At 40.2% G+C, this 59,652-nt stretch overlaps 4 protein-coding genes and 3 pseudogenes across 6 annotated transcripts; 2 read left to right on the top strand and 5 right to left on the bottom strand.

Moving 5' to 3' along the window:
* Window positions 1-8: 8 nt before the first annotated feature.
* Window positions 9-3,301, bottom strand: LOC146455696 (uncharacterized; annotated as a pseudogene). The gene is made up of 2 exons (XR_014858970.1): window positions 3,126-3,301; window positions 9-3,027 (listed from the first exon to the last, which is right to left on the bottom strand). The product of XR_014858970.1 is annotated as an uncharacterized LOC146455696 (transcript).
* Window positions 3,302-11,098: 7,797 nt separating this feature from the next.
* Window positions 11,099-23,378, bottom strand: LOC146455697 (neuropeptide FF receptor 1-like). Its single transcript, XM_085093952.1, has 3 exons — window positions 23,299-23,378; window positions 13,014-13,083; window positions 11,099-12,726 (listed from the first exon to the last, which is right to left on the bottom strand). The coding sequence occupies exons 2-3, from the start codon at window positions 13,066-13,068 to the stop codon at window positions 11,636-11,638; spliced, it is 1,146 nt and encodes a 381-aa protein (XP_084950078.1). The 5' UTR covers window positions 13,069-13,083; window positions 23,299-23,378; the 3' UTR covers window positions 11,099-11,635.
* Window positions 17,065-18,024, bottom strand: LOC146455698 (uncharacterized). Its single transcript, XM_085093951.1, has 2 exons — window positions 17,950-18,024; window positions 17,065-17,688 (listed from the first exon to the last, which is right to left on the bottom strand). Exons 1-2 carry the CDS (start codon window positions 18,022-18,024, stop codon window positions 17,065-17,067), a joined length of 699 nt encoding a protein of 232 aa, XP_084950077.1.
* Window positions 18,720-20,482, top strand: LOC146455699 (uncharacterized protein KIAA1958-like; annotated as a pseudogene).
* A 3,513-nt stretch (window positions 23,379-26,891) lies between the features above and the next one.
* On the bottom strand, window positions 26,892-33,061 carry LOC146455700 (G-protein coupled receptor 83-like). The gene is made up of 3 exons (XM_085093953.1): window positions 32,973-33,061; window positions 28,334-28,407; window positions 26,892-28,164 (listed from the first exon to the last, which is right to left on the bottom strand). The coding sequence occupies exons 2-3, from the start codon at window positions 28,386-28,388 to the stop codon at window positions 27,029-27,031; spliced, it is 1,191 nt and encodes a 396-aa protein (XP_084950079.1). The 5' UTR covers window positions 28,389-28,407; window positions 32,973-33,061; the 3' UTR covers window positions 26,892-27,028.
* Window positions 33,062-40,890: 7,829 nt separating this feature from the next.
* LOC146455701 (uncharacterized) lies at window positions 40,891-47,443 on the top strand (annotated as a pseudogene). The gene is made up of 5 exons (XR_014858971.1): window positions 40,891-41,170; window positions 41,303-41,372; window positions 41,624-41,660; window positions 42,199-42,295; window positions 42,830-47,443. The product of XR_014858971.1 is annotated as an uncharacterized LOC146455701 (transcript).
* A 4,802-nt stretch (window positions 47,444-52,245) lies between these two features.
* LOC146455702 (neuropeptide FF receptor 1-like) lies at window positions 52,246-55,878 on the bottom strand. Its single transcript, XM_085093954.1, has 3 exons — window positions 55,515-55,878; window positions 54,120-55,290; window positions 52,246-53,539 (listed from the first exon to the last, which is right to left on the bottom strand). The coding sequence occupies exons 1-2, from the start codon at window positions 55,567-55,569 to the stop codon at window positions 54,158-54,160; spliced, it is 1,188 nt and encodes a 395-aa protein (XP_084950080.1). The 5' UTR covers window positions 55,570-55,878; the 3' UTR covers window positions 52,246-53,539; window positions 54,120-54,157.
* Between the last annotated feature and the right edge of the window lie 3,774 nt (window positions 55,879-59,652).

Raw genomic sequence — 59,652 nt, forward strand, 5'->3', positions numbered from 1 at the left:
CTGCCAATGCGGTTCGCAGGCAATTTAACGACCTAAGTAATAAGATTGGCCCCATATTGCAGCCAGTTTTTGTTAGTAGGAAATTAGAACATGATCTTAAGCCTAGGGAAGTTAAGCCGTCGATCGTGAATCAGCAATGCGTTGTTTACTATTTTGCATGTGATCTGTGCGATGCAGATTATGTCGGCTATACAGCCAGACACCTTTTTCAACGCGTTGCTGAGCACAAGAACTCGGCAATTGGCAAACATTTTCTTGAAGCTCACGGGAGCAAACACCTATTGAATCAGGGCCATTTTAACATCTTGAGAAAGTGTCAGAGCAAATTTGATTGTTTGGTATTTGAAATGCTGTACATCAAGAAACTTAAGCCTTGCTTGAACACTCAAACGGACTCTATACGTGCGAAACTTTTTGTTTAACCGGTAGCATTTTTCAATGCTACTATTTTAATTAATATCTATTGTCCATTTTTGTATTTATAGCCGCAATCTTGCATTTTTAATTTCACTTGATAATGATGTAATGTACATCGAAACGTCGTGTTTTTTAACCTTTTTATAATGTTTTTACGAAACGTTTTATCGCAATTTTTTATAGTCAAATGTTTTTCTAAGTCTTTGCTTCTTCGTATGTAAGTTGCATTGTTATTATGCTAACGAGTCCTGATTTACATGTAAAAGCACAATGGTTTTTGTTTTCACAACAAGATCACTCCAGCCTCACTTCCTTTAACTCCAGGTCCCTTAGGACACAACTGTAAAGTGGTACTAATAAGATGACATAATTTGATGAGCTTAAGCTTGGTAGATAGAAATATGTGTATCACTACATGTATATAGTAGGAATGCTCATTGACATTTACAGAATTTTTAGAAAAGAGGGATCAATTTATCTGCTTTGTTTAGAACACTGTTTTTCACTTTTTCACTTGGAAGTTTGGGGAAGAGAAATCCTACTTATAGGAAAACAATGTTGGATACAAGTGTTTTCCATTCTTAATTCTACTTGTTAATATTTCTGGTACAATGGCAAATAAACAGAAATCTAAAAGCTTTTGTTTCAAAGCATTCCAATAAATTGGATCAAAGTATATTCTCTCTACATGCAAGTCTTCAATGTTACCACAGTAGGTGTAGACAGCCAAGTCACACCATTGCCTGCCACAAATGCCCATGCCACCTTGTATTTGTGCATAATAGTGATGTCGAGTCTTTAGCTTCAATCCAGTGTTAGTAATTTCAAGGCAGGAATTCTTTTTGTTCTCAGCAATAATATGTAGCAACTCTTTTCTGCCATCAGGCTGTGGAATTTTACTGGGGAATTGGATGTATTTCATTTCCAAATTTCCAATGGCACCATGTCTTGCAGTGGGATCATTGACTTCCCCATCAATACTTGCGGCAAGGAGTGGTGCAGTTTTATCTATAAAAAGTCCTCTTTCTTCAACAAATAGTCCAGTGTGTCCTGCTGCTTGTTGCTTGGCAACATATTTTTCCCTTATTAAGGGTTCAAGCCTCAGACCCTCAGCACATTGCACAGGTACAGCAGACCTAGTTTTGTACTGAAAAATGTCACGGGTTAGTCTATCAGGGGCTGTTGATGGCCTCCTGTTCTGAATTTCACCAAATTTAGAAGCTGTTACCCTTCCACTTCTGTACTGAAACCACTTTTCATTGTTGGTTTGACCCCTTGTTTGCTTTTCTATTTCTGAAATTTCCTTGTCAGTTATACTCAAGGATGCCATATAAGAACTACAAATGCCTTTAAATTGTTCACAATTAGGGTCATAGTCGTCAGAACACGAATCTTGAATGCCTTTACTTGCAAGAATGTGTTTTTTCAATGTCGAGAGTTTCTACCAAAGGGATACCTTGTTCACTTTCCTTTGGCTCATTTTCAATTCCAAGCTCAGAAAAGCTGTCAGTAACTTCTTGCTGGACAGTTTTGCACGGAGGTTCCTCTTCCTGAATCGTTTCACAGTGGGACAAGCAGAAATCACGCCCAAAATTAAAATCCAGAGGGGTATAAGTGTCATCCCTAAGTTTTTTCTCGGGAAATTGAAATCCGGAATCTGCCGTTACTTCATCCTCCACAGGATACTTTCTCTTTCCAGAGGGGCAATAATCGTGGTCCATACGTACGTGCGTTCTAGCTTCTTTCGCCTTCATGTCCTCAGTAATGTTGGGCTGGTAATTATTTCCTTTCAGAAGGTCGATAATCATGGGCCTCTTACCCCTAGTCGTCTCCAGGTCTTTACACAAACGCTCAATTTGGGTTTTAGTAACATTTCTTGAAAAAGATGGTGCTGCTTCAAACGATTGCTTGTCAGCTTTTCTTTGTGCCCTTTTAATGTTTTTGTCATACTTTTTGTCAGCCTCGTAACTGTGCTTTATGACAAGTAGATCACTGAGAAGCAAAGCCTCATTATCAGCGCAGGCTGTTGATCGAGGTTTGTGCCACTGTTGAGGTCGTTCCGTGCATGTGGTGTCAGGTGGGATTTGATCTAACTCACTTTCTACAAAATCTAGAATCGTATACAGTAGCGCACCTACATGCTTACATCTTCCAGTAGCCCCAGCTTTGCAATTACAGTATCCACTTTTCACCCCAGCAGTTTCTTTTCGTAGAGAGACTCGTGTTCGGTAGAGTTTGTTTTTAGTCATCGAGGCCTTAACCTTGCTTTCAAAAAAGCAAACATGTTGTTGTGATGTTGCGTTGAACTTTACTTTTTGTACATGGCCGGCCTTAAACAATGCGTAACCTTCCCGCTTACTTTTGAAAGCCCCTCGTCTAAATTTGGTGGAATCTTTTGCAATTTCTCCGGCTAAATGGGCAAATATATAACAATGTTGGAATTCTGGCATTTGTTCCAACGATAAAGTCCAGCCATCTGTTGGCCACTCGATTCTTTGCGGCTCGTCTGGTTGTGTTCGCATTTCACGTTCGAGACGTATTCTCCGAAGATTAATTCCTCCATCAGGATCTACGATCTTGTCAAATCCAGAGCTCTGATAACTCTTTACTCTAGTTGCAATGCGAAAAAAAAGACGGTGTTTAGGCGCGATATCTTTCGCCATCGAGCGAATTAAATATTTTTATAATGTTTATAATTTAGCGCTTACCTCTGCAGCAGTTGGCTTCGGTTTCCGCTTGTTGAAGCACCTCGACACTTCAACCATCGCCTTAATTGATCGTTGTGATAAAGTTCTGGCTCTTTGTTTTTAAAGGAAGCCCCAGGGACATCATTCTCAGTTAAATTTATTCTTTTCTTCTTGTTACACGCTTGAGAAGAAGCCATTGTTGTTGTTGTTAATTTTAATTTTAGCGCGTAATTCGCGTCCACTTTACTACAACTACCACAAGCCTTTGCGTGCGTGACGTCATAATGAAAATGGCCTATAGCTTTGCATTGAAATAGAATATTTAATCAGGTAGTAACAATAGCTTGTTTGCTTTGAAACGAATATTTAATCGATTCTTAATTTTTTTTGTTTTCATCAATTAAAGGCCGACCTTATGATATGGAACCGATGGCATAATAACGCCAGACATAAGTTGCTTACTTATCGAGACATTATCTAGACCGGGCGGAGGGGTGCGGATTCTTCCCACGGCGACTTTGAACCCGAATAAGTTACTTTTTAATATTTGAGCAAACGCCATGTGGTCGTTTGTTACCGTGGCAACGAACTTTTGACATCCATATTCAGAAAAAGGAAAATTCCCTTTTAAAATGAAGAAAAGTGGCTGGTGCCGCTCGGGCGTTTTTTGAAAAGCTAGCAAAATAAAATAGTTATTTCACCCGACGATCATCAGCCGCATACACTTCTTGTCCACTGGAAACAGGAGAGGATGAAGTACCTTCGTCCTCTCTTGCTGGAAATCAATAGTTTGTTCCTTTTTGATTGGGCCTTCGCGAGATTTCGTTCGTCATGTCAGTTTTCCCGCCAATTCGTGTCAAACTGACCCACGGACTCCACCCACGCTGTCTTTTGAAAAGTGATTGTTGACGGCAATACTTCCATTGAAAAATGTCAATTTACATAATCAGCTAAAAACAATCGAGCTGTTTTCAAGTCATTTCCCGTAAGGAAAAAAGAAAACATTTGGAATAACTTATGGAAAGTAATGGAAATTAGCTAATCAAACTCACTTTCCCCCTTTTAGGGGTGAGACGTCGCTTGAGGACGTGTAGAGTAAACAGCTAAAATTTAGACCCTTGACGAGAAAGCTAGATTTTTTATGTATAATACCCATAACCTAGTGTGCAGTAAGCTAAATCCGAACTTTCAATCTATCGTACCATGTCAGAGGTCCATAAGTGTGGCTCATAATAGAAAGATCAAGCGTACTATTTTTGTTATAAGTAACTACGGGACATTAATTACCTGTATTTTCCGTTGGCTACCAGAATTGTTGTGCAGATTTTTGGACTCCTTTCTGAAAACGTTCGCCGGTTGTATTGAACATGATGCTTGATCCCTTAATTCCCGGAAGGTAGAGTGTGTTGCTACCATGAAGCACCGGCTTATTGCGCCAACTTGTTCAACTTGTTCCTCCTATCGTGAGCTGTAATAGTATTTCTAACAACTCACGATAGGAGAATTCTTAAAAATCTATCAATAATTTCGCCTGAGAATTAAATTTGAACCAATCGCTGCAACCTTGTCATATCACCAATGATGACCGTGAGTTTGGGCAATGTATTAAGGTGCGTGCGCATAAATGGCAAATGGGCAGATTTCACGCATGTACCTGTTGTCAGTCCTCACCCTTGAATGCAAAAGAGAGAAAAATCCCTAAAACTCGAAGAAAAAGAGGTAAAGCTACTACTGATTAAGAAAGTGGATAAATATACGTTCTTATACGGTGGCCCACAAGTGTACTCCGAATTCTAAACGACACTCCCAATTCTAAACCTCACTCCTAATTCTTTAAGTCCACTTCGAATTCTAAAAACTCACTCCGAATTCTTAAACCTTACTCCGAATTCTTCAACCTCACTCCGGATTCTAAAAACTCACTCCGAATTCTACAACTTAACTCCAAATTTTGTTGTCTTACACTCCAAATAATTCACCTCACCCCAAGCATTTTCACCCTGTTCGTATAAAGTCGCAACGGATTGAATCGAGCTATCTGGAAATGCACAATCAGAGTTTTAAAATGTTAAAGGGCCTGCACGACTCCTGCAGTTCGCAAAAAGATTGGTCTTATAGCCTTTATAGTTTAGTTCTGCTTAATGATATTAATCTTGATCACGAAGGGAAAAACTCAAATATACTGAATGGAGATTTTCTTAATGATCATTCTGAGCCGTTAGAGGGAGTTTTTCATATGCCATTAGATAAGCTAGTTCTGTGGCAATTGTTTGGGTTTACCAGCTCGGATTAACTGCAAGATACCAGACAGCGCTTAATTATCTATGTATGAAGCCATGGGATCCGTGGATTTCGTAACTCGTGATGTCATGCTTACAGTGAGATTGCAGGATGTTCGTTTATCACGTATATGAGAGTCTAATCCCAGCAATAGATCCTCGTCTTAAGGAGACAGCGTCTCTCGCTTTCGACAGTTTGGCCTTTTGCAGTTCTTTTTTTTTCAGCTCTGCTGCCTCGTGACTGAAAGACAAGTATTATGTTCGTAGAGCTGACATGTATCTCCATTGTTTTGTGGGTAAGCTCGCAACCGGTAGATATTACAAGCTAAGAAATTCGGTAACTACCATGGGAGTCTCTAGGATGCTTTAGCGATTTCTTCTGACAAGCAATAAGTGTTGTTCCTCATTTGGGTCCATTTCTTGTTAGCACGTCGCCACTGCTTGCCTGGACACCTGATAACCCTCACGGCGCAAAGTACGCCACATGCTCCGGGTCTCTAGAAAACTCAGACCTAGAAAACTCAGACCTCAGACCTCAGACCTAGAAATCTCAGGCCCCTCAATTCTGGAAAACTCAGACCTAGAAAACTCAGACCCCTTTCAAACTAGAAATCTCAGAAAAAGAAATAAACATGGTTGGAAATGAGAATACATTTTGATTGCGGTGAAATATTATACGCCTCATGACACTATTTTGCTCTTTATGAGAATGACAGAATAAATCGACTGATTGGCATTTGTAAATTTGTAAAATATTTTTTAAATATTTTATACCATGCACCGTGCTGGCCAAAACCGGCCGTGATTTCGGGCACGATCGCGTTCGCTTCCCGTTCGGGACCTGCCTCCCCTAGAAGGGATTTTTTTGTCCCCTATCGTTCTCATTGTCTTCAAACAAAAGAGTCACGATTTTTAATTTAGTTCTTGAGATATATTTTAGTGGTTTCATGTTTCTACTTTTGCTTTATTCTCTCTTCACGTTTATTTGAAGAGGTTCTGAGTTTTCTAGTTCTGGTTTTCCAGAACTGGGGGGTCTGAGTTTTCTTGTTAAGTGAGGTGATTGTCGCTGTAGACAGTTTGACACGAGTCGTGATTTTTGAGTATAAAATATTTACATATTTATAAATGCCAATCAGTCGATTTATTCTCTTATTCCCATTAGGAGCAAATTTTTGTTGTTATCTTTCCCGTTATCTTGCAATAATAAAAGGCAGACACTGTACATATATAGCGTATAATATTTCACCTCAATGAAAACGTATTCCAATTTCCAACCTTTTTTTCTTCTGAGATTTCTAGTTTGAAAGAGGTCTGAGTTTTCTTAGTCTGAGTTTTCCAGAATTGGGGGTCTGAGTTTTCTAGGTCTAAGGTCTGAGGTCTGAGTTTTCTAGATACCCCACATGCTCCTGTAGCCCGATAAATAATCAGGCCCATCTAAATCCTCCTGTATTCTAGCTCTCAAACCTGGTCATTTGAATCCAATAGTTTCCGTCGTTGAAGGCCAAGTGGCTTGAATCTATTCTTGAGCGTTCGCGGGCTCGTTTCTATTCCGTGGTGTTTCAGCAAAAAGCACAGAATAACCTCGTACTCGTATCCTTCGTTGAGATAATATTTCGGTGCTAGTGTTTCTTCATCAACTTCAGCACACCACGGGTGGCACATAATTTGCTGTAAAGCGTCACTGTTGCTGTGCAAACTTCACATTTTAGTGATGGTGTCAAGTTTGCCGCCGCCATCTTGAAAATGTAGCTAACATCCCGTGATACATTTCGAAAAACCAGTCCCTGACGATCCTAGCTCAACAGAATTCGGAGTGAGGTTTAAGAATTCGGAGTGGACTTAAAAAATTAGGAGTGAGGTTTAGAATTGGGAGTGTCGTTTGAAATTGGGAGTGAGGTTTAGGAATTCGGAGTGAGTTTTTAGAATTCGGAGTGAACTTAAATAATTGGGAGTGAGGTTAAGAATTGGGAGTGTCGTTTAAAATTCGGAGTGCACTTGTGGGCCACCGTATGCTTACGATGTAATAGCTTCTATGAAATTTAAATTTCAAAAAATCAATTAGTCACGTTTTGCTTGAACAACTTATCGGCCGGTGGCAGTTAGGTTTTCCTCTTAAGGAGTCAACAGAACTACATGCTGCTAAAATTGCTTGAAATCAAATGTGGCTGCGGCGAGATTCGGTCCAAGATGTGCTTCTTTGCTGCTATACATACAGTATAAGCATTGCCTGGCAGAAAATGGGCAAAACTACGTGCCCAAAACAGTCCCCTTTGAAGGTATCACTGCACCTATAAGCATAACTCAAATGTATTTTTAGGGGTTATGCTTTATTTGCTGTTAATTATTTTTAATATTCCTAGTTTATATAACTTTTCATCGTATCCTATTTGAATACAAACCCTTATTTGAAACCGTTGGATAACTGTAACGAACAAATTTCTTGGGATTTCAGAGGCAGCAGGTATTCTGCTGCCCAAATTGGTTCTTCTGTCGCTTCTGAGTTATTGTCTGAGAAAACCAGGCAGGTGGTCAAAGATCGGGGTCGGCTAAATTATTCCATACTACCATCGTAGATAGGTAAGGTCGACTTACGGATGAATTTACTAAAGTTTGTTCTTCAAGTGTTTTGGTATTGGAGATATGAGATCCACTCTCCATCACCCCCTCAGGTCCTAGTTTTTCTGGTAAATTTGACCCAAATTTGACAGCCAGAAAAGAGTGTAAAATTTGGCGAACAAAGTTCGTAATTTGTTCCTGGTATAAATGGACACAGAAATTCTTGTAAAAAGCCAGAGATATGCGAAATAAGCAAAACTCACTCTACACCATTTAGTTTTGGAATACCTATATTTCGTATCTGCAAATGAGCAAGAAATAAGCAATTTTGGACTTCCCGCAGAACACACAACTAAAACTTCAGCAAAAATCGGACGCCAAACCCAAACACTCTTACCTTCCCTCTATTACAAACAGCAATAACCTTTATGGGCCATTCAAACGGCAAGACACTACATCACCTCCAATTCTCCTACTACTCGATGTCATGTACAACACGACACGACGCAAGCAATGTGCCGATTAAGCCGCTCTTGCATGGATTCTGCGTTGAGGTGAGTTCTTTATCTATATTTGGGCGGAGCATTCTCTTGCTGCAATTTGCCTGTCACTACTACAATAGCCTCTTGAAAATTGTGGCAGCGAGTTACTACAACTTTCGATAAAAGGGTATTATGAAAAATCCAACAACTGCAATGATAAATAGCGAAACGTATCGAAAACCAAGTTATACTTATTGCCAAGTTAAACGCAACAATTCCTGCACAGTTTCATAACCAAACGCATTAAAACACACGCTTCTCCCACCCGGACTACCTGTAGTATTTTCTTTAGGCTTTTTAAAATGATAACCTATTATTGGAGGTTGTACTATCTGCCACGTAACGGAGCTTTAAAAACTGCCCCCCCACCTCCCCCCAAAAAAACAATCATTACTCTGTTTCATATGCTCTTGAAACTCTTATCTTTAGTTGATCCCGACCTGTCCTCACTGCAAGGGTGGGGTGCAGGAGCCAAACTAAGATCAAAAAATTAAAGCCATAAAGATTTAATAAACGGCCTCATTTATGTCCTCTCTACGATACTTACTTTAATTTGTTTCAGGGTGTTTTAAGATTTTTTTCCTTTAGCCCATGTGGGGTTCGAACCAGAGACCTTCAACACGGGAGTGTTACATGTATCCCTTGCACGAAAGAGATCTTGATTTTTGGTTACTTTAATCTGTACAAATGTACTATTTAATCATTGCTTTAACACCCATTTACAACATTTTTGCGTCCCACCCCTCTCCCCCTCCCCCCCAAATAATAATAATAATAATAATAATAATAATAATAATAATAATAATAATAATAATAATAATAATAATAATAATAATATATAACCAGCGAACTATCGAGTTCGGAACGCCTTAAACGCTTAGCTTCTCCATCGTATTTTCTCATGATTCTCTTCTAACCAAAATAAAAACGTACGAGGAATATACATCTATTTTACGGTCACGTTATCGGATAGTGAACATCGGTCTGCCAAAGTTTTACCTGGCATTAGATAGAAAAAAAGAAATTCTCTCCGCCATGGCCAGGTCTCGAACTCCCGAATGTTGTGACTGGGCGAGACCTGGAGATCTGGGGTGGGTGACTGACACTAACAATACAGCAAATGACAATAGGGATAGAGTATTATGAGAAGCGGCGCGTCACGCTACTACGTGACGGCCGCTTAAAATAATGATTAACGGATTAACAGGAACTGTTCCAATAATAATAATAATAATAATAATAATAATAATAATAATAATAATAATAATAATAATAAAAGTAGTAAAAAATAAAAATCCTTGGATTTCGTTATGAACAAAAGAAAACGGGCTGTGGTCAGGCGTCTGTCATGTCCTTGATCCCTACAGCTTAGTAAAGTCCGTCATATTAGCAAACGTGGGGTGTACACCGAGGATTGCAACTCACAATGTTCTTAGGGTAATTGAAAAACAAAAAAAAAAAAAACCAACAACAACAAAAAAGACTGCTCTTGTTGTGAAACACGTGTTGACCACTGAAATCTAGTTTAAACATGAAGAACTCAATAAAATCCACTTATATTTTAGAACAAAATTGCGGTAAAACAGGCGTATAACAGCATACGTTTAGTTTTTTATTACTGATGTTTCTTGAGGAGTTTCTTACATGAAATTATCGGTTAACACCACAGTGACAGAGTAAAGGAAACTATCCTAGCAATTGTTTGCACTCATTAGATATTCCACTGGACAAGTTTAAAATACGGTGAGGTACTCAAACTATTAAAATGTATATCATTCTGCAGCTAAAATTATTTATATACAAGGTGGTTTTGAAGCTTCATATATTTAGTGGTAATTACCGCGCGAATACCAATATGTTCTCAAATCGAGCTGTTGTTGGATGAAAACTTCAACCCTGCGTGTTTCAGTTGAGGAAAAGCCTTGTGTACCTTAATCTTTAGGCTTATTGTTGACAATGTTTTACTTAAATGTATATCATTGTACACCTTAAGTTATTTTTATACAAGGTGCTTTTGAAGCTTCATATATTTAGTAGTAATTACCGCGCGAGAAATAATTTGATCTCTCTTGTTGCCAGATGAAAACTTCAACCTCGTGTGACAAGACCACCAGCTAATATGGAATTTTTTGACCGAATTTCCCTTTCTTAAAGCTTAAAAAAGCGACTCGTTCAAAACCATAATCCTTCGGGTACTGATCCTGATCCTATCAACTCATTTGTCAGCTCCTCAGTCACCATCTTGGATCCACCATCTTGGATTTCTTGATAATTCTCCAAAACCTCAGAAAACCATGCAAATAGGTTCAAAATCCATCAAAATCAATAAATTTAGAATCAAAACAGTGCCACAATGTAATACGAGAATATGGAATAAGTATAAAAAATGGTCTGTCAGCATCGCATTGTCATTAAGACGAAATAACGTGAGCAATCAAACTGTTGCCAATTAAATTTTTAACAGGGAAAGTTATGTAGTTTAATAGTGGTTGCTCTGATACTATAAAAAAGTTACGAATATTAACAGTCCGGCGTGGGTCGTTTATGCTCCCTCCTCTCCCATACCCTCTACCCCCCCCCCCCCCCCCCATCCCCACCCAGGCTGAATAGATGAAGAGTTGGATCCAACAACTTTGATTGAATATAGTGTGATAATAGTATGTGTGTGCTTTCTTCAGATAAGATACTTCCTATTGATTTAGTTCTTATTATGTTACCTAGCTAGATGACCACTAAAGCGCCATCATTTGCTCAACTGAGGGTGCTGCTTTGTTCTAGTGCTTCGATTTTCCTTCCCCGGAGTAATCAGTAAGCATGGCGCTAACATCAATATAAACAGGAGCCTGTACGGGTGTGGTGTCTACATTAATTAGCCTTCCAGACCTAATTACTTTGACAAAAAAAGCCCACACGTTAGTCCAATCTGATAGCAGTTTCGAATAAAATTACAATACACCAATAACATACTTTCATGTCTTAATTTTTTGTCTACATCAATTGAAGACATGATTTTTCATAAATATACATAGTTTCTGTTGGTTTGTATTTGCACATTTGCTTTTGATTTGACCGTCGTCCACAGGAAAAGACTTATCACATTGTTATTATTATCACACCTGCCCCTCTTGGCTTAGGAGAAATACTGTCAACCAGGTTACTCAATAACAGGAACCTCCACGTGTTGACGATTATGCTGTTCCAGTTGCAGTGGCCTCCCTTGGACAACAAGCGGGACTGGTTGCTGTGGTAATGGCGTGGGCGCGACCTCAGAGTGACAGACCAGGGTAGCGACAATTTTTCTGCGAAATTCACTGTTAAGTAGGACATAAAGGCAGGGGTTGGTGGCACTGTTGGCATGGGCTAACCAAGTAAAAATCACCTCCACTTCCTTCGGTAATAAGTGTATTTGATCAGGCCTCACGTACCAAAAGTAGTGATTGACGTATATTGGAAACCAGCACAGTGCAAACACCACACACACGGTCACCAACAAGCGCACCACCTTGCGCTTGGACTTCTCAGCATTGGCCCGGTTGCTATCTGACACGTTTCCTGGAATTTGACGCAACCACAATTTACGACAAATTAAGAAGTAATTGGCACCCGTTACACAAAGGGGCAAGACGTACAGCGTGATGAAAAGAACGATATGGAAAGTTTTCAACACGCGATACGTTTTCTCGTAAGTGGGGTCATTTGGATCTTCCCACGGCCACACCGGCGTACAAAAATACGCGTCGGCAATCTGATTATATGACACTTGTTGTAAGAAAACATATGGGGTCATTAGCACAATGGATAAGACCCAAATGATTGCTGACAAGATTTTTGGTTTTCGGAACAACTTCTCTCTCAAGGGATAGAAGATGGCGTAAAATCTATCAAATGAAATAAACATCATCGTAAAGACAGTCGCTGCAATGGAAATCGGGATGGCATAGAACAAGGCTTTACATGTGACGGTACCCAACGCTCCTCCAAACCACAGATTACCACGGTAAAAGTAGACAATAGATAATGGCATTATTGTGAATGTTAAAAGGAGATCTGCAACGGCCATGTTGGCGATGAAGAGGTTTGTTGCGCTCTTAGACGAAGATTTCTTTAATACTACAAACAAAGCAAAGGAATTGCCAAAGACAGCAACCAGAAAGATCACTACATATGCTGCCGTCATGCCAATAATGAAATTTGTTGAAACGCCGCTGGATAGAGATGGTGCGACAGTGTGCGTGGTGTTTTTCCCTAACAAAAAATAGATCAAATAACTATAATTTAGTATCTAAGGTAGAAGCCACGCTTATCACAGACGATTTTCAGTAAGGTACTAAAAAAAAAAACATTGAAAGGAAAACAAGCAAACCATTAAAAAAAAAAAAAAATGGAACGGCCAACAAACAGAGACTTGAAAGATAAAAAAGGTACACAACACTACACTTCTTGATATATTACGCAATACTTACTTTGTAATATTAGTAAAACAGATTATTCTAGTTAAAAAAAAAAAAAAGAAACAAGAATGGAGCCATTACCGTTTGCTCTAGTAACATAGGTGACATTCTCGGTTATGTTAAGGAGGTCTGTCATCTCTGATATGAGAACCTGAGTGAAGAAAAGAATTCCAATTAATTTAAGAGCTCTCTGCCTTTGAGCTGAAAACAGCCAAGAAACATCAACGCCTTGCGCCGGATTAAACTTGAGGGGGGTGGGGGGAGGGATCGCGTCACCTGCTATGCCAGAAAACTGGCCAGGGACTGGCCTTGAGGACCAATGATATTAGAGGAGTTAGGAGTCTAAAGCTGGAGAGGGGTAGGGGTAGGGATAAATTGGCTGGTTATGTTGTCCCGACTGAATTTTTTTAGCCATTCTCCAGTCAAAGAGACTTCTTTTTGTGGTCTTTAAAGATCATGTCGGTTTCTTTTGGGTGACAGATTAATCCCAGGCAGCCTCTCAAAGTCCAGTGTATTCTGGGGTAGCTGAAGCAGCAGTACAGCCAGCGGTGACAGCGGTGGGTGTCAGGGGAGGGGTAACTGCTAGATGTGGCTCCTTTCACTTTGTGACCACCTTTTGGAAAATCAGCTCAGAAGAGCGAATTAATATTAAACATTCCGCTTATTATATTGTATTATGTTTTGTTGATGTACATGCAGCGTGGAGTGGTCTTCTAAGATGTAGTCTGTGCGCAAGGTACTTTAAAGCGGTCGTTCAGAAGAATTCTTTACCACGGCCTCAAATTGGAGTAATAAACAATCAAAGGATAAATGAGAAATGACCTTTTGCTCCCTAAATTATTTTCAGGGAACCATGGACGGTCTTTTCGGTTATGTTTAATGTGCATTAATAACGGTTTTGTCTTGTGTTTTCTCTTAAAACCGAAGCCAACTCGGCGTATACCCTTATATACACCAATACACTTTTTTTTTACCTTTTTTTTTTACAGGTAAACGATCACGTGTCTTATATCATAAGGCAGCTTATTGTGCTTGAAAGTGTTAAGGATGATAAAAACTTTCTATCGGCTCAATTTTGAGCCACTGTTGCCATGTTTAAAAAAAGACCACGTGATAACGGATGACGTAATACATATATCATGACATCTCCTCTCTAATGTGAGGAGTAATAAACATGCAATCTAAATGTCAACAATGTCCACTGTTCAATGTCCAAGACCTTTGTCAAAGGCCATTACACAGATAATGTTTTCAGCCGACAATGACAACTCGGCCTAGCAACGTGTTAATGATTAACGGTCCTTAATCAAATAGTAATATACAAAGTCATTTAGTCTGGGTGGTCGGACAGTTCGGCCAGATCTAGTTCGGATAATATCATTGGTCTTGATGATGTCACTTTTTGGCTCTTGGTGATCCCCCTGTGACTTATTGGACTCGTGGTGGTGCCTTTGTTAACATCCGGGGTCTTGATGAGGTCTCTCCTGTTTCACCTGTAGAGAGTTCCATTGCTGGTTACAATTACTGAATGAGGGGCGTGGGCAAGTCTTGTAACTGTAGCAGACTTCCAGCCATTCTTTGTTTTCAGTTGAACAGTGTCACCAGTTTTGACATGAGGTAGTAACTTGGCTCCTCTGTCAAAATACAGCTTCTGTGTTTTCGGTTGAGCATGGAGCTGGGACTTAGCATCTGCTGTAATTCTTGCATCAAGTAACTGTGCAGTAGTTGGAAGAGTGGTTTTCAGCCTTCTGTTAAGGAGAACTTGAGCTGGAGAATAGCTCTGGCCGGTTATCGTAGTGTTTCTGCATTCCAGCAAGGCAATGTATGGATTCAGTACCATCTTCATAAGCTTTATCCAGTACAGATTTGGTTGTTCCGATGTCTTTTTCTACTTGTCCATTAGCTTGTGGGTGCTTGGGGCTTGTAGTTGTGTGCTTAAATTCCCATGATTCTGCAAACTGTTTGAATCTCCCGTTGGAAAGCCTAGGACCATTGTCTGAAATGACTTCATTGGGTATACCATAGAGTGAAAAGGTGGATTTAAGTTGGGTGATAACTTGGGAACTCATTGTGCTTTCACACATCAAGCCAATCTCTACCCACTTTGAATAATAATCTACAGTCAGAAGACAGTCTTTGCCTCCAAGGGTAAAAAGATCACAGGCGATCTTTTTTCAAGCCCTATCTGGGACATCATGCTGGATCAGTAGCGTTTTCACATTAATTGTTCTTTCTCTGTTTTAGGCATGAACTGCAATTTGCAATTAGATCCGATATCTGTTCATTCATGTTTGGCCAGTACAGGATGTCACGGCTCTTCGCTTGTTCTTTTCAATTCCTAGGGGGCTTTCGTGAATTCTTTCAAGCATTTCAGGTCTCAGTAGTTCTGGAACAATCACCTTGTGATTTTATCCCATCAGCTTCATGGATTTCTTCCTTGAAACTCCAGTATGGTTTTGCGTCAGCAAGCACTTTACTCTTGTGGTCAGGCCATCCTTGTTTGGTCAGCTGCGCGACTGTCTGGAGAGTTGGATCTGCTGCCGTTGCTTCTTGAAGCTCTTTCAATTTTTTCTCTGAAATTGGCAGGCTGGCTACAAGGAGATGGACTTGCGTCTCAGTTTCAGCATCAGGTATCCCTTGATTGGTGCAAGTGGTCTCCAGGTGTGCTCTGGATAGTGCATCAGCAATGAACATTTGTTTTTCTTGGACGTATTTCACCTTTAGGTGGTAGTGCTGCAGTCGAAGCAGGAAACGTTGAATTCTGGGTGGTGCTTTAGCAATTGACTTGGCAAAGATTGCTTCTAGTCGCTCTTGATCAGATTCTACTTCTTTTTCTTTGCCATATAGGTACTGGTGGAAGCTTTCACATCCAAATACTATCGCCAGTGTTTCTTTCTCGATCTGCGCATAACCTTTCTGGCAATCAGTCAGGGATTTCGATGCATATGCCACGGGCTGGTTATCCTAAAGTACAACAGCTCCAAGCCCTGATTGAGATGCATCCACTGAGAGCTTTACAGGCTTGTTCACATAATAGTAGCGCATAATGCTTTTGAAGTAAGGACCTTCTTAACTTCATTAAGAGCTTTTTCTTGCTGCTCCCTCCAGTGTCATTGCACTTCTTGCTTAAGAAGGACTCTAAGTGGCACAATTAAGGTGCTCATATTCGGGATGAGCTTGCTTAGGTAGGTCAGCATGCTTAGCAGGCGTTCTACATCCTTCTTGTTTTGTGGTGATGGCAAGTTGAGGATTGCTTCAATCTTCGATTCATCAGGTTTGATTCCATCTTTGGTAATCTTGTCACCAATGTACACAACCTCGAGAATCTTGATTTCGCACTTCTGTTTCTTTAGCTTAACACCTTTCTCTCGGGCTCTCTCAAGAACATCTCTGAGTGCTCCATCATGGCTCTCTTCTTTTCCCCATAAAAGAAGATCATCATAGATAACGTCTGCTCCTTTAAACCCTTCAAAGGCAAATTGCATTTTCTTCTGGAATACTTCATTTGAGGAATTCAGGCCAAATGGTAAGCGATTAAACTTGAAACGTCCAAATGGCGTGTTGAACGTTGTGAGAAGAGAACTTGGGTGGTCTAGCTTTACGTGCCAGAAGCCATCCTTGGCATCTTATTTGCTGGGTAGAAGGGTGAATGGAACGTTTCTTGAAGCGTGAACTACAGGCTTAACCTCTGGGTTAATTTCAATATGATGTTCCCCTTCAAGCTCTCCAAGGCTTTCAAACAGGTCGTTAAATTGATTAAGGATAGAACTCTCAGCATTGACATCAGTTGTGTCCTGACAGTTCTGACGAACTTGATTAAGTTCAGTTCCTGACATGTTCTTAAACCGAGTAGAGAGGGGAGGGGGTTGACCCTCAGCCTAAACAACAAAGAAATCAGAGTCAATCTGTTTGTCTTTGTACTTTCAAATCATCCTTGCCACTCCTACCACTGGTGTCTCGGATCCATTGAAGTCAGTGAGTTTTGCTTTAGTTGTCTTCAGTTGCGGCGTTCCCTTGAGCGATTTGAATACATCAGATGGGATATTATATTTGCTTGTGCTACAGTGTATCCAATTTAAATTCTACCAGGTTGTTGTTCACTTGAAGAGATGCTTTCCATTCTTGCTCATGGTCATCTTTCTGGATTTGGCCGATAAACAATTTTTTGTAATTGCTCGTCTTCGACCACAGGTTGAGCGGCTTGATCACTTTCCACGAAATGAACATTCTTGGAAAGACACTGAGATGCAAGGTGGTTTCGATTCTTGCATTCTTGACAGATTTTTCCAAAAGCTGGGCATTTTCTCGGTGCATGAACTGTTCCACATCTTTCGTATTTGTTTGGTGGTCCGCTGCTCGTCTTCTTCTGGCGATCCTTCTCCTTTTTCTCTTTTGGCGGGAATTTACGTTCTGGTGTGGCATTCTTGTTTACATAATCAACACTCTTGGATTCTTCGGTTATCGATTTCGTTTGGCGTTTTAAAAATTCCGACGCTCTGCACACATCAATGGCTTTCTGAAGACTTAATTCGGTTTCTTGCAATAACTTTTCTCGCAAGGTGTTGCAGGATATCCCACAAACGATTCTGTCGCGAATTAAGCTCTCACACAACTCACCAAATTCGCACGTGCTCGCTTTCGTACGGAACTCAGTGACATCCTGGTCGATGCTCTCAGTCGGTTCCTGAACACAAGTGAAGAATTTGTGGTGTTCAAATGTGATGTTCCGCCTCGGATTACAACAGTCCTCAAATGTCTAGAATAAGACGTGATAACGGATGACGTAATACATATATAATGACAACTGTCGCTCGAATAAGCCGTTTTTCTCGTAAAAGTCTTAAGCCAGGCATTGCAACTACTTGAGACAGGGATCGAGTCACGGTTAGATCTCGGCATGATTCTCTTTAAGCTTCTGGTAATGATGATGATGATGATGATGATGATGATGATAATGATAATAATGATGTGGAGCATGAGGATATTAACAATAAAGAACTGGGGATTGGGTAACTACCCGCGTGGCAAAGAACACCAATTTAATCACAAGGAGACTGATCAGCCTCTGTTTTTGTTGACATGTACCAGACATTTTGGGAAACTTTTTGTCCTCCTTGTTTATACGTCAATGACCTATACAATTGACAATGCTTTCATTAAGTCGAAGACGCGTCTTGAGCAAACTTTTGTGGGGTAAATTTTAATTCTGTTTATAAGTAAAAGACATCGGAAAAATGTGAGGCTTAAATCTGGAAATTCGTGCAGGAAATTATTCGCCACAAAGTATCAGATGTTGTCTTTATAGTGCCTACAGGATATTGACATATCTTAATTGATAGTAAATAGCAACAGATTTATTGGTGAATTGTGCTTGCCCAACACAAATTAGAAGGCTTATTTAAGACAAGGCTTAGCAGTTTTGACCGGAATCTATTCAAAGTAAAATCTACTTTTACTTTGACAAACTTTTTATCGATTTCAGCTTTTGAGAGCAGATACACCCTCAATCAATGGAAACAATGCCGGTGAATTTATTCTATTTACATTCTATTCTACATTAGTATAAATCTGCTAGCGTTCTATCACGAATGCTGCTCTCTTACTGGCTACGCTACTCACTATCTATTCTGTGATAGATAGCGAGTAGAGTGAGTAGCTTAAAACTGTGCGATCGTCAACAAAATGGCGTCCGCGTCTTCGCGTTTTCGAAGTGTCTGTAAAGAGGATTTGGATAATTTACTAGTCGAGGCAATTCCAGAAAAAACAAAAATTGCAACCAAATATGGAATGAAGATTTTTCACGGTAAGAAAAGGAGTTGAAACAAGAGTTAAATAATTTTATCCTTCATTTCGCTTTTAAAAGTTGGCAATTTTATAATTTTGAAAACATTCAAAGTTGCGTCTTATACTGACACATTTTTTTGCAAAATAAATTTTAGAGTGGTTCGCAAGCCAACAGAAATTCACCGTACCTATCGAAGAGCAGTCAAAAGAAGAGCTGAACAAATGTTTGCAAGTTTTTTATGCATCAGTAAGGCAAAAAAATGGAAGCGAATTTAAAGTTTCTTCCTTGCGAGCGATTCGCGCTGCCATTGACCGGCATTTAAAGCAGCCGCCTCACAACAAGCCCTGGTCAATTATCGGTGATTCCGAATTTGCAAAGGCCAACCAAACACTCAACGCTATTTGCAAAAACGTAATGAAAGAAGGGAAAGTAGGTCCTGTGGTGCATAAAAACCCAATAACCAGCGAACAAATGCGAGAATTGTTCGCAAGCGGTCAGCTTGGCGACGCCAACACAAAAGATCCCTCGCAATTACTGCGAACGGCTTGGTTTTACTTGACCCTTTATTTTGGAAAACGAGGACGAGAAAATCCACGAAAACTTACCAAAGAGATGCTGGTTTTGCAGTCTACACCCAAAGGAAGACGGTACTATGAGTTCCGAAGGGATGCTCTGATGTCCACCAAAAACCACCAAGGGGGACTCGACGATTCTACGGACGAATCCGACGGAAAGATGTTTGAAGCAATCAATTCCAGTCGCTGCCCAGTAAAAACAATTGAGAATTTCATTAAGATTGCCTGTTCCAGCGACCGAGGGAACTGTCAGGGAAATTCAATCCTGAGAATGAAACCGTGTGGTATTGTAATTCACCAGTCGGTGAATCCACACTCGCCAATATGATGAAAACCATGAGTAAGGCAGCTGGAATTACTCCACATCTCACCAACCACTGTGTGAGAGCTACAGCAGTGACCGTGTTGTCAGATAGCAATGTTGAGGCAAGACACATCAAGGCAGTGACAGGCCACAAATCAGACAGCTCGATTGAATCGTACAACGCAAGGGCATCCTTCCACCAGAAGGAAGAACATGTCAAACATTTTGAGTGGATTCGTATCCGGAGAAGAGCCGTCACACCAGCCACTAGCTATTCAGAATCGCTCCAATGTTCTGCTCCAAATTCAGAACGAGAATAAACCATCCAGCTCTTCTTCTGCCGTTGAATCCCAAGTCAGTTATCAGCAGTCAAACGCCCATCTTCCACAGTCGTTCAGCTTCCATGGTTGCACGGTCTCCATTGTAAACAACAACTTTTTTCGCTAAACTGTGTTCAACTTTCAACTTTCCATAACTTTCTACTCATTTACGTTTTGTAGATTAAAAAGGTGGTTTCCAAAGAGAACATTTATGTCAGCATATCAGATTATCTTTGCTTGTCATTTTACAATAAAAACTCCGCTCCTCGTTTCAGTTTCGAGCGCATGACAGTTTATAAAATCTTGAATGAAATGCAAAGGCGCACACACAGAAACCAATGCAATGTCGCGCAGTTGTCAATTATCCGCGCATGGTGTGACATATTTATATTACAATTCAGTAAACACGTGAACCTGTCTTGTTGTCAAGTTTTGAACGACTAGTAGATTTATACTAAAACAATTAGATTATTCGCTCTCAATTTCTATGCGTGATAGTTGATTCGGGCTTCGCCCTCATCAACTATCACGCGATAGAAATTTCGAGCTCATAATCTAATTGTTAAATATAAGGTAAATTATGCTTCATATTCAGATTTGATTACAGTTAAAGAAACTTTGATTAACGCAAAAGAAAAGCCTTTATACCGACTCTGGAATAAATGTCAGGTGAGGAATTGGTATCTTGACGATTCAATGGACGTTTGAATGTGAGAATGACTAGAAGATGTATTCATGTACGGTACGGCAACAATCAGTTTGACACAAGAAAAATTCTACAGTAAGCTACCTCGTACCTCTAAACAACGGATTTTCCTCTGGCGTGCATTTGTGGGTCTACTGATAAATCTTAATTCTGTTTTACACGTTTTAAACGGCAAAATGGATGAACAAATCTGAGGTTACAGATCACAGTCTGGTTTCATGCCATTTCCAAATGTTTTTTGAGTGTCACACTGTACTGAATGCCTTAGTCGCCTGGCGGGTTGTTAGTTTTGATGATGTACACGCACCGTGGAGTGCTCTTATGAGCTGCAGTCTGTGCGTCACCTAAAAATACATACCCACATTGTCTGGTCTATTGTGTGATTCTTGTACCATGTAGCCGAATTATATGGGAACATAATTAGTAGAAACCGCGTTGGAGTTCATGTTCTTGTAAGAACTTTTAATTTGATCATTTCACATTGTTTTAAACTGCCAGGACGTCAACTAGAAATGCAGTACAATTTTTTAACGTACGGGCAGAGCCACTGCTTTGCTCATTTAATCTTTTCTTTTGCTTTGGTTTTGGCGTCCATTGTCGTTACCTTTGTGTCTGAGTAGCCGGCGTTCAGAGCTTCTTTCAAAATCGGGTACCGAAGCAAAGAAACAGGGCAAAATGAAATCCACGATGAGTCAAGCCTGTCACTTTAGCTTACATGAGTTGTGTACGTAAGACTTCTACTCACAATTAGTATTTTGGGCTAATTAATGATGACATGCACAGTTGTTCTGACACACTGATGCATGTTGTTCACGGTAGCTCAGTTTCAACTAGCTCGCGTTCAAATTTAAGCGTTCGCGTGGGTTTTCCTGCATGTTTCGTTTTTTTTTTTTTTTTTTCACTCACGGTCGAATCCTCCAATTTTTCATTGCCATCCCAATTTACACGAGAAGTTAAAACGCCAAAACTTAGAAGACCACTCACGGAATAGCTTGCAACGCAGACTAACTTCAAATACGAATAAATCTTGAAAGTCGATCGCTTCTACTTTAGAACCAGAAGATAGTAAAACAGCAAGAAATAGCAAAGGTTTAGGCTTTTATTATTCACATTTGTCGAGAAAAATCTGATATGGAATGAACAGCAAACTACATGAATATATATGATTGGTCTTTTAAGTGACGCCGCTGGAAATGTCTAAAAAAAAAAAAGGGAGGTACTCAAACTATTAAAATACTTGAGGAAAAGTCGAATATAGTTCCAGTTTTTTAGCCTTAATAATCAAACACATTCAATCATATATCTGCAGCTAAAGTTCTCCAAAACTTCTTCATAGCCAGAGTTGTGATAATATAAATACCGGTTAAGGAAACGTGCTGTTTAATCCTGACACGACTGTTTTGCCAATTTTTTTTTTTTTTACAACGGAAACCTACCGAGGAAAAAAAAACACAACGTTTAAAACTAAACATTAAAAAATGCCGAAAAAATGTTTTCTGTATTAAAAGTAACAACTCAGTATTGTCTCTAAGAAACTTATATTGTTCCTGTCATTTAAATTAGTATTTTTGATTTCTAATGGACGACAAAATTCTTTAGCGATGTTTCAGGCACTTTGGCAACAGTACATTCATCTACTGGTAAATCACAGTCATCTTCGGCAAATGATGACTTTGCAACGATCCAAAAAGGATGATTTTTAGCTTAAGACAGCTGCTCGGCCAACAGTCGTGTCGGTAACTTGACAGTGGATGACAACGAACTAAACTTTGTATCCTTCATATTAAGTGAGCGTAGCTTGTAAAGTGTAGTTGACAGGTGTAGATGGGTTAATAGACGGATATAGATTATTGTGCAATTAGAAACGGAAATTGTTTCTTATTGGTCGTAATGACCATAACTTAGTGTGCAATAAGCTAGAGCTGAATTTTAAATCTATCGGACCATGTGAGAAGTCCATAAGTGTGGCCAATTATAGAAAGATCAAGCGTACTATTTTTGGTATAGTAACAACGGGGCATTTAATAACTTCCTGTATTTTCTGTTTTCCACGAGAATTGCTGTGCACTATTTCCAGACTCCATTCTGAAAAAGTTCGCCGTTTGTATTGAACATGATCAATAAGAAGGTATAGTGTGTTGCTACAATTCCGTGAAGCATCGGCTTATTGCAAACTGCGCCAACTTGTTCAATTGTAAGTTGTAAAAGTATCACTACTCACGATATGATAGGAGGATTATTAAAATTTGGCAACAGCTGCGATATCAGAAAGCTCTAGAAACTACCACTGCATACATCACCTTTAAAACAACGATTAATTTCGACTTTACAAATTCTTCACGTTGCGACTCATCATTAGGGACTTTACGCAACTACGACGGCAACGGCAACGGAAACTCGTTACCTAGAACTACACACATGCCCAAATTGTCTGGTCTATTGCGCGATAATTCCACACCGTTCTTCTTGTGGCACGTAGCTGATTTATATGGGAACATAATGAGGGGAAACCGCGTTTCCATTTCCTGTTCTTCTAAGAACTTCTGATTTGACCGTTTCACGTTGTTTTTATCTGCCGAGTACGTTTTTTCGATTTCTTATGGACGACAAAATTCTTTAGCGATAATTCTTGCACTTTGACAACGGTACATTCACCTAGCGGTAAATCAGACTCACCTTCGGCAAATGATGACTTTGAAACGATCCAAAAAGGATGACTTTTAGCTTAAGACAAGTGCTCGGCCAACAGTCGTGTCGGTAACTTGACAGCGGATGACAACGAACTAAACTTTGTGTCCTTCATAAATGAATGTAGCTTTTTAAGTGTAGTTGGCAGATGTAGATGAGTTAATAAAGGGATATAGATTACTGTGCAATTAGAAACGGAAATAGTTTCTTATTGGTCGTAATGCCCATAACCTAGCGTGTAATAAGCTAGAGCTGAATTTTAAATCCATCGGACCATGTCAGAAGTCCATAAGTGTGGCAATTATAGAAAGATCAAGCGTACTATTTATGGTACAGGTAACGACAGGACATTAACTTCCTGTATTTTCTGTTGGCCACCAGTCTGAGAATGGTTGTGCACGTTTTTTGGACTCCTTTCTGAGAACTTTCGCTGTTTGTATTGAACATGATGCTTAATCCCTTAATCCTAGGAAGGTAGAGTGTGTTGCTACAATTCCATGAAGCATCGGCTTATTGCAAATAGGACATTTTCACTATGGCGTCATTTGACTACAACTACCAAAATCCTTCAGTTTTTTGTTTGCTCATGCTAATTAGAGTTATTGTTCTTTGCTCTCCACTTGGATTACAAAATTTGAATTTGAAAAGGAAAACAAAATGAATTCTGGTAGTTGTAGTCAAATGAAGCCATCATGAAAATGACTTATTGCGCCAACTTGTTCAACTATCGCGAGTTGTAATAGTGTAGGAGGATTATTAAAAATGGCAACAGCTGCGATATCAGGAAGCTCTAGAAACTACCACCGCATACATCACCTCTAAAACAACGATTAATTTTGACTTTAACTTCTTTACGTTCCTGCTCATGATTAGGGGCCTTACGCAACTACGACGGCAACGGCAACGGAAACTCGTTACCTAGAAATACATACACACATTATCTGGTCTATTGTGTAATGATTCCAAACCGCTCTTCTTGTAGCATGTAGCTGAATCATGTGGGAACATAATTAGTAGAATCCGCGTTTCTAGTTCCTGTTCTCCTAAGAACTTTTGATTTGACCATTTCACGTTGTTTTTATCTGCCGAGGACGTCTAAGAAATGCATTAAGATTTTTCATGACGCAGAGGCGTTTATTATAATTTTGCTCAATTAAGGTTTTCTTTTCCTTTGTTTTTGGCGTCGGTTGTCTTTATTAGGTTCCTCATGGACTGGCTTGCAAAGCAGATTAAGTGAAAATACGAATAAGTCGCCAAAGTCGCTTCCACTTTAGAACCAGAATACAGTAAAACTGTCAGTAACGGCTTAGGTTTAAGTTTTTATTATTTACATTTCTTGAGGAAATAAACAGCAAACTACATGGATAGATATGTTTGGTCTTCTAAGTTCGTAGACACACTTAATCATATATCTGCAGCTGAAGCTTTTTATGCATCCGCTGTTTTTGAAGCTTCACATGTTTACTAGTAATTACAGCATGAATACTAATATCTCATGTGGTTCACGAGTAAGTTTTCTCCGGGTCTGACTGGTTTAAATTGATCACGTGACTTGACAGTGATCATCTGCGGAGAGACACAGAGTGTCCATATCAGGCGAAAATGGCCTGGTGGATAATACTCGTCCTTTAAACAAATGTCGATTTATTCTAACAATTTATTAACAAACAGGTTGCTTTCATTGCATGTTTTCCCATTAAATCGTTCATTAGTGTTTTTCATTCAACCTTTTGCCTTAAAGGTCAACTTGGTGAGCCAAGAATATCATGATTAACGTTGTCAAATGAAAACTACAAGCCTGTTCGACAAGACTCTAAGGTAATTTGACAGTTTTATGAATAAATTTACTAAAATTGGCACTAACGTTCTGAAATGTAAATTCTGTTAACTGAGAAGCGATTGGTTGAAAGCATAATCCTAGATGGTACTAATCCATAATACTAATAATGGCACTAAAATACATGTTCGATCTAACAACTGATTGAAATCATCAGTATGTGTATGTGCTGCACTCATAATACTCAAATACGGGGTGTTAGGAAAGAGAGGACATCTCACACATATACTTGCAGATGCTTTCTTTTTCAGTAAAAATCCCTTTTGATTAAATTATTAGATCAGTTTTTATGTTGCTTGTAGCTACTAGACAACTTGCTCTAGTATTTGTTGCTTGGATGTTCCAGCAACAAGTTACTTGTTACATATCAAGACCGGTTCTCACAAGCGCATAAGCAATAGCAAGTGAGAACACCCGCGACATAAGCATAAGGAAATACGCACGCGCAGAATACATTTTTTGACGCAATCGTCGATGTTTAAAAACAAGATGGCTGACAATAATGAGATATTTCTCTTTGCGTTACTTGTGATCTACGTTCTTCGCTTAAGAAGGCATCGAAATGCCAGGAAAACTATCAGGCCTAAAAGGTTTTGGGTGAGGGATGTTTACCGTCGGCGACAAGGCCAAGGCGAATTTAATAACTTAGTTCTGAGGGAAAACCAGTTTTTTTAGCCCCGTCTTCCCGCGCTAGCGTTTTATAGTTTACATCCTTGAAAAACTTATCAGCCTTGTTCTACAGAACTGGATATAACCTGACTGCGAGTAACTCGTCTACAGACGTCAAAGCGTCCGCCATTTTGCTTGTGATACTTTCCGCAGAAGTCTGGGTCAAAGTGACCTGTGATTCGCTGAAGGGCTTGAGCTTATGCTTATGCTTATGTCGGCCCCGTTCTCACTTGTGAAAACTGCGACATAAGCATAAGCATAAGTACAAGCCGACACAAGAAAAACAAACATGTTCGTTTTTCTTAAGGCTGGTTCTCACCAGCGCATAAGCATAAGCATAACATAAGCATAAGCAAGTCAGAACACCCGCGACATAAGCATAGGCATAAGCATAAGAAAAACAAACATGTTTGTTTTTCTTGTGTCGACTTGTGCTTGAGCTTTTTGCGTGGTGCGAGTCAAAGAAAAGCAAAGCCACACACAGATATTGAATTCCTTATATCTTGCCCCACTTTTCTTAAAACCCATTCACCGAACAAGTATTCACAGTGCTCGTTCAGGGTCAAATCTGGGAAAATTCCTGTATTTCGTTTTGAAATGTTTTCAGTAAAGCGAAAAATTCCATAACCCAAAACTGACAAACACCATTGCATAGGTCGCACGGTATGCTAAAGCCCCGGTACAACTTTGTTATAAATCGTATCATGCACTTTAATTCAAACCACATCCCTTAAAATTATTATAATGGGAAGAGAAAAAAAAAACAACAGCAACAACAACAACAACAACAACAACAACAACAGAAACAAAAACAAAATAATCGAGAATCGCAAATACTCAGCATCAACTTTCATGGATACCACGGTTTCTATTTTTTTTCACTAAGCCGATCCTTCTGCGCCTCGCCTCCCTCCAGTCGTCCTTGCTTCGCTGTTAAATGTGACGTCATCCGTTGAGTTGATCGGGAGGACGCGCTTTTCCCCAGCACTCATAGACAAGCTTGGTTACTTTGAGAAGCGCCTTGAGGCCTAAGAAAACGAGGCTGGATGCTCCTGACGCAAGCGAATTAAGTACGTTTTGATAGGTTGCTTAGCTTCTGTTTGGTTATTTGCAGGTAGGCAAAACCTTTGACCCTTGTCTGCTGGAAAAATTTATCACATGATTATTATCACACCTGATCTTCTTTTCTTGGGTTTAATACTTACAACGGGGCTACTCAGTTACAGGACCGTCAATAACAGGACCTTCCACGTGTTGACGATTGTGCTGTTCTAACTGTAGAGGCCTCCATCGGAGTACAAGCGGGACTGGTCGCGGTTGAGATGACCTGAACACAACCTGATCATGATGACAGACCAGAGTAGCGAAAAACTTTTTGCGAAAGTCGTTGTTAAGTAAGAGATAAAGGCAGGGGTTAATGGCACTGTTGGCATGGGCTATCCAGGCAAAAACCATCTTAACTTCTTCTGGTAATAAGTGTATTTCATCAGGCCTCCGGTACCAAAAGTAGTGATTGACGTATATTGGAAACCAGCACACCGCAAACACCACGCATACGGTCATCAACAGACGCACCACCTTGCGCTTAGATTTTTCAGCGTTGGCCCGGTTGCTATCTGTCACGTTTCCTGGTATTTTACACAGCCATAATTTCCGACAAATTAAAGAGTAATTGGTAACTGTTATAAAGAGGGGGAAGGCATACAACCTGATGAAAACAACGGTATGGAAGGTTTTATAGGCGCGGGATGCTTCCTCCAAGATAAGGTCGTTTTCATCTTCCCACGGCCACACCGGTACCAGCACACAATAATATGCGTCGGCGATATTATCATATTCCACTTGAAGCAAGATAACATATGGGATCATCAACACAATAGATAAGGTCCAAATGATTGCCGACAGAAATTTCGGATTTTGGAAGATTTTCTCTTTAAAAGGATAGAAGATAGCGTACAACCTATCAACGGACATAAACACTATCGTAAAGACACTCGCTGAAATGGAAATCGGGATGGCATAGAACAAGACTTTACATGTGACGGTACCCAGCGTTCCTCCAAACCATAGCCTACCACGGTAAAAGAAGACAATGGATAAAGGCATCATTGTGAAAGTTAAAAGGAGATCTGCAACGGCCATGTTGGCGATGAAGAGGTTTGTTGCGCTTTTATTCGAAGAATTCTTTAAAACCACAACCAAACCGAAGGAATTGCCAACGAGGGCAACGAGAAAGATCACCCCATATGCTGCCGTCATGCCAATGATGAAATTTGTTGAAACGCCGCCAGATTGAGTTGGTGCGGTCGTGACGTTTTGAATATTCACAGAGTGAGTGCTGTTTGTTCCTGACAAAATATGAATAATAAATAAATAAATAAATAAATAAATAAATAAATAAATAAATAAATGGACAAGAGAAAACAAAGTTCATAGTCTTCACAAAAACAACTCTTGATACATTACACAACATTTTAATATTATAAATATTATTGCATATAGTTATAGAACCAGTACCATTTGCTCCAGTTGCATCGGTGGGACTCTGAGTCAGGTCAAAAAGCTCTTCCATGTCTGATCTAAGAACCTGTCTGAGAAAAAGAAGTCCACAGAATTTAAGAGCGATTTTCGCAGTTTCTGCTTGCGAAAAAACAGTAAACACATTTTAAATTAAATGTAGCGTATTAATTGTTGGTTAAACTGAACTACGACCTAGTATTAGCTTCAAAATAACGCAAAAGCAAGATTTATTATGTGAAAGAAATGTGATTAAGTTATTTTTTTTTATCCTGGCAAATAAATGATAGTTGAAGTTTTAAGTAGTAGTGACAGGCATAAAAAAGCGAGTTCTCCCAACAAGAGTCCTGTGAACGCTTCAAATCATAGCATTATATAGAATGTTTGTCACTTGAGCCTAGTTAATTGACCTTAATTAGCTCCCGCGAGTTTTCTTCAGCTCTGTGGTAGAGCACCCGAACTACAGTAATCAGAAGGTCGTGGGTCCAACTCCTGTTGGGAGAACCGAGTATGCCTGAGTCATTGACAGAAAAATTGATTTATCAGATTTATCTTGGTTTTATTTCTTTATTTTGAAAGCTTAAGCTTGCCTTTGATTTTATCATCCTGACTGGAAAATTCTGTGAGGGCCAAAAGCCCTGTTGAAATTGTTATTTGCTCCGAAAAGAACTGATGTGTCGCTTGGGAAGTGTTTGAAAAGCTAGCAAAATAAAATAACTATCTTCACATAACGAGCACCAGTTCTATGAACGGCTCATATGCTGGTAATCCTTAGTTTCTGATCTCGTTTGATTTGATTTTCACGAGGTTCGCTCACTTTAGGCCATTTTTTTAAAAAAAAATTTTTACTCATAAAACGGACCCACCGACTTTTTCCACCCCGTAAATTGCATTAATTAAGCATACAACAGCAAAAACAAACGATAAGATCGGACGTGTCGACGGAGTGATCATGACTCCATTTTCCAAGGAACTATGTAACAGATAATGCAAATTACATCATTTAAAGCGATCTTGGTGCCAAAATTAACATTACAGGATGCAAAAATTACACAAATACTTTCGCACAAATAGAGTGTGATTGCACGTTAAGATTTGGCTTTAAGTGTCTTATAAAAAGCATTTCGTTCACTGAACAGTCAAATTTGTTTCTACATTTCTTAAGTACCTCGAAACGGCTCAGATGCTCATGAGGGACCGTCCCGTGCACGCTCTTGTAGGGTTTGGCAATAGAGGAGGACTGATATTTGTGCCCTTCTCCACTATTGTGTAAATGCCCGCGTGTGTACCCGAGATAACCCGCATCACACAGGTCACATTGAAAACTATAATCTACACACTGTTGATTTATAATTAGTTGCTTTGATTCCTTTACTTTAAGTTCTTGTACAATTTTTCGGCTCACAAACACGGGCTGAATGGTGGAGTGCACTTTTAGGCAGGCTCAGTTCCTTTAGTTGTTTCCTCACAGTATCTGCTGATATTTGGTCCTTAAATTGCAAGACTACACGAATTTGAGCTATCTGAGAGTTGCCAAGCGTGAAAATGACATACATAATAGTTTTAACAGGACTTAATTCACCTGACCTCAAAGGAAACATCAGGGTGGAATGCCCCCCCCCCCCCCCCTCCCTAACCCGGTTCCTACTAGAAGACAAAACAAAGCCCGGTCTAGATAAAAAAAAAAAAAAAAAAAAAAAAAAAATCAATGTATGCACATAATGCGTTACCTTTAAAAACATCAAAGCTCTTAATTTCATGTTAATCGAAGCTGAGCTACTTGTGGTTCCTTCGAGGAAAAAAATTAAGGTTTGGAAAACAAATTATGCAAATTAATGAAATTCATCCAATCAAAATCATTTTGTCCGTACTTGGGTGATGACGTCGCTTGAGAACGTGCACAGTAGGCAGCTGAAATTCACACAATTGACGACGAAGTTAGTCCCCTTAGTTACTTTTTCTCTTATATGTCCAGTTATTAAATTATAGAAACATTGAACGACAAGAAAAATAGTTAGTGACCTCGACCCTTGGTAACTGTCTGGAAAAATAATTTACGCCGCAGTCTAAAAGACCAGGAAGTAGTTTTATTTATTTAATGGTCAAAAGGCAATTAAAGTCCATAAGAAATTTGCATACTAATTTACAGTCTTCTAGTTTGCCCATTTATTATCCCCTGTCTGAATATTTTTAATTCCGATTTCGACTTCCTAGCACGTTTTTTTTTTACTTGAGCCCGTTTTTCAAATGTTCCAATAACAACCTGGCCCGAAAACCAATTTTTGTGAACAATATACCCAACAGGGAGACAATGGTTATTTGGAGGCTTAATGTCAATATACTCATAATTTTTGGCAACAGTACATACTGAGGCACGTATGAACTAGAAATTCTTGCAAATTTAATTGTTCTGGAAGCGACAAAAGAACGACTTTGAGAAGCAGAGTTCCTGCTGTCTATAATAATTAGATCCCAACAAATTTGTTTTTCATCCACTATTTATTGAAATCGTCAGCATTTGCATGCTTTCTTCAAATGATCGTTCTCATTGATTTAGTTCTTATTAGGTTAGCTAGCTAGATGATCAATATAATGAAATCAGCGGCCGTCTCAAAGAGTATTGATTTGTTCTGGTGCTTCCAGGTTTCTGCCCCTGAGTAATCAGGAAGTATGACGCTCACAATAACATTAACTGGAGTGGATATAGGGTAATATTTGTTTTTATTAGCCTTCTAGAAAAAATTACTCTGACAAAACAGGCCACAGGATTGTTAAGTCACATAGCATTTTGAACAAAATTACAATACACTAATAACATACTTCTATTTCTTATCTTTGTTTTTGTTTATATCTATTAAAGGTCGACCTTATTACTCGGAACTGATGGCATGATAGCACCAGATATAAGTGACACTAGCGTCTTATCGAGACAGTATCTAGACCGGGCGGAGAGGTGCAGATTCTTCCCACGGCGACTTTGCACCCGAATAACTTTTTTTAATATTTGAGCAACGCCATGTGGACGTTTAGTGTTCATTAACTTTGATGTTACCATGGCAACGAACTTTTGACATCCATATTTTCAACGAAAGGAAAATCCCCTTTTAAAATGAATAGTTATTTCAAACGACGATCATCAGCCGCATAAACTCCTTGTATACTGGAAATCAATAGCTTGTCCTCCTTTAATTTGGCCTCGTGAGATTTCGTGCCTTGTCTCATGCAGTTTTCCCGCCAATTCGTGTCAAACTAACCCACGGACTCCACCCATGCTGTCTTTTGAAAGGTGATTGTTGACGGCAATGCTTCCATTGAAAAAAGTCAATTTGCATAAGCATGTAAAAACAACCGAGCTCTTTTCGATTGTCATTTCCCGCAAAGAAAAGGAAAACATTTGGAATAACTCGTGCAAAATAAGGAAAATTATCTAATCAAACTCACTTTAATTTGCCCGTTTTGGCCCCGTGCATGTGGGGTGAGATGTCTCTTGAGGATGTATAAGGTTTAACAGCTGAAATTTAGACCCTTGCTGACAAAGCTATTTTTTTTTCTCTTGTATGTCTAGTTTTTAACGTAAATAAACATTAAACGTTAATAAAAATAGTGTTTTTTTAATGGCCAAAAGGTGATTAAAGTCAAGAAGAAATTTGCATGCTATTTAGCAGACTTTCACTCTCGCACCTTTTATCGCTTGCCGTGTTATATTTTTCTGAATTCGACTTTTTGTAGGTTTTTCTTTTGCTAGGGCGTTTCTCAAATGTACTGTTAACTGAAAATTATTTTTTGTGTCGATACATCGAACGGAAAGACAAGTGGTATTTTTTGACCTAAATGTCAACACATTCATAATTTTAGACATAACATATATGCAAGTTTTAACCAAAAATTCTTGCTTTATCAGTTAAAGGGAATAAAATAAGTACTTATTTACCAAAAAGGTTATCTGATCTTTCGAAAAGTGGGCTTTGTGCACCTTATTCTCAGAAAGAGAGTTACTCACAAAATTAATGACGGCGTGTTTATACTTTCAATAAAACTTCCGCTATCTTGGCTTGGCAATGCAAGTTTTACCACAGCTTTTACTTGCTTGTGGGTAAAAGGTGAACAAGCGTTCGTTGATGACTTTAAAAGGCTATGTATGATTGCCCACCTCTACAAGTTTTCATTGATACGCGGCAGCAGTACTAGTCTCACGGCGGCGGTTACAAACGACAGAAAACATTATTTTCTCTATCAAGCAACTTTGTCCATAAATCGGCGTGAAACCTGTACTCTGTTTTTTGAAGAAGACTTGCTACAGAAAGTTCAGCAAACTTCTTCATAGCTAGAGCTGTGATAATATAAATACCGGTTAAGGAAACGTGCTGCTAAATCCTGACACCACTGTTACCTTTTTTTTTTACAACGGAAACTTACCGAGGAAAAATCTCACAACTTTTAGAAACTAAACATAAAAACATGCCGAGAAAATGTTTCCTGTGTTAAAACTAACTACTCAGTATTGTCTTTAGGAACCTTATATTGCTCCTGCATGTCAATTAAATTAGTGTTTTCAATTTCTTATGGACGACAAAATACTTTAGCGATAATTCTTGCACTTTGACAACAGTACATTCATCTACTGGTTAATCACCCTCACCTTCGGCAAATGATGACTTTGCAACGATCCGAAAAAGGATGCTTTTAGCTTAAGACAACTGCTCGGCCAACATTCGTGTCGGTAACCTGACAGCGGATAACAACAAACTAAACTTTGTGTCCTCCATAAGTGAATGTAGCCTGTTAAGTGTAGTTGGCAGATGTAGATGAGTTAAAAAAGGGCTATAGATTATTGTGCAATTAGAAACGGAAGTTGTTTCTTATTGGTCGTAATGCCCATAAACTAGTGTGTAATAAGCCAGAGCTGAATTTTTAATCCATCGGACCATTTCAGAAGTCCATAAGTGGGGCAATTACAGAAAGATCAAGCGTACTATTTTTGGTATAAGTAACAACAGGACATTAATTTCCTTTATTATATGGCTGGCTCCGCGAGCGGGCAAGATGAGTCAAATCCTGCGCTGTGATTGGCTACCCGAGCGCTCAAGATGGAGCTATCTTGCCCGCTCGGGATTACCCGTTGCCCGTCCGCTTGGCATTTAAAGTTTAATCCCGAGGAACAATGCAATCTTTTCTTCGATTTTCTCGTTGTTCTGGCGGAAAATGCTCACTAAAATGTTCGGTAAACCGTGTCAACATTTACCTAAGGGAAAGGAAAGAGAAGAGAATCATCCTGGTGTAGTGAAAAATTTGTATCAGCTACAATGAAAGCGAGCCAGTGAATCGGTGAGTTGCTCTGTGTGTAGAGATTAATTTTGTAAAAGTTATTGTCTCAAGTCGAGTACTAAATTGTCTAGTTCTCTAGATTTGCAATGACTGCATTTAAATCATAGCGTAGTGAAAGTTGCGTTAAGTGTCTAGAGCGGTTCAGAAAAGTGTTTTTCTCAAGTTCGCCGAAGAAGCTCACATTTTTAATTTAGCCGCGTCTTGCTTGTTGTAAACAACAAAATCTTATCAAAGTTTCGCTCAGTTTTTTGAGTTACCTCCTCAATTTTTCGGCTAATGTTTTCATATAATTTCAAAATGTATTGTTTCATTCAAGAACTATTGATTGGAGACCGGAAACTGTGTACTTGAAAAGTGTTTATTATTTACGCCACCACGCGATCGGCTGAAAATGGCGAGTTTGCCGGATTCTATTAAAATCTTCCCGCACTTGCGAAAATCTAAATTTTTCGTACTCAATAATTGTATACTCCCTTTAAGCCATTATAAAGTTAGAGCCTTAAGATAATTTAGGATTCCTTGTTTTCCATGATTACATGCTAATCCAAAAATGCACTGAAAATGAATCTTATACCGGCCGGCTATGAAGAATTTCTTTCCGAGCAGAACAGTTTCTTGTTCTGTTTTGTTTTGTTGTTGTAGTTTTAACTTGAAGATAAAGGATATTTATTAAACAAATAAATGATTTTATGCGCCTTATCAGTGCATCTTTTCTGTGGCTTCCGTTCGGGTGTTAGTAAGGAGATACTCTAGCTAATTACCCTACATAAGGCTCGGTTAGTCCATCATTTGTCCTCTTTGGCCTAGATCATACAACAGTGAACTAAGGCGCATATCCAAGTGAAATTCGTCACTTCAGTTAAGTATTTTTAGACGTTTTTAACATCCCCACTTGAGGATATGGCCTTCTCTAATGTCACATCGCGTACACCAAGGGTGCTCATTCTAGGCCATTCATTTGTACGAAGACATAAGCAGTTTATTACCATACAGGCTCGTCAGAACACTGACTTCGCCCTGGATTTCAAAGTATCCGATGTGTGTACAGTTTGTATGCTGGGTATTGGTGGTCACACGGTGGACAAAATGGTCCGACTAGACCTCCCCACTATTAGGGATATGGCTCCAGATATAGTTATTCTCGAGCTCGGTTCGAATGACTTGTGTGATACAACAAGCGATGCTGAGACCACGGGACTAGCAATAGAGGCGTTTGTGGAACTATTGTACCACCAATGTAGTGTTCGTTACATCATGGTGTGTGAAGTAATTCCGCGATCAAATCAACCCTTTCCCTATTACAACGACAAAGTGGATAGCTTAAACCGCCATTTAGTGAAAGCTCTTGCCAACGCCCCATTTGCGGGAGTTTGGCGTCACCGCGGGCTTTACCATCCTACTATCAACATTTATCTTCCTGATGGGATCCATTTAAATGATTCCGGGAACAAAGCCCTATATCGCAGTTACCGAGGGGCAATCCTGGCGGCCTTGCGAGGCCAATGACTTACTTTGCTAGCTAACATATATAGAGAAAGTACTTCGTTATCGCTTTTGTCCTTTGTACTATGTCAGTTGCCGCATCAATGGGAATTTTGTTGACGCATTATGAGGGAACATGTGCTCGCCCGCATTTCAAACCCCGGAAATGCCTTTCATTTGATACAATTTTCTAATCCGAGAAAGGATTGTTGCGGACACTGTGGTTTTCGTTTATCTGCAACTCCAAACCGACCATTTTGGGAGTAGCTTCCCTTCTACAAGACAAAAGTCACTTAGAGATTTTACGAATACAAGAGAGGCAATTGCTCATCTTTACTCCCTATACGTTTGGGATGGCACTTCTGTATGTTTACGGTCGTTATTTGCCTTGTATATTAGGCACTAGTTGTATGGAACAGGACTCACCTGTTTCTTTCGACCACCTTTTATGTCAAAGGCTCCGCGGTATACTACTACCATGATCCTTGCGGCCAGAGATACGTCTCCGTGCCATTCATGTATAATACCGCTGTGTACTTTGTACACCTGCTGTCTCTATTTGGGCAGTAGTGTTGTTCTGAGCCTGTTTGCACGTGAGTTGCCACATCCATGTATTAATCTCATTCAGGGAGCAGACATATCAGGTCACACAACCTCGTTAGTATGCAACCAGTAACCTGAAGCGCATTTTCCCTCACGGTGAAAGATCTTGGGCTGCGAGCCCTTCTCCATTAAAACTCAGTAAGTATAAATTACTTCATGTAGACTACGTAATCTTACTAATACAGAATGCCGCCACGTATAAACGACCTGTCCCAACCCAGGGACCAACAGGCGGAGTGCCGAAGCGCAGGCGGGAAGATCGCCCAGCCGCTCCCGGACCCTCTAATACAGCTCGCCTAACGGCAGACCTTATAGAGACAATAAGCCAGAGTGTCGCTACAGCGGTGAAGAACGCACTGCAGACCATGGAAAACCAACCAGCCTTCTCAAGCCCTCCAGTACAGTTCATTCCGGATCCCCCGGCACCACCGGGGCAGCCATCCACGTCTGCTCAAAGCGATGTCCAGGAGTTAGTGCAGGCCTCAACCTCAGAAGTCATTCAGTCCTTAACAAATGGCGGAGTACAGACAGAAGAACGCCCTGCCGCTAGTAAGAACCCATTTATCTCAGCCAGCGACCCTTAACCCATAGGGTGACCGAAAAAATACGCAATAAAATATGGGCGGGCGAGTTTGTGGATTTCTCTACCCTCTGTTCTCCCCAAGATACTGAAGGGCAATACCTACTAAAATTTCAGAATAATGAGGGCAATACAGCCGTGTTCATGGTCCCGAATGTCAGGCGGCAAAACATTCGGAACATTGAGCAATGGACCACGGTATTTAACACCTTCGTGGCCATATATACTCAAACGTATCCAAACGAAGCGCCCAGTCTAATGAAATATGGCTCCGTCGTTAGGGAATTGGCCTTTCAGTCCGCTAATTGGAAGTTTTATGATGATAATTTCCGCCAGTTAAGACAAACAGAGTGCCTCCCCTGGGACCAAATTCATAGCGAGTTATATTTACGAGCACATCTCAACAAAAGTAAGGTTGGCTCAGGTCCCCGGGTGCCCAGTAAAACAAACGGGCCGCCCTTTCCCAAAGGGTTTTGCTAGAGATTCCACAACGGGCAAAAATGTACAGGATGTTCCTTTAAGCACCAATGTTATCAATGCAGCAACAATCATCCCGTCTCCCGCTGCCAGCAAAACCCAAAACATGATAGTTCCAAACAAGCCGGGGGACGTCCCGTCACCGCAAAGCAATCCACTCAAGCCGCCAATGCAACTTCCCACTCCAGTTAACGTCCCTAAGTTAGCGTTCTATCTCCAAGGCTACAACAAAAAATTATTTCGTGAATTGATCACAGGGTTTTCATTTGGCTTCCGGTTACATTATCAGGGTCACAGCGTTGCAGTTACATCACGGAATTTGTTATCTGCCTATGCACATCCCGCCATTTTGGACAGTAAGCTAGCCAAGGAAAGGGAATTAGGTCGCATCATGGGCCCCTTCAAAAACACCCCATTCTCCACGTTCTTTGTCTCGCCTTTAGGCGTTATTCCTAAGAAAACTCCCGGGGAATACCGAATGATCCACCACCTCTCCTTTCCCCCCGGTAGCTCGGTTAACGATTTCATCCCGGTTAAATTTTCTTCCGTCAAATATGCCACCGTGGATGATGCAATCAATATCCTCAAACAGTTAGGAAAAGGATGTGCCATGGCAAAAACAGATGTCCGAAGCGCCATTCTACCAATTCACCCCTCGGACTATCACTTATTAGGCTTCATGTGGAAAGGGCAGTGGTATTTCGACCGGGCTGTTCCTATGGGAGCCGCCTCCTCGTGCCGGAATTTCGAACTTCTCAGTTCTGCGCTTGAATGGATTGCCAAGCACAAATTGGGCATCCCACATATAATACATATTTTAGATGATTTTCTGATAATTGATAAGTCCATGGCCGCTTGTGGCACTCATCTTCAACGCTTTCTGGACACATGTGCAGATATAGGGGTTCCAATGACGTCAGAAAAAACAGAAGGCCCCTTACAAGTTCTTACGTTTGCGGGAATAGAACTAGATTGCAACAGGCATGAAGCTAGGCTTCCCCGGGAAAAAGTGGAAAAATGCGTGACCACAATTCAGGGCTTTCTGACGAAAAGAAAAGTCACGTTGCGTGACCTTCAATCCCTGATCGGTTTACTGAACTTTGCGTGTTCCGTCGTCGTACCGGGAAGAGTATTTCTTCGTCGCTTAATTAACCTCACCTTAGGTATTAAACGATCGTCACATTACATACGGTTGACTCAGGAAGTTAAGAAAGATTTACGTATATGGCATCAGTTTCTTGCAGGGTTTAACTGTAAATTATTTTTTCTCGAGGAAGCCTGGCATATGTCACCCGCTCTTCATTTTTATACCGACGCCGCAAAGTCACAGGGTTACGGCATAATTTTGGAACCAGTTGGGCATTTGGCGAGTGGCCGGCTCATTGGAAAACTAAAGATATTTCCTTTCTAGAATTGTTTCCTATCGTGGTGGGTCTAAGAATGTGGTGTGATCGCCTTAAGAACCAACGCGTGATCTTTGTTTCCGATAACGAAAGTGTCGTTCACGTCATCAACAAACAAACCGCTAAAGACAAAGAGTTGCTCTCATTGCTTCGCCAACTGGTATTAACTTGCCTTAGATATAATATCTTATTCAAAGCCAGACATCTCGCCGGCAGCAAGAATATATTGGCTGATAGTCTCTCTCGGTTGCAGGTGGACAAATTCACACGCCTTTCTCACGGCGTGGATCAGGCCCCCACACCGATACCACCCGAGCTACAGCCGGCGAATTGGGTCCTACACTAACCAAGTTGTTCGAGCCTAGCTTGAGTCCATCATCAGTGAGCACGTACCGGCGTCCATGGACACTGTTTAAAGAATTTGAGCAAACTCGATTTAATAATCACCATTTAAGCCTTCCCATACAATCCGACACATTAGTTCTTTTTATCGCTCATCTGTATGAGCTTAATTACTCCCCATCCACGGTTCTGACATATCTGTCGGCCATCGGTTACGTCCATCGTTTGGCCAATTTGCCAGACCCTTCAAAATCAGAACAAGTCCAATTAATGTTACGAGGTTACTCCAACCTTAAACCAGCAGGCACCGATTCACGGTTACCAATCACATTACCGTTGTTAGAACGCATCTTACAAGCTTTGGATGTTACGCAATCCTCGCACTTTCAGCAGAAATTAGCCAAAGCTATGTGGTCATTGGCCTTTTTTGCCGCCTTACGTGTTGGAGAAATTACTATTTGCCCGGGTCAGGCACTTCGTAATGTCATTCATTTTCATCAGATCTCAGTTTATGAAGGACCACCACGACACCTTGACGGCCATCAAATTATCACTAGTTAATTACAAACACAGTGACCCCTCGCGACCCGCAGATATTCTTGTTTACCGCGATAAACCTGTCTGCCCCGTCTTTCACTTACTCGAATTTCTAGCTATTCGAGGCACCGCGGCTGGCCCATTATTCTGTTGGCCTGATAACACTCCCGTGCATAGGGCTTATTTCACTCGCGTCTTAAAGGATGCACTCCGTTTCTGTGATTTAGATCTCACCAGATACAAAACACATAGCTTTCGCATAGGCGCGGCTTCATGGGCCGCAGCAAAAGGCATGTCTGACACCCAAATCAGGCTTTTTGGTAGATGGAAGTCGAACGCCTTTTTGCGGTATATACGGATGCCACATATCGGCCCTTCCGTTACGACGTGAGTCACGCTCGCCAGGTGCCCATTTGGTAGATTTTCTCCGATATCTAAACTAATTCCTCTTTTAGACCTTTTCTCCGAATAGTTCCCCGTGGTGTACGCAGGGGCTACACACCGTAAGGACCTGTTCGGTGTTATTAATACTTATCTCTTATATTCCCGGTGCATTTTACAGTAGGGCTAGGCGAACAAACAGTTCCTTCGGGCGTACGCTGGGGCTACGCACCTTATAGAACTGTTTGGCGTGACAGATAATTGTTACATACATAGGCTGTCCCTTTTACACGAACAGTTCCTCCCAGTGTACGCAGGGGCTACACAACTCCTGGCACTGTCCGCCGTTTAGATGATTGTTACATTTATAGGCCCTCTTGACTTTGCTATACTGTATATACGTTTACCAGGACTAAGACCACTTAACGCTTCACATAACTAGGTAACTATCGTGTAGCTGCATTTGCAGGGGCGATGCAGCATTGCCACTATTAAACAACATAAAATTTTCCAGTTGCCTTGGTTTTGGGTGGGGGCGTCCTAGTCCACTCTTTCATCGTGCTAGAACGGTGGCGGGTATCCCCTCACCTTTGCTGGGTACAGTTTTATTTAGAGTTATTGTTCTCTCATTGTGTCATATTTTGCTAACAATAAACGGCCACGTGTGTGGCCAAAGTATGTCAAACGGTGTCGTGTCATCTTCCATCCCAGCAAACGGAGCAAAACCAAGGCAATGGTTACAAAGATCAAGGTTTTGATAATGTGTCTAACGCAAAGGCGCTTAAAGCCATATAATAAATCCTTTATTGACCAAGCTTGTTCGGTCAAGATGGTTGGATATTGGCCCTCGTTTCTTTTTTACTCGTGGATATGCTTTAGAGTGTTAGGGGCATTCTGTATGCAAATGAGTCACTCACTCCGGTGTAACCGGAAGTGGAATAATAGCCAATCCCACGTCGGAACAAAGCGACAGCCGGAAATACGTCTGCCATCGCAGGTTAGATTTCTGTGGGTCGCCATTGCATGGCTGTTTTCTAGTGCTTTGAACGCATTCTCGCTGCATTCTCCAACATTAAAAGCAGGTGTCTGAAGAAGTGACAAAATAGTGTTCTTCGAAGGTGAAGCAAAAGATTCTCAACAAATGCAGATTGATACAATAAAGAGCGACTGTGCACCGCCTTCGCCCACCGAGACGTAAATCTTGATGTCGAGGTAGGTGAGAAGACACAAGTGTGTGCCCTTTCATGTATTGTTAAATTATCCGTTGAATTTCCTTTTACTACAGGCACATACAAACAATTTCGCTACGCTCAAGACAAAATAAATGAAAATTTTCTTTGCCGCACGCGGGCTGTGTATAAAAGTGGGACGGGGTCAAGGGGACGGGGACATTGGGACGCGTGTGTGAGGACTTGGGACTTGGGGACGCGTGGGGAGGGACGTGGGGACATCAAGCATGGGACGCGGGGACGTATGGGACGGGGACGGGGACGGGGACGCGGGGACGTCAAATATAGGGACCCGGGGGACGTGGGGACGTTAATGTTTATTGTTTAAGTCGAAGGTAAATGCGATACCTCTTTCTTCACAACCCACCCTACCCTCCTTATGGTCCCAATATTCCAGCAAGGAGACTTGGACAGCGGTCTCACTTTATTCAACGCTGGGGGTTCTTCGTCACGTTTATCGTCATGGAGGATTTCCAAGGTAAGGCTATCTTGCGTTTGTCTCGATTATCACTAAAATCCTAACACATCCTTGTTTGAATCTTGTAAATTTTGAGCTTGAAGGATACTATAGACAATACTTAGTTTAACGATTTGCATTTTTGGTCGCCAGATTGTTCAGATTTGAACTACTTATCGGACGAAGATACAGAAGATGCTAGAGTTTGCAAGCGGAGTAGAAGGTGTGCTTCGTCACGATTATTTTCAGTTGTTTTGCATGTATAAAAAAGCCTTAATGTTACTACAGTATTTTACATGTATAGAAAGAATGCATTGTCACTTTGCGTGGCTGTTCACGGCCAACTTGGCTTCTTTGCTAATGTTTCTAGATTAAAGTAACATGATATTTTCATTGAAATAGGGTCATGAGGTTGCACAGCAATTCTGATTTCAAGTTTTCGTTAACACTGCTATTTTCATTTTTTCTCTATAGTGTTTTCAAACAAAGTCAGGATGAAGTCTTTGATACGGTACGTTCTTTTACTATATTAAAGGTTTTTTGTCCTGTCAGTAGTAGTTTCGTTATTAAGTGCAAAAACAAGCTACATTATAGTCACGACAACCCTTTTTTATTTTCTTCGTATCGGATGCGGATAGCAGCCCTGTCAATTCCCCAAATGCTAAGAAAATTAAGAGGTAGGTTTTAAAAGTAATTAAGCAGCTGGTAATTCTTGGATATGCAAATTTGGGGGATGCTAATAGACCCCTCCACGGTTTTTTCAACATTTGACATGGACCAGTTAGTGAAATTCCTTTGACACCACTGGACAGAGCGCCTTCAAATTGGTAACATTGGCAAAGTTGCAAAAATTTATAGACGTTTGTAAACTTGTCCCCACCATACAAACGTCTGAAAAGTTTCGCGACTTCGAGGAGCTATATCTTCGTTACTTTTCGACAAATCACAAATCACTTTTCTTTCAAGGCGCCCTTTCCAGTGGTGAACGTTTTTGGATGATGCAAGAGTTGGTTAATTTCCTTTTATTATTATTATTTTTATATATACAGCAAAACGGTTGTGCGGGAGGAAATCGCGTTTGTAAGGCGAGCAATCGAGATAATCGACACGAGTGAGGAAGAGGAGGACTCTGAGGATAGTCAGCAGGTACATTGAGTGACACATAATGATAACTGATACGGTATCTAATAAGTACTGACATTTTAGGGTGATTCTCCAGCTAATATACAAACCGTTCGTTCTCCAGTCAGTTCATTCGCGAGATAATCATGAACTACAGTCCAAACATTTTTATGATGACAGTCAGTGGTCAATTTTCTAAAGAAGCTACAACCGTAGAAAAACGCCGTTTTACAGTACTTTTTCTTCCCTCAAAAGCGACGTTATACATGAAAATGACTGTTTAAGGAAGTAATTTTCAAGATCAAGCTACTCTACATAGTTTATATTACCCAAATGAGCCACTGAGGTTCCATGATTGTTCTTAGCGCACGCAGTTTAAGTCATTTTTATCGTTCCTTGTTCCATCAAAGTTGTAGCGAGACCAACCTCTGTAACAGTTTTCCGACTTTTAGAATCGTCAGTTGGTGATTAACGAATCATCCCAAAATAGCAATGGGTTAATTAAAATGAAGGTGCTGTTTTATAGAATGTCTTATGAAACAATGTTTTTTTTTTTAGGAATTCAAGAAGTATTACGAAGACGACAGCCGCCTTCCTTATTACGAGAAAGGCAGGCAATCACCATATTCCAGTTAAGAGAGTGTAGACATTCTGCTGAGAGTGAAAGAACCATGTTGCACTGAAGTCCCCCTTCAGGTGATGGAGAATGCTTCGTTTGTAATAGATTTAGATGCTCTCCCCCACCCCGAAGATGTGCGGGCGGACGATCCTGGCAAGTGGGTCCATATTGGCTCCCCGAAAAGCTATATTGCTGTTGAGAGAAACAAAAGTGGCCATATCCTGGATGTTCAAGTGACAAGGCAGAAAAGAACAGACGCTGGTTACATCATGGTGGTTAAGCAGTATCTTCACCACGACAAGGAGGCACAATATCGGAAGCGGATGTCTTTTGTGTACGATAGCAAGTCGAGAAGGCACCGACTGGCATTGCTTCAGTATTACTTTGAAGGTGAAGAAACCCTTTTGAACCTTAAGGAACATGGAAATTCAAAAAACAACACAGAGCCTTATGTTCGAACGAAACCTAGCACATTCGAACAGCTGAAAGAAATATCCAGAAGCTGCCAACCCCGAGAGGTCTTTTTCGAAGCTGTACGTCAGAAGGGGGGATTGGAGTTTTGCCGCTCTAAAAGTGATCTGCCGCGAAATTCCAGGCAGGTGCAGAACGTATTATCGTCTACTTCGGCATCCTTTATGCCGTCAGCTAGTTCCAGTAGAGATATCTTGCTTGAAGCTATGGAAAAGTGCAAAACTAAAGATGGTTATGTCAGAGAGGTAGTTGGTGTACCAGAGCCTATGGCCTTCCTTGCCACTGACAGGCAGCTAAAAGATATCGAGCTGTACTGTTGCCAGGAAGACGATTTTTCAATTCTTGGTATTGATCCAACATTCAATCTTGGCAATTTTAGCGTGACTCCAACGACCTACAGGTGCCGCAAAATTGTTAACGTAACCACAGGTAATCACCTGTTTTCCTTGGTCCCATGCTTGTTCATCAGAGCAAAACGGAACAAACGTACCGATATTTAGCCTCATCAGTTAAGCGATTCAATCCAAACACCGTGTCTCTTCAAGCCTTCGGCACTGATGGCGAACGTGCTTTGTCAAATGCATTCAATGAAGAGTTCCCTGTGGCTGACCATCATCGTTGTTTTATCCACCTGCGTAAAAACATTGAAATGAAACTCTCCAGTATAGGCATCAATGGGCGTTACCAAAATGAATTTCTCGACGACATATTTGGTCATAATGCAGCAGCTATCTCGTATCACGGAATTGTGGATTCCGATGATTCGGATGACTTTTATGCAAAACTGTGCTCGCTGGAGGATGTTTGGAATGCTCGAGAATGGGAAATCACATACCAAACTCCCACATTCTACGACTGGTTTGTCAAAAATGTTGCTGACACGGTCAACGCATCGATGCTGAAACCCATGCGACAAAAGGCGGGACTTGGGGATTCCCTATACACAATAAACGACAATGAAGCAGAAAACCACCTGTTAAAGCTCAAGACGGACCACAAACGTGTGAACCTCGTAACGCTTATTGAAAAGAGCCATGAACTTGTGAAGGAACAAGATTCGTTGCTGGAAGGAGCAATAATTGACCAGGGGGAATGCAGACTCTCAGATGAATATAAGTACCTGAAGATATCCCAAGAAAAGTGGAGAAAGATGAATCCTACGGACAGAAGAGCGTACACCAGAAGAGCCAAAGAAAGTGGTCCCATGTCACAAACGCTTTCCACACTCTCCATATCACATACACAGTCCGGCATCTCTGGTATACCAGAAAGCATTTTATCCCATCAATTCTCTAAGGCCCAGAGGCTCTTGCGAATGAATAAAGTTAGACATGGCTTTGGGGAAGACGATACTCTATTGGTAGCATCGGATACATCAGCGAAACCGCATGTTATAAGGCAATGCAAAAATGGTAAATTCTGTTGCGATGATGACTGTCCCGCATACAACCATTCCAGTCTTTGTGCTCACACACTGGCGGCAGCAGAATTCAAGGGCAAACTCGTAGATTTCGTAACATGGCACAAGAAAACTGGTGTACAGACAAGTGTGACAAAAATGTCTACTTATGGGCTGGATGTTGGCAGTGCTGGTAAAAAGCCACATCAACGAAGAAGAGCGAAGAAGACCAAGGAGAAAGAGAACTTCATCGTTGAACATGTAGACAGAGTGCAAACTCCATCTCAGAATCGCCAGCCCGTGAAAATGAAGATTGTTCGAAGAAATGGAGAACACGAAGTCTTGCAAGAAAGTCTAGCAGAGACAGACGAAGGGCATCGTGAGGACATCAATTCGTATTCTCTTGTGTTCCTGTCTGATCATCCCCGAGTGACAACTTGTACAGGATGTGGAATCAAATTCGCTCGAAAGGCCGATGGTGGACTCTTTCCTCCTCCGCATGACGTCGCCATTACACACAAAGAACACCGTCCCTGGAAAGATAGAAATACAGGGATCTTGAGAGTTGGAAAGGAACAGGCTGTCTATTTTCATGTAAATATTTCTTGCGTTCAGAAAGGAAACAGCATCAGTAGCGCTACCTTTGACGGAGCACAATTAGACATTCATCCCATTGTCAAGCAACGCCTGAACAAGGAGCATAAAGATTTCCTCTTTCAGCAGTTGAACATTTCACTATAAATGAACAACACTGTAAAACGTTCCATGCCGGAAACACTACTTACGAGTAAAAGCGTTGAACGTCAGCAAACAGAGCATGTAGTTAAGATTTAAAACTATTATTACTAAGTACTGGTTTGTGTTTTCATTTTGAGGCGATACCTGCCCTTTTTAACAAGTTTCAGAGTAATTGTTTGCATTAGGTGCGATGCATACCATGCGGTTGCTTCTCAATCAATAGGGGATTTTTGGCCTCCATCAACTGTAAGTTATAAAGTGAAATTTTGTTGACTATGCAGTGAGCACTAGCGTTGTAACGTCGTTCATATTCTATTTACATTTCTACGACAATGGTTGCACTCATTCCAAGTTATTGAAAATGAGACAAAGATTATAATAATTTGCTTACAATTTGTTATGAAATTAGGGATACGCGAGGCAAAACTAGTCGGAGGATACCTTTCATGGCTTGTTACCAAGTCATTCCTCGTTACAGTTTTATTGCAACTAGTGTCCTAAGTTCCTTTTGCTATTACAGCGGTAGTTCAGTGTTACAACTCTTCAGATTACACAATTGCAAAAGTAAGTGAAAAGATGTTTGTAAAAGAGTTACTTGGCAGTTTAGTTTGCGGCCAGATAAACGTACAAAGCAACCAAATATTAGAAGGTCAATAAGCCGAATTACGTGTTTACAAATTAAAGCATGCTGTTCACGTTCATGTTATTTGACTGAACTGTCTCGTTGCAAAGTGACTTACCTAACCAGAAAAACAGTTTTGCAATTTGTTAGATTGATTTCCTCTGGGTGTAGACAGTTTTGTCAATATGTAAACATTCTTTATTATGTAAGTGAAGTTTTCATAAATTAAAATAATGAGTTTATTTTGCCTTCCGTTCACAACGTGGTACTCGCTGACTCTTTTTTTTTTCATTCTGGCCTCCTCAGACAAACCTTGAATACTTTTAGAGAAAACCCGCTTTGATTAATAGTGACATGAAAATGCTTTTTTCCATGGCTTATCGGATATTTTCAATGACTGACACGGCTTCTGCCACAGGTCGTCCACCCTCTGTGTTACACTTTCATTCACCCAAGGGCAAGTCGGTTATGTACGAATCTCCTATAATGCTTTACGGCCCTTAAAATAAGAAGTGGCAGTGAGTTGTAAAGCGAGAAGTGATCGCGCTCGCCAAACAGTGAACTGGATGTCGTTATTTCCCTTCTGCGAAAGAATTAAACGCCGCTTTTAATCGAGCAAACCAATGCACAACGTGGTGAAATATCGAGATATCTTTTCCAAAATCTGCGTACGTTATAACGCTCAGTTTAGCCGAAGACATCTCTGAACCTAAAACTTCTGTATATTATAGTCAGGGATGTGCAAGGGTTGCGTGATGATCAAAGCAAAAGCAGTAGAAACTTACCGTGGAAATCCACGATCCTCCATGCCTGTTTACGAAACGAAGACTCGGCCAAGACCCCCTGCATTGAAGAAAGTGAGACCGCTGTCCTGGTCTTCTTGCTGATAGAAAATTGGAGCCTTAAGCAGGGTAGGGTGGGTAGCGGTCGCCAAAATTTATTTTCGATTCCAAATAAATAAAAAAGGAAAATAGATTACTTGTGGCATAAGCGAACTTCCAACCCCGGAGTGCTAGCTCCGAAATCTATTGCATGTGCCTCTAAACCACGGGGGATTCAACTATTGAAACAATATTCTATTTTGTTTGACATATTTTTAGTGGCAAATCTAACAGTAAATGCTTGCTAACAGTGCTTAACCCTAATCAAGATAGTCAGTGCGCCTACTCCTATATGAAGAAATATTTTGTGTAAACATCATAAGGTGTCCGATGTGGTTAAATAACACAGTTTCACGAAGAAAGAGATATCGCGTTTACCTCCGACTTTACCTCCCGCGTCCCCTACATTCGACGTCCCCGCGTCCCCGTCCCACACGTCCCCGCGTCCCCGCGTCCCATATGTCCCGCGTCCCATACCAGATGTCCCCACGTCCCTTCCCTCGCGTCCCCAAGTCCCAAGTTCCCACACACGCGTCCCAATGTCCCCGTCCCCTTGTCCCCGTCCCACTTTTATACACAGCCCCGCACGCGGGCCGCGTCGGGCTACGGAACAGTATAATTGTTAATCATTGTAAACACCGATGCAATCATACACCCACTTTCTGCTTTTTTTTTTTTTTCCCGTAGAAAAGCCACACTTTAAGAAATAACAAAGAGAATTGAGGATCACAGTTGCCTTTCAACACCGTTTAGGAATACTTGTACTATTAATATCGGTTGAACAAATTTGCATATCCGTGATCACGGTAAAATTGTTCGTCTCCGATATGTTCATTTCTTTTGGCAGATTTTCATTTAAATCAGGGAATCTAAACCTTCTTTGGCTTTCAGTGAACTCGCCGTTTTCCAGAGCCGTTAGCTATCCGTTCGGTACCTGTCCGTTGTTTGATGGATTACTTTAACTTACGCAGCGAAATCATTTATTGCATCGAAATCGCTTTTGGTAATTCAGCTGTGCGAACTACGACTAAGGGACATGAGCATGTGAAAGTTAGTGTGCATATTTTCATCTGGTGAAGTCACAATTTAACTTTTTAATTCATGAGTCTTTTCCCGTCATGAATTTATTTATTTTCATTGTGTTTTTACAAAAACGTGGCAAGCTTTTAATAAACTGATATAATTCAGGAAGTGTTCTGCTGCTGCTTAAAAATGACCAAGATATAAAAAATAAATGCTACAGTTGTCGGAAAGCCATTTACATGTAAGGAAAATAATTTGAATCTCCTCACAAATAGGGCCTTGTGCCTTGTGTGATCTAGACCTGAAACGCAAAATCTTAAACTCAAACCGATCCATTCGACCAAAAATATCCGGAAATTCTGGTACAAAATCAAAATCGAACGGCAATTTTTTAAAAAAGTTAGTTCGTTACGAAATCGTTTGGCATTTCATTTCGATCAGACACTCAGCTCTAGCTACTCCAGCAGTGATCAACATTATTTACAAATGAAATGTGTTTCCATCTAACTTCACCCCACATGCTTAAGAATTCTTCCCTCAAGGTGTTTGCTTTGATAACGAAGAAAACATTGCCCCTTCCATTGATCAGTTGTCGGGTAAGTCGAAAACAAAGAAGTGAAAATAAAGTTGATGGAAAGTTCTGTTTCTTAAAACTGTAAAAATGCACTTACAACTCCATCGACATCGTGGAAGAACAGAATCATCCCTCAAGGACGATTACCAGCACTTTTAGGTCACCCCATCCCCCACTGTAAACTAGTTTGAGCAAACTCCCTAGAAAATCAAATCCCTTCCGTGGAAGGGGGGAGGGGGTATGGATATTTTTTGGAACTACACATTCTGTTTACCGTAATCCAGCCCTTAAAAAATCCAGAATTAAAATTGTTTACCTTTATATCTCGTCATATAGGGCAAAGAAATCATTCCACTAGTATTAAAAGTCTTTTATTAGGTGAGGGACTGGGAACATCCACCCCAAGGAAAAATTGGAAGATAGGAGGAAGCGACAAACAGCTGCATTACATTTGAATCCTCAAAAACAAAAACAAAAACAAAAAAAAATGATGACGCCTCCCCCAAGGACATACCCAAAATTTGCCCTCCTTGTTTGATTCCTCCTTTACCCAAATACCTCAAATTTTTGTGAGGCTAACTCAAGTCCAAGTGGAAATCTGCTGCCTAGGCTGTCAAACCCTGACCCTGTTTACGACAAAAGTATTTCCACTTCTCTTACCTTGTTTATGACATCAATTAATCTTTCGAAAAAGAAAAGAAATATAAATTTCTTACTTGCTAATCAGTTTTAACAATTTGCAGGTAGTCAGAGAAAAATAGACGCATTCCTTCCCCCACCCACCCTCCATGGGGGGAAACGCGTGAAGAGCCCTAAGAGTCATCGTGACTATAGGACATTTTCATTATGGCGTCATTTTACTACAACTACCAGAATCCTTCTGGTTTTTTTTTTTTTTTCTAATGTTAATTAGAGCTATTGTTCTTTGCTGTCCTCTGGGATTGCAATATTTACATTTGAAAAGGAAAATGAAAGGAATTCTGGTAGTTGTAGTAAAATGACGCCATCATGAAAATGGCCTATTACAATTCAAAGACCATATCCACGAGTTAACGATAGTGTCACTTTGATTTGCGTTTCTATGGACCTCGACTTTGTCTCGGTCCATTTAAACGCAAAAAAAGAACTTGGCCAATATCCAGCCATCTTGACCTCACGCTTGGTCAATAACGCATAATTATGTATTTTCTTTTGGCCACCAGAATTGTTGTGCACGATTTTTTGACTCCTTTCTGAAAACGTTCGCCGTTTTTATTGAACATGATACTTAATCCCTTAATTCTAGGAAGGTTGAGTGTGTTGCTACAATTTCATGAAGCATCGGCTTATTGGAAATTGCGCCAACTCGTTTAACTTGTTCCTCCTATCGTGAGTTGTAATAGTATAGGAGGATTATTAAAAATGGCAACAGCTGCGATATCAGGAAGCTCTAGAAACTGCCACCGTATACATCACCTCTAAAACAACCATTAATTTCGACTTTAACTTCTTCAGCTTGCTGCTCATCATTAGGGACCTTACGCAACTACAACGGTCTGGTCTACTGTGTAATGATTCCAAACCGTTCTTGGTGGTCTTGAATTATTTGGGAACATAATAAGTAGAAACCACGTTTCTAGTTCCTGTTCTCCTAAGAACTTTTGATTTGACCATTTCACGTTGTTTTTATCTGCCTAGGACGTCTAAGAAATGCATTAAGATTTTTCATGACGCAGAGGCATTTATTATAATTTTGCTCAATTAATGGTTTCTTTTCCTTTGTTTTTAGCGTCGGTTGTCTTTATTAGGCTCCTCATGGACTGGCTTGCAAAGCAGATTAAGTGAAAATACGACTGACTTGCCAAAGTCGCTTCCACTTTAGAACCAGAATACAGTGAAACTGTCAGTAACGGCTTCGCTTTAAGTTTTTATCATTTACATTTCTTGAGGAAATAAACAGCAAACAATATGGATAGATATGTTTGGTCTTCTAAGTTCGTAGACACACTTAATCATATATCTGCAGCTCAAGCTTTTTATGCATCAGCTGTTTTTGAAGCTTCACATGTTTACTAGTAATTACAGCTTGAATACTAATATCTCACGTGGTTCACAAGTAAGTTTTCTCCGGGTCTGGTTGGTTTAAATTGATCACGTGGCTTGACAGTTATCATCTGCGGAGAGACACAGAGTGTCTATACCAGGCGAAAATGTTGATTTATTCTAACAATTCATTAACAAACAGGTTGCTTTCATTGCATGTTTTCCCATTAAATCGTTCTTAGTGTTTATCATTCAACCTTTGGCCTTAAAGGTCAACTTGGTGAGCCAAGAATATTATAATATTAACGTTGTCAAATGAAAACTACAAGCCTGTTCGACAAGACTCTAAGGTAATTTGACAGTTTTATGAATAAATTTACTAAAATTGGCACTAACGTTCTGAAATGTAAATTCTGTTAACTGAGAAGCGATTCGTTGAAAGCATAATCCTTAATGGTACTAATACATAATACTAATGATGGTACTAAAATACATGTTGGTGGTTTTTGGTGTAGCGCGAGGATTTAAATAAGAAGTAAGAAAACTGAAAACGTGATCCATTGTTTCTTTTTTGTCGCAAATACTAACAAGTGAAAATGAAAACTTGAATCATGGTTGAACATTTGACCTACAGTTCCGGGATGTATATGCCGTTGTATATGTGGTTGCTGAAAATTTGCATCTAAGCATGTTCTTCTAAACCTATTTAGGACGTAAAAGTAACTTAGGTTTTTAAATAAATTAATGTTCTCCTGTAAAACAGAAGACGAAGACCTAATAAAGCAATAAATTTCATTTGAAGGTTAGTAACAGTCTGCAGATTGATACGCAAGCCGTCGAAAGTAAAGGAAAATTCCATCCCGCCGAAAGCGGACTTTGAGCTCAACTGAGACAAAATCGTTTTTCGCATATTTACGCGAAAGGAGGCGGTATTTTGAAAAACTAACTACAGCTCAGTTTGTTTCTCACTAGGGACTACCTAAGAGCAAAATATGAACGAAATCGAGCAAACGCCATGTGGTCGTTTAGTGTTCATTAACTTTGATGTCACCATGGCAGGCTTCTTTTTTGTTTTTTTAGAAAATGGAAAATCCCTTTTTTTTTAAATGAAGAAAACTTTTGTCATATCTTTTATACTTGCGAAGTTATGGAGAATGGGTGGCGGAAACCGGCCCTTATAACACATCTCACGGCCCTTAAAGGACATCTCACACATATACATTGCAGATGCTTTCTTTTTCGGTAAAAATCTCTTTTGATTAAATTATTAGATCAGTTTTTATGTTGCTTGTAGCTACTAGACAACTTGCTCTAGTATTTGTTGCTTGGATGTTCCAGCAACAACTTACTTGTTACATGCTAAGGCCGGTTCTCACTAACGCATAAGCATAAGCATAACATAAGTGAGAACACCCGCGACATAAGCATAAGAACATACAAGCTATGATGGCTGACAATAATGAGATATTTCTTTTTGCGTTACTTGTAATCTACGTTCTTCGCTTGAGAAGGCGTCGAAACGCCAGGAAAACTATCAGGTCTAAAAAGTTTTGGATGAGGGAAGTTTACCTTTGGCGGCAAGGCCAAGGCGAACTTCTGAGGGAAAACCAGTTTTTTCAGCCACGTCTTTCCACGCTAGCATTTTCTTGTTTACGTCCTTGAAAAACTTATCAGCCTTGTTCTACGGAAATGGATATAACCTGACTGCAAGCAACTCATCTACAGACGTCAAAGCGTCCGCCATTTTGCTTGTGATACTTTACGCATAAGTCTGGGTCAAAGTGACCTGTGATTGGTTGAAAGGCTTGAACTTATGCTTATGCTTATGTCGGCCCCATTGTCACTTGAGAAAACTGCGACATAAGCATAGGCATAAGCACAAGCCGACACAGGAAAAACAAACATGTTCGTTTTTCTTATGCTTATGCTGTGCTTATGTCGCGGATGTTCTCACTTGCTTATGCTTATGTTATGTTTATGCTTTTGCGCTAGTGAGAACCGGCCTTTAATCAGGACTGAAACATGTTTTGGCACTTAACTCTTTTGCCCTTTTATTTCTTCCCTCAATCTTTACGTCCTTCTTCAAGGTCCAAACTGTCACGCTTTGTCATAAATCGTAAAAAAGAACCGTTCTTTTGAAATGTGTGTGTGTGTTTTTTTTTTTAATAAAATAGCAAACTCTACGGTTTTTGCATTGTGCGAGTCAAAGAAAATCAAAGCCACACACAGATATTGAATTCCTTACATCTTGTCCCACTTTTCTTCAAACCCATTCACTGAACAAGTATTGGCTCGTTCAGGGTCAAATCTGGGAAAAAACCCTTTATTTCGTTTTGAAATGTTTTCAGTAAAGCAAAAATTCCACAACCCAAAACTGACAAACACCATTGCAAAGGTCGCACGGTATGCTAAAGCCGGATAAAACTTTATTATGAATCGTATCATGCAGTTCAATTCAAACTATAGGACAAGCCTGACTATTCATCACATCTCTTAAAATTATCATAATAGGAAGAGAAAAAACAACAACAACAACAACAACTGAACAAAAACAAAAACAAAATAATCGAGAATCGCAAGTACTCAGCATTAAATTTCATGGATATCTCGGTCTCTATTTTGTTTCGCTAAGCCGATCCTCCTACGCTTCGCCTCCCTCCAGTCGTCCTTGCTTCGCTGTTAAATGTGACGTCATCCGTTGAGTTGATCGGGAGGACGCGCTTTTCCCCAGCACTCATAGACAAGCTTGGTTGCTTTGAGAAGCGCCTTGAGGTCTAAGAACGAGGCTGGATGCTCCTCACGCAAGCGAATTAAGTTCGTTTTGATAGGTTGCTTAGTTTCTGTTTGGTTATTTGCAGGTGGGAAAAAACCTTTGACCCTTGTCCGCTGGAAAAACTTATCACATGATTACGGTTGAACCTCTCCACAACGGCCACCTTGGGGACAGAAGAAAGTGGCCGTTGTTGAGAGGTGGCCGTTATGGGGAGGTAGGGGTGTAATATGACACCTTTTTTTCGGGAAGTACAACATGTTTATTGTGCCAAGTTCATGCTTACGGTAGCCTATAATGGCAATCCAATCTTAGATAATATATACAGATAAAATACACATTAAAACGTAAATAATGTTTTGAATCAAAATGTTAACAAGACGAAACGAGCAAGGTTCGCAACATTCGCTGTATTATTGTAGACAATTTATGCTTACTGCAGCGTATATCATTAAAATGGATACAGAAACGTAATGTTCCGAAGACAAATGTCGATTACTGCATCAACTTACAAAAAAAAGGTTTTTACAAAAAAGAGCTGCACTGGCCGTTGTCGAGAGGTTATTTTGGCAGTTGGGGACGCACTTTAGTGGCCGTTGCCGTTGTAGAGAGGTTTAAACGAGAAGTAATGTATGGACTGTTCGCCGGGACAAAAAAAAGTGGCCGTTGTAGAGAGGTGGCCGTTGTGGAAAGGTGGCCGTTAGTGGAGGTTCGACTGTATTATCACACCTGATCTTCTTTTCTTGAGGTAAAAACTTACAACAGGGCTACTCAGTAACTGGACCCTCAATAACAGGAGCTTCCACGTATTGACGATTGTGCTGTTCCAACTGTAGAGGCTTCCTTCGGAGAACAAGCGGAACTGGTCGTGGTTCTAATGGCCTAGACCTGACCTCAGGGAGACAGACCAAAGTAGCGAAAAACTTTTTGCGAAAGTCGTTGTTAAGTAGGAGATAAAGGCAGGGGTTGATGGCACTGTTGGCATGGGCTATCCACTCAAAAACCATCTTAACTTCGTCCGGTAATAAGTGTACTTGATCAGGCCGCATGTGCCAAAAGTAGTGATTGACGTATATTGGAAACCAGCACATCGCAAAAACCAAGCATATGGTCATCAACAAACGCACCACCTTGCGCTTTGACTTTTCAGCGTTGGCCCGGTTACTATCTGTCACGTTTCCTGGTATTTTACGCATCCATAATTTCCGACAAATTAAAGAGTAATTGGTAACTGTTATAAAGAGGGGCAAGGCGTACAGCGTGATGAAAACAACGATATGGAAGATTTTAAAGGCGCGGGATGTTTCCTCCAAAGTAAGGTCGTTTTCATCTTCCCATGGCCACACCGGCACCAATACACAATAATATGCGTCGGCGATAGGATCATATTCCACTCGAAGCAAGATAACATATGGGATCATCAACACAATAGATAAGATCCAAATGATTGCCGACAGGAATTTTGGTTTTTGGAAGATTTTCTCTTTAAAAGGATAGAAGATAGCGTAAAACCTATCAACGGACATAAACACTATAGTAAAGACACTCGCTGAAATGGAAATCGGGATGGCATAGAACAAGGCTTTACATGTGACGGTACCCAACGTTCCTCCAAACCATAGCCTACCACGGTAAAAGAAGACAATGCATAAAGGCATCATTGTGACAGTTAAAAGAAGATCTGCAACGGCCATGTTGGCGATGAAGACGTTTGTTGCGCTTTTATTCGAAGATTTCTTTAAAACCACAACCAAACCGAAGGAATTGCCAAAAAGGGCAACGAGAAAGATTACCCCATATGCTGCCGTCATGCCAATGATGAAATTTGTTGAAAAGCCGCCGGATTGAGTTGGTGCGGTCGTGACGTTTTGAATATTCACGGAGTGAGTGCTGTTTGTTCCTAAGAAAAAATGAATAAATAGATTAATAAATAGATTAATAAATAAATAAATAAATAAATAAATAAATAAATAAATAAATAAATAGACAAGGGAAAACAAACACAAAATTCATAAGCTTCGCAAAAAAACTCGATACATTACGCAACATCGTAATATCTTTAATAGTATTGAACACAGATTATTCTAATTTTGAAATAAGGGCATACATTTATAGAACCAGTACCATTTGCTCCAGTTGCATCGGTGGGATTCTCAGTCAGGTTAAAAAGTTCTTCCATGTCTGATCTAAGAACCTGTCTGAGAAAAAGAAGTCCATTGAATTAAAGAGCAATTTTCGCAGTTTTCACTCGCGAAGAAACAGTGAACACATTTTAAATTAATTAAATGTAGCGTATTAATTGTTGGGGAAGCAACTACGACCTAGTATTAGCTTAAAAATAACGCAAAAGCAAGATTAATTGTGTGAAAGAAATGTGATTCAGTTATTTTTTTATCCTGGTGAATAAATGATAGTTGAAGTTTTAAGTACTAGTGACACAGGCATAAAAAAGCGAGTTCTCCCAACAAGAGTCCTGTGAACGCTTCAAATCATAGCATTATATAGAATGATTTTCACTTGAGCCTAGTTAAATGGCTCTCAGCTCTGTGGTAGAGCACCCGAACTACAGTAATCGAAAGATCGTCGGTCCAACTCCTGTTGGAAGAACCAAGTATGCCTGTGTCACTGACAGGAAAATTAATTCATCAAGATTTATCTTGGTTTTATTTCTTTATTTTGAAAGCTTAAGCTTACCTTTGATTTAATCATCCTGATTGGAACATTTTGTGAGGGCCAAAAGCCCTGTTTAAATTGTAATTTGCTCCGAAAAGAACTGTTGTGTCGCTTGGGAAGTGTTTGAAAAGCTAGCAAAATAAAATCACACAACGAGCACCAGCTCTATGAACGGCTCGTGTGCTGGTAATCCTTAGTTTCTCGTCTCGTTTGATTTGATTTTCGCTAGGTTTGCTCGCTTAATGCCAATTTTTTTTGTTATTTTTTTCTTGTAAAATAGACCCACCTACTCTTTCCACCTTGTAAATTGCATTGTTATTTTTGAAGGTGATTCTTTAACACTATCTAGACCGGGGAGTGAGGGCAACTATTAGCTGGAATTACCTTGTTAATACTTCAGGAATTTTTCAGAATTCTATCTATTAAATACTTGATGTGGTCGGTTAGTGTACAACGACTTTGATGTTACCATGGCAACAATTTATAAAATTAAGAAAATTTACTTTTCAAGCCATAACTCTTATATTTTTCGCTCATATTGGTGTTCCTTTATTGGTTTTGATTACTTTTCGTTCAATTTCGGCGCTTTTCTGAAGTTTTGCGGAAATCCAGAAATCTAAAGATAACAGACCCAGATGGCCGCCATTTGGCAATCATGACGTAATAACGACGTCATAAGACGTCATCACTCAAGTAAATTAAGGAATTGGTCCCGCAGTTCTTCGGGGGTGGTCTATTTTCTAAGGATTTCGTCCTAATATCGGAAGATGAGTAGGACTATGTAGGTTTCCAAATCTTGTCATTTTAGTATGTGTGACGTATGCAAAATAGTTTAAAGTCGTTAATCCTTTCGTACCTTTAATTTTAGCTATCTCAGAGTTGCCAAGCGTGGAAATGACATACATACATAATACCCTTAACAGTATAAACTGAATGTAGGCCCAGGCCTTAATTCACCTGACCTCAAAGGAAACATCAGGGCAGTATCTACCCTCCTCCCCCCCCCCCCCCCCCTACCCGGTTCAACAAAGCCCGGTCTAGATTTAAAAGTCAATGTATGCTCATAATGCGTTACCTTCAAAAACAACAAATCTCTTAATTTCATTTTAGTCGAGGCTGAGCTTCTTGTGGTTCCGCCGAAGAAAAAATAAAGGTTTGGAAAATAAATTATGCAAATTAATGAAATTCATCCAATCAAAATCATTTTGTCCGTATTTGGGTAATGACGTCGCTTGAGAACGTGCACAGTAGGCGCGCAGCTGAAATTCAGACCATTGACGACCATGAGCAGCTTTGAGCAGGAAAAAAATTCCACCCAGGGGTCCTCTTAAAATTGTACGCGATGTGTCATCGTATGCCTGGAAATGTAACATGAAACAGCCACAGTGTATTGTAGTCACGCAGTTTCATCTTGCGTTTTCGAGACAAACTCGTGGCTTGCGACGCGCAGTGTTTTCCGGAGCGGTATTGTATGATATATTTTCCACGGTCAACTGCCGATTTTGCTATTGGTTTGCCTTCGTTTTCATAACGTTTCCCAGCCCAGACTGTCACAAAGGAATGGAATTTTTTGTATTTATCGACAATTGCGGCGGGCAGCAATTTAATTTATTGAATAACAGCAGACCACTTCCTCTGCACGAGGATTGACCTTTACACATGCATATTCGACTTGGTAAGTTGTATCTAGCATAAAGCCGAGGAAAATAGTTCTTGGGTCATTCGTTTTTATTTTTTCCACCTGAGAATTGAATGCGATGCTCAGATAAATCGACGCCAGCTTCGATAAAATAATGTACTTCTGAAATTGAGTTGTATTAGTGTGAATTGACCCAGCTTTCTCTGTCTTTGAATTTGGCTAACAAATTTCCTCTCAGCATTTAACGCAAGTATCATAGGATTGAAATCTCGAATAGCAACGTATACCTTTAGGAATTATAACGATATTTTTGAAGGATGTACCTCTTCAGACCATTGCCGCGAGTCGAAGTCTTGTTGAATCTTTGTTATTATGGCGGGAAACTGATCGAGGTTGGGAAACTCGCGCGTATTCGTCATGGATTCACGATCATATAAAAGCAAAGAAAGGAATTGGTGAGTAGTGAAATTTGTAAATAGGCTATATCAATTTTAAGATTCTGTTTTTTGAACTTATTGTATTGCATAGCTTGGCTCTTAGTCATTTATTGACTGCACTGTTTTTATCTACCGCGCGCCACATTAATTCAACCATCACCACGCGATATTAATCCTGTTCTGCTTTACTTGGGTAGTCAGTTTTTATTGAACCGTTGTTATCTGTCGAGCAGACTGCTTTACTTGGGTAGTCAGTTCTTCCCAGAACTGTTGTTATCTGTCGAGCAAACTGCTTTACTTGGGTAGTCAGTTCTTTATTAAGCTGTTGTTATCTGTCGAGCAGAACATTAACCGGCTAACCACGCGCTATGAACACTAACCTAGGTTCTGCTTTAGCTTATCGAGCAGAATGCTCTGCTTCCACTAATTAATATCGCAATAACCAATTCTGCTCTACTTGGGTAGTCAGCTTTCTTTTCAGTGAGCTGTTGTTATCTGTCGGGCAGGATATTGATCTAGCTTCCTGTAATATTCTGCTTTGTAATATTTTGCTTCTGCGTTGCGCATAGCTGCTCTGTCAAGTACAAATGTAGTATACAGTAACACTGCTTTGTAGTCCCAATTCTTTATAACTCTTTATGAGAGGAATACCAACCTCGCACTCCAGTTTATCAACTATTCCTTTTTTCTTCTATTTTAGGGACGTCCAAATGCAACTCGCGGAGGCGATCACTTGCTTTGTATCATCAATGTACAATTGTATCACTTTTCTTTCTTTTTTCTTTTGTGGAAAAAAGACTCCGAATTTTGTTTAATGTGATTACAACGTTCACAAAAACAGTGTCTAGCGCGGCTTGTGCTACAATAAATATAGTTACATTTTGTGCAGTAAATAAACGTCCCAAACTCTGTTCCGCGATTCTACTGCTTTTGGCAGGAATTGTTTGCGTTTGTTCTTTGATTCGATGTTCTTTTAAAATGCTAAATCGCCCAGTTGCCTATTTTGAGTGGTTCATATTATATTAAGTCTGTGCCCTGGAGTTACTATTCAAGCAAAAGAGCCATGTCTTACAAAAAGCGTAAGAACCTTCGTTACTGGTTACCGTTCGCGTGGATGAAACGAAAGCATTCCTCGCGCGTTCGATCTGCACAAACCACGATGTCTGGGATTTTGTTTCTCTCTGCGTGACTGCTGCAACTCCGCACGTGTGAAAAAAGACCATTCCGACCATGAATTATAACACGCAAAGGTGCAAAACGGTTTCTCTTGTTGCAGTTAATGATAAGCCATTGGTGATTTCAACTCACCGTAAGCTCATTAGCATACATTTTTTTCTTCACCTAAGCTCATCATGAACTAGTTAGTCCAGTTAGTTACTTTTTCTCTTATATGTCCAGTTAAAAACGTATACAAAAACTGAACGAGAAAAAAAAATAGTTAGTGACTCCTCCTTTGGTAACTATTTGCAGAAATGATTTTACGCCGGAGTCTAAAAGACCACGAAAGAGTTTT

This window comes from Pavona decussata, unplaced genomic scaffold (assembly GCF_977016875.1).
Source record: "Pavona decussata unplaced genomic scaffold, jaPavDecu1.1 SCAFFOLD_271, whole genome shotgun sequence".
In the NCBI taxonomy this organism is placed as follows: Eukaryota; Metazoa; Cnidaria; class Anthozoa; order Scleractinia; family Agariciidae; genus Pavona; species Pavona decussata.

Excerpts from the sequence above, each read along its gene's own strand:
- LOC146455697 (XM_085093952.1), bottom strand. The coding sequence starts at position 13,068 with ATGACAGACCTCCTTAACATAACCGAGAATGTCACCTATGTTACTAGA. Across the intron at positions 12,727-13,013 it reads CTATGTTACTAGAGCAAACG|GGAAAAACACCACGCACACT; the intron begins GTAATGGCTCCA and ends ATTTTTTGTTAG.
- LOC146455700 (XM_085093953.1), bottom strand. The coding sequence starts at position 28,388 with ATGGAAGAGCTTTTTGACCTGACTCAGAGTCCCACCGATGCAACTGGA. Across the intron at positions 28,165-28,333 it reads CGATGCAACTGGAGCAAATG|GAACAAACAGCACTCACTCT; the intron begins GTACTGGTTCTA and ends ATATTTTGTCAG.
- LOC146455698 (XM_085093951.1), bottom strand. The coding sequence starts at position 18,024 with ATGTCTGGTACATGTCAACAAAAACAGAGGCTGATCAGTCTCCTTGTG. Across the intron at positions 17,689-17,949 it reads TGGTGTTCTTTGCCACGCGG|ACATTTGAGGACTGTTGTAA; the intron begins GTAGTTACCCAA and ends GTCTTATTCTAG.
- LOC146455702 (XM_085093954.1), bottom strand. The coding sequence starts at position 55,569 with ATGGAAGAACTTTTTAACCTGACTGAGAATCCCACCGATGCAACTGGA. Across the intron at positions 55,291-55,514 it reads CGATGCAACTGGAGCAAATG|GAACAAACAGCACTCACTCC; the intron begins GTACTGGTTCTA and ends ATTTTTTCTTAG.